Source organism: Lissotriton vulgaris, chromosome 12 (assembly GCF_964263255.1).
Source record: "Lissotriton vulgaris chromosome 12, aLisVul1.2, whole genome shotgun sequence".
Lineage (NCBI taxonomy): Eukaryota > Metazoa > Chordata > Amphibia > Caudata > Salamandridae > Lissotriton > Lissotriton vulgaris.
In genome coordinates this window covers 708,033,843-708,105,931 of record NC_141700.1, presented here as the reverse complement: position 1 = coordinate 708,105,931, position 72,089 = coordinate 708,033,843, and the positions used below count along the sequence as shown (strand labels likewise).

The 72,089-nt window shown below is 44.1% G+C and overlaps 1 protein-coding gene across 1 annotated transcript; it reads left to right on the top strand.

Annotated features, from left to right (window-relative positions):
- Window positions 1–28,140: 28,140 nt before the first annotated feature.
- LOC147678059 (extracellular calcium-sensing receptor-like) lies at window positions 28,141–55,854 on the top strand. Its single transcript, XM_086945611.1, has 3 exons — window positions 28,141–28,701; window positions 30,485–30,608; window positions 54,929–55,854. Exons 1-3 carry the CDS (start codon window positions 28,141–28,143, stop codon window positions 55,852–55,854), a joined length of 1,611 nt encoding a protein of 536 aa, XP_086801737.1.
- Window positions 55,855–72,089: the final 16,235 nt, after the last annotated feature.

Sequence of the window (72,089 nt, the reverse complement as noted above, 5' to 3'; positions counted from 1 at the left end):
CCAGAACCAACAGAAAGATCGACCTTGTGTCAGACCCCTGCAGATTCAAACTAGGCACACAGCCACGACCCTACGGCTACCCAGACGGCAAGGCAATTTAAAAAACAATAAACAATAGCAAACTTCCTGGCTGAAGGCAAATGTTCAATGTATCGAAATCACAATATGCAGTTGCCTGCTTTATTTGTCCATGTTACGTTTTCTCAAGTTATATTTCTGTTTTGCAGGTACTGTCTGATCGGAAAATAGTGTATCACTAGCAGCTGTTGCAGTGTTTAAGTTCGCAGATAGCAAAGTTTCTTCTGATGCTGGAGACAAATGTTCAGTGTTCAAAGGAGTCTTTTCAGGAGGAGAGTCAGGTTTTGAAGTGTCAGTAATCAATTCGGCATCGCTGAAAGAGATGAACTTCGGTGTGCTTTCAGATTCGGAGGCACCAATTCCTTTCTTTACCCAGTCGTCGTAAGGGAGCGGCAGGGGTACACGCTTTACATGTGACGCGTGTACCCAGTGTTTGCGGCCAGCTACACGAACTGCTGTCCTCGTTGCCAGTAAGATCTGGAAGGGCCCCACAAATCTCGGTTGAAGGTTCTTCGTCCTCGCGAAGTTCTTGATGACAACAAATTCTCCTGGTTTCAGCTGATGCCCTGGACTCTCCGGAGGTTTTGGCAAAGCATCGAAAACCTGTTGATGAATAAGACTCAATTTAGCAGTCAAGTCGTAAAGGTAGTCTATCAACATAGGATATTCCAGCTGTCTGAACTCTTTTGGCCTTGGCACCCCCCAAATATTGGCAGGACGACCAAATACAATCTCATAAGGGCTAAGCCCTACTCGAGAATGTACAGTCGCTCTTGTGGATAACAGAGCCAAAGGCAGTGCATCTGGCCAGGCTAAACCTGTGGATGCTTGTATTTTAGCTATCTTCAGTTTGAGGGTACCATTGTAACCCTCCACTAAACCAGCTGACTGGGGATGGTTCGCACTGTGGAATTTTTGTTTCAAACCTAGGCCTGCACATACACTCTGCATAACTTTCCCTATAAACTCACTTCCGTTATCTGACCATACAATCCGTGGCATTCCAAATCTAGGGAAATATTCTTTGAGAAGAATTTTGGCAGTTGATAAGGCAGTATTGTCCTTCAGTGGATATGCTTCTATCCACCTGGAAAAAGCACAAACCACCACTAGGACATATTTTAAATTATTACAGCGGTCCATGTGAATGAAGTCTAACTGTATCACTTCGAAAGGGCAGGAAGGAGGAGCGAAATGACCAGCAGGAGTTGGAGTTCCCTTGCCAGGATTATGCATCAGGCATACCATACAGTTTTTCACCACTCTTTCTGCACACTTACTGATTCCCTCATTTTTCCAGACTGGAGCCAACATCTTACAGATACCTTTAGAACTTATATGTGCTACTCCATGCGCCATTGTCACTACTGCAAGCACATACGCATCGGGCAACATCCAACGCTGCTGCTCTGTCAAATCAATCCAACATCCATTCGAGTCCAACTTGCCCGTACTCTCTCTCCATACACGTTTCTCTTCCTCAGTTGCTTCTTTCTGAATCTCTTTCACACTTTCCATTGTGTCCTCACACATTCCAGACTCAGCGATCCATCTTGCAGACGTTGCAACATACATTCTACTCATCATGTCTCTAGCTGTCTGTTTAGCAATTTCATCAGCAAAAGCATTCCCACGACCAACATCATCCGTGATTGCTTTATGAGCACTGCACTTTACAATTGCAACTTCAGTCGGCAAGGTTAGAGATTCCAACAAGTCGTTAACTAGTTGACCATGTTGAATCTTAGTCCCATGGGACGTAATGAAACCTCTTTCTCTCCACAAGCGGCCAAAACTATGGGCCACGCCAAATGCGTACTGACTATCTGTAAAGACATTCACTCTCTTTCCCTTAGCTAAAACACATGCTCTCGTTAGAGCTATTAATTCTGCAGCCTGGGCAGAATTCTGACTCACTCTTGCAGTCTCCACAATCGTCTTCAAAGTCGTTACTGCGTAAGCAGCAGTCAGATCACCATTCTCCAATTTAAAACATGACCCGTCCACATACAGCGTACCATCTGGATCTGATAATGGAGTATCCCTCAAATCAATGCGTCCTTTTGTCTCTTCCTCCGTTTTGAAACAGCAATCATGTGGCTCGGAATCACTCGACTCTTGATTAGCCGGCAACAGTGTCGCTGGATTCAATACATTACATCTTTTGATCTGAATATGACTCGCTAGTAATGTCAGCTCGTAACCAGATAATCTTGCACTAGTAAGGTGTTGGGTCTTAGTTCGGTTCATGAGTGTGTCCACTGCATGAGGAACCATGACCACTAGCATGTTGTTCATTACCAGACCAGCAGATTGTCGAATGGAAGCCGCAGCTGCCGCTGTAGCCCTCAAACAACTAGGTAACGCTCTAGCTACCGGATCTAATGTTGATGAGAAATACGCACAAGGGCGTTGTTTATCACCAAATTTCTGTGTCAGGACACTCAACGCGCAACCTTCTCTCTCGTGAACGTAGAGCGTGAATGGCTTACTGTAATCAGGTGTACCCAATACAGGAGCTGAACACAAGGCTTTTCGTAATTCAGTAAAACTCTCTTGACATTCATCAGACCATGGCACCGGACTCGGAACATTTTTCCCAGTCAAAGCTACCAATGGTTTCGCTAAAAGAGAAAAATTTGGGATCCACTGCCTACAGTAAGAGGTAATACCTAAAAAGGCACGGACTTCTCTCTGTGTGCGTGGAACACTCATTTGCGTAATTGCTTTTATTCTCTCTGGGGTCAACTTCCTTCCCTCCTTTGACAAGAGATGCCCTAGGTAGGTCACTTCTTGGCAGCAGTATTGCATCTTGGAAGGTGACACCTTGTGATTCAAATCAGACAAATGATGCAATAACGATACTGTAGCTGCTTTGCAAGTTTCCTTGTCATCGGCAGCCACTAAAAGATCGTCTACGTACTGTACTAGGGCAGAACTTGGAGGAAGGACAAAAGAATCTAACTGGCTTTTTAATGCTTGACTATAAATAGACGGACTTTCACAGTAGCCCTGTGGAGCGCGTTTAAATCTGAAACTTCGACCTCCTAGACAGAAGCCGAAAATATCTCTGCTTTCCTCGGCTATCGGAATGCTGAAAAAGGCATTCTTCAAGTCGATGACTGAGAACCAAGTGGCTGTAGCAGGAATCAATGTTAACAATGCAGTAATGTCTGGAACCACAGGAAATTGCGGAACCACAATCTTATTAACTTCTCTAAGGTCTATGACAAACCTGTACACTGGAGGTTTCGTAGGATCAGTTCGTTTCAGAATCGGCAATACAGGACTATTACAAACATTTCCTCGAGTTTCTTCAACCACACCTTTCTTAATCAAATCTTGCACAATCAATAAAAGTGCACGTTCTCCTTCACTAGATATTTTATATTGGGGAATTCTTGGAAATATTACATTTGCTTTCAAAGTTACTACATACGGTGGTATTTCTAAAAGGCCTACATCATTAGGACCAGTCGCCCAAAGAGAATCAGGGAGTGAGCGCAGCTCTGGCGGGAGTGCATCCATTGACAAGTACATCGGAGAAGTGATTCTTTTACCCAAAGTAAGCTGTACCCCTTCCGGAGAACAGTACAATGTCGCATATAGTCGTTTTAACAAATCTAAACCAAGCAGATTTTCATTACAACCTGTCGTCAAAATCAAGGGTGCTTTCAATTGACACGGTCCAACAGAAATAGACAAAGGACCAGATATCGGGTTGTAAACAGGGGCGCCTGAAAAACCTACAGAAACATTTGTTGAGCCAGACAAAGGTGCGCCAGGGAGTTTCGCATGAATGATAGAACTTTTTGCGGCACCAGTATCCAACAGAAACGGTTCGACTACACCTGATGTTGCTACTGCGACATAAGGCCCACTCTGATCCACTGGAACTGATACTACTCCCTCTCTCTGTCCATGGCTGTCCTAGTACCCATTTTGCTGAAATCCCTCATCCACTTCGCAATAATCTTCAACAAGATATTGCTGAGATCTATTTTGTTGAGCTGACTGTCCATTTCGTTGATCAAAGTGATTGGAGGGACGATCATTTGTTTGCGGAGGCATAGCACCTCGCCCTCGACCTCTAGAATTCTGCACAAAACCACCACGACCTCTCTGAGCTGCTGCAGCATTATTTTGCGCTAAGATCGGACATTCATTTTTGTAGTGACCCTCTTTCTTACAGTACGCACACTGGTTCCACTGATATTGAGGCCTCGTTGAACTATAATCTGTCCTCTGATACGAATTCTGTTGCATATTAGTCTGATTCGTGCGAGGCGGATACGCCTGCTGTAAAAGAACTTTAGTCTTTAAATCTTTCGTTTTCTTCTCTGATTTTTCCTTTTCCTCTTTATCCCTATTTTCGTAGTACTGTGCAGTTGCAAGTATTTGCGCAGTTGTAGAAACAGCCCACGCACTTTCTGAATCCTTTAATTTATTGCATAACTCAGGTAACAAATTATGCACAAATTTATCGACAAACAGTCTCTGTCCTCCTTCAGTGCTCATATCCTGACCACTATGATCTACAAAAGTCTCTTCGAACCTCGTGAAGAAGTCGGAGACACTTTCATCTTTCTTTTGCTTGCATGCGGATAATTTATCCCAATTAACACGCAACGCAGGCATCAGAGTCTTCATTAAGTCAATTATTCTACCTGGAAGATTAGCAATTAGGGGTTCGGGTTTTGCACCACCCGTTTGCTGACCATCCGCTGCAGTGATAGCTGCCCAATCACCACCTAAGACTGCTTGATGATCCTCCCTACGAATTTTAGCCCACACTGGTTGTGGAACTACATTTCCAAATAACATATCGATGTCCGCTAAGTTCATTATACAAGCCTCAACTGTCTGTGTTAATTCCTTGTAATATCCAGCAGGATTTTTACGCGGATCTGGCAAGGCCTGTTTCACCGCTAGCACTTCAGCTCGCTTCCATGGAATGTGTATCCACACTCGTTGGAACTGTGCCGGAGCAGCTGCAATACCCGCATTATCATCACGTTGTATTGCTTTGCGCCAGATTGGAGGAACCTCCCTCATAGGATATTGGCGACTTAGCTTCATTTTACCTTTCTCTAAATCTCTCGGCGAACGAAGAGATGGATCATTCCTAAAACTTAAAATAAGTTCCATCGCTTCTTTTATATTATCGCCCACTATCATTCCTGCAGCAAACTCTTTTTGAATTTTAATTAAATCTTCCAAGTCTGATTCAACATCATCTTCCTCTATATCCTCACGTAACAACGAGCACATCTCATCAAAGACGTACCGTTGCGTTGGTTCCTTCCACTGCATAAACGTGTCTAACACATCTCTCGTACTATATCTTCTACCTTTCGTAATCCATCTGAGAGCCGTGGAATCTAAAATTCCCCGTTCTTCAGTACTTGGTAGCTGACTACGTCTCTGAACTGAATCAGGAGTAGGAGTCTTAATTAAAGATTTATATAAAGGAGACAGTATATTAGCAACAGAATCAGTTATTTTTCGACGTACAGAAAGTGGAGTTAATACACTTGCAGACGTAGAGAACACAGTAGAGGTAGGAACAGATAGCGAGGCAGTAGGAGTATCGAGAAAAATAGTTTGTGAAGTAGTAGGTGTAAGCGAGACAGATACAGGTATAGAAGACGGCAACCCAGGAAGAGGAGGAGCCGTAGGAATATTCACATTAACCACAGGAGGTACAGGAATTTGATTCTGAGGAACAAGAACACCAGGTTGTCCAGCAACCGGCAATTGAACATTTGGCACAAATTGGGCCGTAGCACCTTGTGCATACGGTGGGGGTGACCGTAACAGATAAGACAACAGAGGATCGTTTTCGGGATCCTCCAGTATCTTAGCTGTTTTCGATGGCAAGGCAGGGTAGCACTTGTCAATCGCTAAATTATGCTCTCTAATTGCTACATCTATAGCCTTTTCGCACTCATTATCTTGCAACTGTTTAGTTGCTTGCTCTAGAGTTAGCTCTTCTTTCTCTTTCTGTTCTCTCTTCAACCTTTTTATTTCTCTCTGTTTGGACTCTTTTCGCCAATAACGGAAAGAATCAAACATTGCCGGCCGGGCTTTCTTACTAAACAATTTCGCTTCTAAATTATCAAGAATCTCGGGCTCAAAACTACCATGTAGTGGCCAACTAAGGACACCATCCTTCTTAGTATAGCGGACCCACACCTCATTATAGGATATAGGACCCACACCATGTTTACAATATAAGTCATAAAGGGGAGTCCCAATCGGAGGAACCAGACAGGAATCCTCCAATCGTGAGTCATGGTTGCAACCGAAACAAGACAACATTTTCCGACTTACCATTTTCAATCCGGAACACAAAACAAACAAAACACGGAACAAATATGTGCACTCGAACCAAGAACTTAGGCCTACCAAAACCAAACTAATGTATCGATACCCAAACTGAACCAAATAGATTATCGTAACCAGAACAACTAGTGATAATCTTACGAAACCAAACCAAACCAAGAACCGATCAAGGATTTTAACAATCCTCACAAAGTAACCAGCTAGCTATCACTAAATACTTAACTGAGGCACTGAAGACGTCACCAAGGAGAAACCCGTCACGTTTCGCTGTACTAAGGGCTGCACCTCGGGTCCAAGACAGGGCGACGGTCAAGGCAACGGCCCACTGCAGCCGTCCTGAACGGGAACCCTCGTGGAAGAGAACTTCGGGCCACTTTTGCGATATGCCGGGATCGATGAAGTGGGGCGCCTCCCTCGGAAATCTTCACACGAAGCTTCTCGAACTCTTCAGGCTTTTGGACCGGTACCGAACGACGTCGCCCCACGTTGGGCGCCAATTGGAGTTCTGGACTTTTTGGTTCCGTCCAGAGGTGTCAGGGAACAACACCCAAAGACCCCGGAGTTCCACCTGCCTTGGTGCGCAAATGAACAGAAACACGGGCTTCTCGGTGGTGGCGTCAAAGACCAAAGGTTTATTACTGCAGGGACACAGAAGTCACAGAAACTACGCATAGGCAGTAACCAGGAGCCTGTTCGATTTGTACATTGAGGGTTGCTCCTTATATACTAGAAATTGTGCTTCAGGCAAATATTTCACATGTCAGTACATTCCCAAACCTTTGTGTCTTAAACAATAAATATTTGGCGTTACACAGGAACTGTCGATAATATCTGATGCCAAACATCACGAAGAGGGGTTCCCACTAGTCCATCACAATCCCTTGTCAATATTGCATTCAAGAGCCGGACCGCCTCATCGTAAAGTTCGTTACCTCCCCCTAATAAAGGCCCAGAAGGAAAGGAGCAGAGCCAGGTGCAGAAGATAGGAAAGCGGGATAAGAGATGTTTGTGGGTTGTAAATGGGCAAGGCTACCGGCTTCGGCCGCCTAATCATGATCAGGACAATGGACATGAGAACCAGTTTAGGTGGGTTAGCCTCGGGCAGAGGAGGCAGCCTTTGTCAAGTCATGCAGCTACAGCGTGATCTGGTTTAAGGTACACGTGTCATGAAAGAGGTGAATCTCCGGCTAAGGCTACGTGTCCTTAATCGAAATGAAGTGATCAGAGGTTATTGCGTATGTGAGGGCAAGAAACACAAAATGGCGGACATGATCTAAGATGGATGCCGTGGGTAGATCAGAAATGTGTTCATAACAGGAGTGCTCTTGCTCGTATCGTAGCGAAAACACCAGGATATGCTAAATGGATCATTTGCGGTTCGCCGATACTAATATTATGTATTTCCGACAATATTGAAAACACGGGTTCAAATCGTCACGGAACCTCAACTCCTTGAACAGTGTTGAGGGCTGGTAGTAAAAGTATAGGTGCAGTACCATGCTTGTGTATGGAAACTTGTACTGACACAGCAACAATGGTGCAAGTCATTGTGGAGATGGTTTGAGAGAACTGTTTTGGAAATGTAGGGGGTTCTCAGGTCAGGTCTAAGGTATTTTGCAGAGCTAAGAGTGGGGCACCCATGTTGTAGGGAAGTCATTGTTGAGCTTCATTGGTGGTGATGTGCACAGGTCCTAGTATAAGAACATCGGGGGAGGGACATGTTGACAATAAAATGAGTGGGCAACACATTGTGGGTCCCGTGCTGCAATAGTAACATTATATTAGATCCGAAAGCTGGCGTGTCAACCCAGCTGTTTCTAATTCAAGGTGCTAAAGTAGCAGTGGGTGCTGCTGGCAGGATTGAGGTGCATTACAAGTCTTGCATAAGATCTTTGTATTCAGTTAGCAGGTGTGTTTCAGAGTCCACCTGAGGTGCATTGGTGGAGATCTGTGGCAGTTTCAGGGCTGGAAAAACAATGGCGTAGGGCACAACTAAGGTCTACTGGAAAAGCTGTACCAGGAGGCTACCACTCAAACTGCATGCAGAATGGCAAGGCAATGCTATGGCCCTTTAGAAAATCTGAGGATCAGTGGAAAATCACTTCACAGGAAGGAAAATAACCAACTTGTTGCGTGTCGCCATCCTTATTCAGAGATCAAATAAAAATCTAAATCCTAATTCTCTCTCAGATTCCGATTTCGAGCTTTCAGCTATTACCAGTCCATGATTTTCAGCATTGAAGAGGTGGACAGGAACCAGCACCTACTCCCGAACATCACCCTGGGGCTTCAAATGTATGATTCCTGCTCTGCCGAAGCCAGGGCACTTCAGGGCACCATGTGGATACTATCAGGGCAACGAGAGCCAGTGCCCAACTACCAGTGTCAATCGCGACTCCCAGTGCCTGTCATCATTGGCGATTCCCTGTCTTCGACATGCCTGCTTATGGCCAGGGTCTTGGGTCTCTACAGGTACCCCCAGGTAAGATCCCCTCATCATCACCCCACTGCCAGATGGTACTTCTTTGCTGTGTTTAATGTTCACTATAAATGCAATGCTGAGGCTAGGGCTCCCCTTCAAACACTCAGCCCTGGGGAAGTTGGATCCTGCTGAAACCTTCCACTTTCTGCATAAACATACAAACGTTTTAAGTTACCCAGATTTCCAATCACCTACAGAAAGTTATAGTGCTCCAGGTAGAGTGTTGGGGACTCTAGTGAGTTGAATTATATGTACAATTTTTAAGGCTAAAGCAATGTTTTTTATAATTCATATACAAACTAGCGCAATCCTATAGTGAGTCTCCCTAATGCTGTCTCGCGTTTGAAGAAAACCGTGTCAGATGTATCCTTGTGCTGTAGTGATACTAAACTTGAAGAGTTTAATTTGGGAAAAATAATTCAGTTCACAAGGGAGACATGCACTGTTAACCACTTTTCTAATTTGGGCTGCTGGATTGTCACCAACTAGTGACTAGAAAGGAAAAAAGAAATCACCTCAGTGATAAGGGAACTCAGTATAAAACCACCAAACATCTGAAAAATAGTTTGGAAATTAACTGAAATGTGTCAATATAATACCGGGATTCAATTCCAATTAACATATCAATAAAACATAAGAAAAAATAACATTCCAAATAAGTGAATTATGCCATGTTGTATTTGTACAGAAAGTATTTTCTGTTCAAAATTCATGCAAATATTTCACTAATACAGCAATTAAATAAGTAGAAATTCCTCACAAAATAATACGAATCTCTTGCGGGGCCAAGGTGATGTCCAGAGTATAACAGGTTTTTGAGTAGCCTTCCGAAAACTCTGGTATGGTGTCATGCTGTGGTCAGGTCTTGCACCAGCCAGGCCATCTTAAGCTAAAGATACCTAGAGGTTTTTTAGCTTCCCTGTGACGTATCTTCACCTCCCAGACTTTTTTTTAATTAATCCCTCTGTATTCGCAGCCAACTTTTTGCACACCCCTGGTGTAAACTCACACCGAGAATATCATTCTCTACTAATAAAAAGTTCTGTGTGTAGAATCCTTGGGCACAAGTAAAAACAAAAGACAATAGTGAATGTCACGTGACCTGATCTAGGCATGCTCGCACCAGTGCTGTGTTGCAATTTTGAAGGGCTCTAAGAAACAAAGGGGCATATTATCAAGCACGGCGATAAAATTATCAGCGCTTTAGCGGCAGAAAACTGCAGCTGAAGCAGCGATAATGGGCTTTACAAAACCTGCAATTACATTAACTGCTTACAGCCATTTTGCACCAGGTGGTCAGTGCAAACTTTATTTCAATACTGGTGCAAAATTGTCTGCACCCAGTGGTGTGTAGCCTGAGGTACAATTTCGTGATCTGGCTAAAAGGCAATGTCTGGCAAAAAATCCAAGCAAAAGAAAAGGTTTCTGCTTATTACTTTGCAGTACATCAGGAAAAGAGCCTCGTTACTTAAATCTTGGCAGTGTTAAAATGGTTTTTAACTAGAAAAAGACAGAGTTGGAGCAGCTTTACGCGGAAACTACTCTGCAAAGCAGGAGATAAAAACACAGGGCCCGATTCGCAAAAGCATTTTTGGCCGTAAACTGGCATTTATATATTATGTTGATTTGTATAGCGCACTAATCACCGGTGAGGGTATCCAGGCGCTTAGCTGGATGGTAGGCGGAGGCCTCCCTGGGGGTTATTTGAAAAGCCAAGTCTTCAGCTTGTTGCAGAATTCAAGAAGACATGAGGAGGCTCTGATGTGCTGTGGGAGGTCGTTCCACGCTCTGGGGGAGATGTAAGAAAAGGCGCAACCTACTGCTCTGCTACTGGGTATGCGGAGAAGGTGTGCAAGGGAGAGTCCGGCTGAGCCCAGGTGTCTGGACGGTTGGTGGAAATGTCTAGGGCAGCCCAAAACACTTTCTTTTGCGCCTGTCAGTAATCCACAAAACAATTCCTGGCAGGCATATATTGATTGACTGCTGCTGATTGGTCTGCCACAAGTTTGGAGATTTTTGCAGTCGTACATAACACGCACAGGGTGGGCAGTGGGTAATAAAAGGCAGAGCCTCTCTTGTAAATCTATTACTACCCGCAAACATGTGAGTTTATGGGCACTCACAAACTCCAGTCCAACTCTTCTCAATGCTGGAAATGGCTGGCAATTTGACCCAGCCAAGGGATGGAGAAAACTCCCCTTCCCGGCAGTGTTGAAGCAAGCTCAGGTGGTACCCAGTGCGGGAAATTTCTTGTCACTCCCCTGAATCGAGTTCAACTACATTTGTTGACTGAACTAAAAAGTTTCAATGCGTACATATTTTTGCCATTTTGTCACCCCCTTCAGTGATGACACCCTGGGTGGCCCGGACCCACCGCACCCCCCTTCCTACGCCGCTTCTTTCAGGATCATATTGGGAAAGAATCAAACCGAGAATTCACATAGATGTAGGGGAATAGGCTTCTACTCGTGAAAAAATGTTCATCCCGTGAACGAAAAAAAAAGTGCATGTGTACATTAAGCTGCATTTTCTGTATGATTAAATCTACAGTGCATAGATTTCTGCGCAGGTGAGTCTAGACTCCATCATCAGATGTCACATGACACTCAGTAGTACGCCTGGAAACGTGCAATTGTCCCAGCTTTCTTGACCGGAAAAGTTTGTCAATTAAAAAAAAAAAGTTAAAAGTTTGTTATGGCGGAGAAGTAAATCTCTGCTTGCAGTTTTTTTTTTTAAATTAGGGTCAAAGTTCCAAAATCTACATTCTCAAATATAATGAAATTGATCTATGTCTTAAAGATCGATAGTGCCGAATTTCCAACTTTAAAATATTGTAAAAAATCACAACGTAGTGCAGTTTTTTTCAGGGTTCACCTGGTAAAATCCAGAGTTTATGAATTTTATGTCAAATGTGTGAAAATTATTTTTGTCTCCGATGGCCCCTTTTTCAGTTACTGGAGTAATCTATTGCACTTCCTGCGACTACCTAGCTAGGATGAGCCTGTAGAGGCCAGCTGGTCTACCTCATTTTAAGCTACAACTTCCTGATACACTCTGTGCTCTCTGCTCCTAATGAGCTGGGTGGAGCCAATGGAGACTGCCTGGACCCTACTATTTTCAGCCAGTAGGCTGTGTGCCCTCTGTATTCCCCGTGCCTACTGAGCTGGGCAAAAGCCTGACTGGACTCTACTAATTCCAGCCAGCAGATTCCGCACCTCTATGCTCCTTGTGCCTCCTGAGCTGGGCGTGAGCCTGGCTGGACTCTACTATTTTAGGCTACTAGGCCCTTTGCCCTCTGTATTCCTTGTGCCTACTGAGCTAGACATGCTCCTGGCTGGACTCTAGTATTTTCAGCTAGTAGGCTTTGTGCACTCTGTATTCCCTGTCCCTATTCACATGGGCGAGAGCCTGACTGGACTCCACTATTTTCAGCCAGTAGGCTCTGTGCCTTCTCTATTCCCTGTGCCTACTGAGCTGGCTAAGAGACCGACTGGGCTCTACTATTTCCAGCCACTAGTTTCTGCGCCCTCTGTATTCCTCATGCCTACTGAGCTGGGAGTGAGCCTGGCTGGACTCTACTAATTTCAGTCCGGAGATCCTATTGCACTCTGTATTATCTGTGCTTACTGAGCTGGGTGAGAGACTGACTGGGCTCTACTATTTTTAGCCCGTATGCTCTGGGCCCTCTGTTCCTACTGAGCTGAGCAGGAGCCTGGTTGGACACTACTATTTTCAGCCAGTAGGCTTTGTGCTCTCTGTATGCCCTGTGCCTACTGAGCTGGGTGTGAGCCTGGCTGGACACTACTATTTTAGGCTAATAGGCTCTTTGCCCTCTATACTCCATGTGCCTACAAGCTGGGCAAGTGCCTGGCTGGCTCTACTGTTTCCACACAGTAGGCCCTGTGCTCTCTTTATTTCCTGTTTCCACTGAGCTGGGCGAGAGGCCGACTGGGCTCTACTATTTTAAGCCAGTAGGCTCTGTACCCTCTGCATTCCCTGTGTCTACTGGGCTGGGCGAGAGTCCGACTGGGCTCTACTATTTTAAGCCAGTAGAGGTTGTGCCCTCTGTATTCCTTGTGTCTACTGAGCTGGGCAAAAGCATGACTGAACGCTACTAATTCCAGCCAGTAGGTTCCATGCCCCCTGTATCCCCGTGCCTACTGAGCTGGGCGTGAGCCTGGCTTGGCTCTACTATTTTAGGCAAATGGGCTCTTTGCCCTCTACACTCCATGTACCTACTGAGCTGGGGGAGAGCCTGGCTGGCTCTACTGTTTCCACACAGTAGGCTCTGTGCCCTCTGTATTCCCTGTTTCCACTGAGCTGAGCAAGAGACCGACTGGGCTCTACTATTTTCAGCCAGTAAGCTTTGTGCCCTCTGCATTCCCTGTGTCTACTGGGCTGGGTGAGAGTCCAACTTGGCTCTACTATTTTCAGCAAGTAGGCTTTGTGCTCTCTGTATTCCCTGTTCCTTCTAAAAGGAGTGAGAGACTGATCTAGCTCTACTATTTTCAGCAAGTAGGCTTTGTGCCCTCTGTATTCCCTGTGCCTACTGAGCTGGGTGAGAGACTGGCTGAGCTCTACTGTTTCCACACAGTAGGCTCTCTGCCCTCTGTATTCCCTGTTTCCACTGAGCTGGGCGAGAGACCAACAGGGCTCTACTATTGTCGGCCAGTAGGCTCTGTGCCCTCTGCATTCCCTGTGTCTACTGGGCTGGGCAAGAGACTGACTGAGCTCTACTATTTTCAGCCAGTATGTGAGAGCCTTGCTGGGCTCTACTGTTTCCACACAGTAGGCTCTCTGCCCTATGTATTCCCTGTGCCTACTGAGCTGGGTGAAAGACTGACTGAGCTCTACTATTTTCAGACATTAGGCTCTGTGTCCTCCGCATTCCCTGTGTCTACTGAGCTGGGTGAGAGACTGGCTGAGCTCTAGTTTCAACGAGTAGTCTGTACGGCCCTCTGTGGTCCCTGCTCCTTTTGAGCTAGGTGGGATATTGTAGACCTCCTGGGCTAAATGTTCAACCAGTAGACCCTGATGCAGTCTATAGTTCCTGTGCCTACTGAGCTGGGTGGGAACCTGTAGAAGCCAGTAGTTATCCCTTTTTACAGAACTTATGCCTACTTCCTGAGACTATGGAGCTGGCTGGGAGTCTAGAGCAGCAAGCCGGGGTTTTATTTTTTTATCCAATAGAACTAGCTGCACTCTGTACTCCCTGCTCTTACTAAGTTGGGTGGAAGCCCATCAAGGCTAGCTTGGCTCTGTTTTCAAACCCTAACCCCTACTGCACTCCACAATTTCACAGCTCGTTGAACTGAGAGAGAGCCAGCAGAGGTTGCCTGAGCTCCCCTATTTTCAAACAGTAACTCTAGCTCCGGCTGAACTGTGTATTCTCCGTGCCTACTAAGATGGCAGTGCCCCCTTTTTTAGGTTTCAGCCTGCTTGTTAAATCTACTGTATTTAATATCAATCTTAAAAGGGGCTTACATATTGCCCCCTTGCTTTTTATTGGTTCCTGTGCTCGCCACTTACTTTTCCTCTACTTCTATTGGCTACAGCATACTGTTTCCTGTGTTCCTATGTTGTTCATCGTATCCTTCTCTTATCAGTTTCCCAGAACCAAAGTATTGTTTCCGTCCGCTTTTCTGGAACTATTTGTGTGTTTAAGGCTTTTAGCGGCACAATACTTGCGCTGTGTCTGTTATTACTTTTAAAGTGCTGGCATGTCTGTTCTGAGACAACTCGTTTTTCAAAATTTTTTGCCATCCGATGCAGTGTCTTTCATCTGGTTTCTGTTTCATTCGGGATGTAAATTACATTTTCTTACACAAGACTTGGAACACATCGTTCTCCAAGCCTTGCTTTGAACCTGAGCACCACCCTGGGTTTTGACATCGAGCCATTAATCAGTGTGGAAACAGATGCACCAGCCACAGATAGCCCTGAGTTCAGTTCTTTGTGTTTTTCGGAGGGTCTCAACCTGTCTTGGTAATTGAGGGTTACGCTATACTCTTTTTTTTTAAGTCTCTCATTGCGCTTTGTATAACATGCTGGCACGCTCACTTTAGCCATACTTCAATGTGTTCCCATTCCCTAAAAATGCCCTTTAAAATAGATTTTTGGATACAGCATGCTCTGGCTTTTACATCAAACATAACGGATTCCAGCCACGCGAAAACTCTTTTTTTGACAAATTTAGAACAGTGTTTCCATGACACACTCTCGTCATTGTCAGACTGTCACTGACTCTCAGGTATTTATCTCCCATATCATAATTTAGAGCAACAGGACACTACTGAGCTTGTTGCTACAGCTCCGTTTGTTCTCGTCTGTTTCTATGGTATGGGTGGCAGGTGATATGAAGCGCAAACGGCTGGTGATGGCACTGGTTACTGTTACGTTGCCAGGGATGCTGCACGTTCACCGGGCAGGATCGCCTCGATCAGCTGAGGGACCATCTCAGAGCCTCAGCAAGAGCCCAGGCATACTCGCCAAGGCGAGCAGAGGCAGTAGAGACTGCAGTGCACTACAGTCAGCAGCAGATGGTCTCCAGGAGTGCTGGCACGCTCGTAACCCACAACAATGCGACCTACATCCTGCCTGCGCTCATGCCCGGGCAAATCAAGTGGGCTGTGACCACAGCACCCCATTTACCTACAACCCAAATACAGGACAACATGCAGCATTTTGTTTAACCTCATTTACCTCACAAGTGACCTTTCCAAGGGAACTGAAGTTCACAAGGTGTAAAGCAATGCCACATGCTTGACATCACTCTAGAATAACTTCTGATTAGTTAATTTAGAAGAAATTTTTTTTAGTAAAAAAAACAGATTTCCAAACTGTTTAGCAGCGCCTTTATTCAGACCCCTAAATCACATCTCCAATGCAAGACTGCCGGAAAAGCAAATTCTTTCAGTCACAAAATCTTCACTGCCTCCTTAGGCTGCCTCTTGAGGATGCCTGGTGTATTTTAATATATTGCTTTTTATATTACGCTTTCCGTACCCCTTGCAAGGCCTAAAGCACCTCATTTCTTCGAGGGTGCAGCACGACCCCCAAAGGGACCCTTCCTTTAAAGTGTTGAAGGTGATTTAGCAGAATGGTTTCTGGTGAAGCGCTCTGTACACTGGGCTCTTGTTGGGCTTCAGAGTGAAGATGGCCGTCCACTCTCCTGTCCACTGGGTGAATCACTGATTCTGTTCTACTAAAGACCATGGTGGATTTTGAAGCGCCATGCAACTTCTTGCATTTAAGTGGTGCTCGCATTGTGCAATCCTGGTAGTTAAATGGTGAGCATCAGACATTGCTCTCTTGCTAATTAACATCACATAAACAGTTTCAACTAAACTAGTGAATCTGAAGAGAGTAAGTATGTAGGTGCAGAATTAGACTATTGTTGGAAAGTGAAGGAGTGGATGATTCACTCACTGACGGTGTAAAATCATTGCTCCCTATAACACCCTGTCCCAGCTTACAAACTACTACAACAGCGTCAGCATTTTCCCAGCAGAGTTGGTAAGAGAGTTTTGTGTTTGGAGAGGGATCACGTACTATATGGTACTGTTTAAGATGAAGAAAATGGATGGATTTCAAATCTAAGTTGCTATAAGGGGTTCCATAGCCAAACATGGTCTGACAAATGTACACTGTTCAATGATGTAAGGTGTCTGTAGATCTGCAAGCACTTGCAGTTGTCAGAACAAGTGTAAAATCGTGTAGGATGTGGGTAGAGTGTGAATACATATGGATACATAATTGCTTTAAAATAGGATAAGCTTACAAAGCAGCAGCAGAATAGTGCCTTTCCATTTCAGGTGCTTTGAAGCAGTTTCAAGATCTTTTTAGAGCATTTTCTCGCTCAAATGGAGGTAATTTCTAATAATTATCTATTTCCATGGTTGATTTTGCTCATGAAAAAGTGTCACTCATAGTCATTGGGCTTCACTCATAATTACAATGAAAAATGTCTCACACAGCCAATCTGAAACCTTGGAATCTATGGCCCTAGAGTTTTCATTGCTCTCAAGTGATGCTCTTTTTCTACCCATAGAAATTATTTTTACAAATGAGTTTCGATTGGCCCCACAGTGCTGTGGGGGGAGGGGGTCATCCTCCATCGATATGTTTAGCACACATCGAAAGATTCCTGTGCATATGCTTGGAAAATGCCGAGAGCAGATGGTCAGACCCAAGCTACCCGTCAAGTGACTCAATCTAATGCCTCAAGACTGATACATAGGCCTCTGCAAAATTACCCTGGTGTGTCATTCACGGTAAAATTATATAGCACAGAAACATGTATGGTTGCCACCTTTCCCAAATAAAAATACAGGCCATTTGGTCAGTTTCAACAAAGGCCCAGAATTGATATGTATTATAACTCTAAATCGTTTGTTTTTATTTTTAACATGTCCTTTTTGTTTTGGTATACTTTATTGATCCATCTGGATTCATCAAGGCAGCTCTAGAACACATTTTATTTAAATGTTTGAAAGCTTTATTGAAATAAAGAATTAGCAATACAATAAGGTGACAACAGCAGAATAAAATGAGAAAGGGCAATCATAGGAGAATAAAATTAAGTCAGCTGATGGCACAATGAAGAAACAAAGCATTTTAAGATTTTTAAGGGAGGGGAGGGAGGGGAGGGGAAGGGAAAATTAGAGTAATATAAAATACAGGTAAGGCTACAATATAAAAATAAAGAAGGTAAGTGATGGCAAATAGAACATTAAATGGAAGATTAACCAATAAATACACAAATTAAAAACATTATTAAAATATGAGTAAACAACAAGAAGAAAGAAAAACTTTCAATAGTGAAATCTGAAGTATGAACTTACAAGCAGAAGTACAAACGCTCAAGGGGGTTTAAAATTGTCAGAAGTCAGCGAAGTGTATTTCTTTTTGGTAGATTGATCTAAGTAAAGGGTGAGAGGTAACCAGTAGAGTTCAACATTTCGAGGGGGTTTGCAGGAGGATGCAAAGGCAACATCCAATCTGTGAGAGTGACATATTAAATTCCACCAGGAAGTTATGGAGAGTTTATTCAAAGATTTCCAATTGGAGGCTATATGTTGGAGTGCAAGGGCTAAAAAAAGGTCAAAAAGACCACATGAATGTGGGGGGAGGTCCAAAGACTCTGAAAGGCTACCCAAAAAAACCAAAGAGGTAGAAAAAGAAATAGAGAAATTAAAAATATGGGAGATGCGTTACCACACTTGTACCCAAAAGCGACGGACAGAAGGACAGAGAAAGAAAAGATGATAAAGATCAGCATTGGGAGCATCACAGGTCCAGCAGTTGGCAGTAGAAGAAGAGAGGAAACGAGAGAGAGAAAGAGGAGAGAGATAGAGTCTGTGATAGAAGAAGAATAAGGATTGAGTAAGAGATGCAGTGCGAGAGATTTTCAAGGATTTAGCCCAAAGTTTGGCCCAAAGGGAGGTCGGCCACGAACAGTTTAAGTCTTTTTCCCAAGAAAGTTCCAATTTTGATTTGGGACGAGCAGGGTCAGGAGCTGAGAAGTATCGATAAATAAGAGAAGCTTTAGGAATAGTAGAGAGAATGGTGAGCAAAGAGGAAAGTGAGGTGGGGAGGTCATCCGAGGGTAAAGAGTAGTATCGCTCAAGAACGGTGTCCATGAGAATGTAGTATTTATTTGCAAACGACGGAGGACAATGAAACTGGGATTGAAATTGGGGGAAGGAACGAGGAGATGAACCGTCAAAAAGATGATGAACCCATATGATATCTTTAGATCTCCACGAGGCCCAGGCAATAAGTCTATTCCATATTAGGATAGATGAATTATACCAAATGGGTGACAACAAAAAGGATTCACGAGAAACAGAGGCCTCGGAAACTAAAGGTCGCAAAAGAGAGGAGGTGTGTTTGAATAATGGAGGGTTGAGACAAGGAGCCTTGGCAGTAAAGCGTATCACATCTTGAAAGGAATAGGGTAGCAATAGCTCCCGTTCAACCGATAACCATAGAGGGGCAAAAGGGGCCAAATCTTGTGATAACCAACGGGAGGCCTGGCGAAGAGAGAAGGACTTGTGATAAAGACGGAAGTTTGGGAAATTAACTCCACCATTTGTCTTAGACTTACGAAGGGCTAAAAGAGATATACAAGCTTTCTTCTGCCTCCAAAGGAATTTGGACAAAATAGAGTCAATGCGACGGAAGTAGAGAGCTGGAATATGTACAGGGAGCATGGAGAGTAGGTAGATCAAAATCGGAGCAACCATCATTTTAATCGAATCAAGACGACCCCACCAGGAAAGGTATAGGGGATTCCATGAGGAAAGGAGAGAGTCAATTCTAGAAATGACTGCATTCATGTTAAATCTGATAGAAGATGAGATAGAATTAGAGAAGAGGACGCCAAGATATTTTATTTTCGTACTGCTCCAAGCGAAGCCGGTGGAAGTAAAGAAATGTGGAAGGCAGAGTTTAGTTATAGGAAGGATCTCCGTCTTATCCGAATTTATTTTGTACCCTGAGGCTTGGGACTAATTCTCAAATTCATTCAATAAGGCAGGGACAGAAGTACTTGGATCTGAAATGAATAAAAGTATGTCATCCGCATAAGCCGATAATTTAAGTTGATGCTCACCGTATGGGAAACCAGAAATGGATGAATTGTTGCAAATAGAAGAGATGAAGGGTTCAAGTGCTAAAATGAAAAGAAGAGGGGAAAGAGGACAGCCCTGACGTACACCTCGTTTAAGGGTAAAGGGGGAGGTAAGTTGACCATTAACAAGGACCGATGCTTTGGGCATAGAATATATCAGAGAAACGTAGGAAATAAATTTTGGATCAAAGCCATGCCATTTCAATGAAGCCATCAGAAAGGACCAATCAACTCGATCGAAGGCTTTTTCCGCATCAACCGAGATAGCCGCAAGGGGGATAGAAAGAGAGGAGGCCTTGTTGAGAACATTGAGGAGGAGTCTGGAATTGTCGGAGGTGAGGCGGCCCTTAACAAAACCACATTGTTCCTTCCCAATAAGGTGGGGCATGAATAGGTCAAGACGAAGGGCTAATAATTTTGCAAAGATTTTATAGTCCACATTGACTAGAGATATTGGTCGATAGTTCTTACAAAATTTTGGGTCACGTCCTTCCTTAGGTATGAGGCATATGGTAGCATCCTGAAATGAACCTTGAGCCAAACCGGCAGAGCAAAAAGATTGAAAAAGAAAAAGAAGTTTGGGTAAGAGAAGATCAGAGAAGTGTAGGTAAAATTCAACTGGAAAACCATCAGGCCCCGGGGTCTTTCCTTTGGTTAGAGAAGATAGTGCTGTGGAAATTTCAGAGAGGGTAAAATCCGTATCAATGTCTGAGAAATTAAGTTTAGAGGTGTCTGGTCTAATCAAGCCATCAAAATATGAATGCAGGAGATCTGGGGTAGGGGGATTCTCAGGAGAATATAAAGACTCATAGAAGGACTGAAACTGCTGTAAAATGTCTTTATCTGTGTGCAAAAGGACATTGGAAGGGGAATAGATAGAGTCTATGAGAGTCCTTTCTTTTCGTGACTTTAGGTAATTAGCAAGTAATTTGCCCGATTTGTTGCGTCCTCCGTAATACCGTGCGCTACCTCGAAGGAGGAAGGATGAGGCCGAATCTGTAGTAAGTTTGTTAAATGCAATTTTAGCTTGAAGAAGTTCAGAAGGCAAATGGGTTGGAGAGGAGGTATAAAATTGGTGTTCAAGTGATTTGATATGGGCAAGAGCAACCTTAGGCTTCTGAAGAAACTTTTTCTTTTTTTTGGAAACAAAATCAATAATAAATCCACGGGCCGTGGCCTTAAAGGAGTCCCAAATAACATGGGGAGAGATAGAAGGGTCAGAATTAAGCTGGAAGAATTCAGACGTGAAAGAGCAAAAAGAGGAAGAAAATAGAGGATCTGTAAGTAGAGAAGAGTTAAAACGCCAACGAGAAGATTTAGGGGTTGGAGGAGAAAGATCAAAATCAGTAACAATAGGGGACTGGTCAGAAATGACAATAGGTTCAATAGACGAGAATATAAGATTTTGAGATAAAGAAGGGGAAAGAAAAATATAATCTAAACGGGAAAAAGAGGCATGTGGTGGGGAGAAAAAAGAAAAATCTATAGTGTCTGGATGTAGGAGCCTCCATGAGTCCACAAGGTGAACCTGTGTGATAGTGTCGAGAAATTGTTTATGGGGTTTGTGGGGGTTGAAGCGTACAGAGGACTTGCGGTCCAAAAAGGGGTCAATGATTTGATTACAGTCCCCGCCCAAAAGGAAGGAATCATCTTTATGTTGGATACATTTTGCAGTAATTACGGGCCAAAAAGAGGAGTCAAAACCTGTAGGACCATAAACATTGAATAAAGTAAGTGGGATATTATTAATAAGCAATTTGACTAGAATCCAGCGACCCTCATCATCTTTGTCTTCAAAAATTACTTTACATTTGTGACGTTTGTGAATTAAAATAGCAACACCATTCTATTTATGTGAGGCCGGAGAAAACAAAACATTGCCAACCCACAATCTTTTTAGTTTTAAGGATTCAACATCTGAAAGATGGGTTTCTTGAATGAGAGCAATATCAGGATTATAAGAGGATAGGTGGGAGAGTACTTTCTGCCGTTTAATAGGATGATTAAATCCTTTCACATTCCATGAGATAACTTTGAAAATCACAACATATTAAACTGTTCAAAATTGAAAGGTGCAAGAACATATTGTACAAGTAATAAGTCAATCAGTAGCATAGTAAAAAATGAGATAACCATTAGAGTAATAGAAGAAAGAATAAGGAAAAGGAGAAAAAGGGAAGAAAGGAAAAGGGATAGGAAAAGAGGAAGGGTAAATAGTGGAGAAAAAGGAATAGGATCTGAGAAAGGCAGAGAGGAAAGAAGAGAAAGAATGTATAGAAGGCAGTACAAATCCATAAGGATGACTGTAGGAAACATACCTGAAGGAAGGGGTACACGAAGGGAGGTGGGGAAGTGGTGATGCGGAACAAGACGGGTAAACTAGGATCAGAAACACAGCCGCGCCGAAACCTCATAGGAGTACAAAGGATAGCACAGGGTGAAGGGGAAACTGAGACACATCTGTATGGGGAAGGAAAGAAAAAAAACAATTAGAACAGGTCAGGAACGCATTACAGATATTCTAACCAATATGAGATAAGACCTAAGTAATGCAGGGATCCAATATAAAGGAGGTCAAATTGAAAAACCGGTCAATGAAGTCAAAGAGCAAAACAACAGCAAATAACAGCAAAAACACAGAGAACATAATAGTATTTATCAGCCACTATTGGAAGGTGAGGATTCCATTCCATCGTTGTTGTGTAGAAGAAGGAAGTTACGGAGTTTGCCAGGTTCTTGAAAAGACCAAGATTTATTCTGATGGGTGACCCTGAAGGTACATGGATGGAACAAGCCATATCGGGCCCCCAGAGAACGCAGAGATGGACGCAGATGCGGTGGCAGTAGAAACATCTTGAGATATGAAGATACGTTGACCTTGCCAGGCTAACTGTCTTTTGGCTCTTGCAGCAGAGAGGATGGTTAGTAGATCTGTGAATTTCAAAAATAGGATAATCACACCACGAGGCTTAGTAGAGGTGGGCGAGCGTGCTCCAAGTCTATGGGCCCTTTGTATGCTGATGGATGTGGACGGTGGCATGTCCAATAACTTCGGAAGGAAGGAGGTAAAGAAGGTGACTGGATCATCCCCCTCAAGAGTTTCCGGCAAACCATAAAGGCGTAGGTTGTTCCTCCTATTACGATTTTCCAAATCCTCTGTGTGTCGCTGCAAAGAGAGGACAGTCTTCTCTAGAGACTCAATGCGTTGCGTGTTAGAATGGACCTCAGGAAGTTGTTGTTCTATGGAGGAGATACGAGAGTCCATTACTTCCCATTTGTCCTTCAAAAGTTGCATATCTCTGCTCGTGTCCTCGATGAATGGGCCCAATGCACGTATCTCTTCCAGAATTAAGTCCATGGAAGACGGAGGAGAAGAATCGGGTGTAGGAGAGTTCTGCTTCAACCGTTTGATAGACGATGCGGAGGGTGAAGACTTATTTGATGGAGGAATGCCTGAAGAAGAGCGCTGAGTGGAGGAATTCGACATCTTGAAAGATTGTGAGGAGGCACCCAAAGTGGAAGAATTCCCAGGAATCTTCTCAGAGGGATTAAACACAAACTTGGGTTTGCGCAACTGCACCATAGATAAGACTGAGTTAGGAGGAACACACCTGGCACAGGAATTTATATAGAGATTCCGTAAAAGTGAAGAATAAGAACTTCACACCACCTGAATTTCAATGACAAAGGTACTGGTACAATGTAAACATTGAAAGGCGAACTAGAAGGAGCCATACAGAGCCATAAATGGGTGAATATATAACCAGTCAAGTGGAGTTAATGCTTACTATAGCAGCATGAGAGACACGGGTACCCTCCATTTCGTGGGAATGACTGGTAACAAATGACAAGAAGCATAGGCTGATATACTGCAGAGAATCAGGCGGAATGTCTAGCAGCTGTATTTGTTGACAAACTAGGCCAAAGTGGAACCATAAAATCCAAGAAAATATCGAGCAAAAGGCATGAATCCCTCAGAGAAAAGATCGTGCAGATGCCACAGCAATAGATAACTTGAGGACAGTCATATAATAAGGAACCTCAGGACATGCCGAAGCTATGTAACTGTGTGAGGCAGAAGATCACAGTCACATTGGTAAAGGAGGCGAGTGGCAGGGTGGAGATAATTTGCCAAAAGGAGAAACCGCGACTTTCAAATCAGCCCCGGCAATCCTAAAATGGCGGCTGCAACACCTCAAGGCGAAAGACGCGCCTGAACAGGAACGGGGGCGGCGACAGCCATGAAATAACCCCCAACGCTCACCTCCAAGGTCCTTCGAAGCAATGCAGGCACCGAAGTGATGAAAGACCTCTCACAAAGTGGAAGGGCAGAAGATCGTCAGAGGAGCCGCTGACGCTGAAGCACTGCACAAAATGGCGGATCCCGGCATCGCGCTCCCGGTCTCCGACTCCAAAACCTCAGGGAAGGTCCGAAAATGGTACCAAGAGGCACAAACTGCTCACACCATGTTCCGGTTGAGCATTCCGGAGAGTTGCGATAGAAATAGCCCACTTCACCGCCGGGAAGCCAGAAGGAGGTGATACGGCACGGAGGAGCTCTTCACCTAGCCGTCCATCTTGCGCGGCACCCAAGCCACGCCCCTCTAGAACACATTTTAGCATGCTTTCTTCTTCTAATTACTGCTTATGTGGAGACCTGGATCCCTCACGTGTGACAGAGCACTATTGTGTATCGTGCACCTATGCAGTCCTTATTTGACAGGCACAGAGAGTACTTTCGGCCAAGATATTTTGTGGCCTACCTCCAGTGGTGTAGTAAGAGCACAGTTGGCCCTGTAGGGAGCAATTACATGTGGTCCACATTCCCTGGTTTTACAGTAAAAAAAAAAAACAGGCACTAGTTGAGGCACAGTGATCTCCTCACGTCCCTGTGCCCAAGTGTAACTGGATCTTCTGCACAATTGAGAACTTACTCCCCATGGTCGCCTATTACTGCATCGCGAGCCGGTGGTGAGGCCCATCCATAGTCACAGGCTTTCTTTTTACACAACATTGTAAAGGGAATAGTTCTGTAAAATGTATTCTCCTGATGCAAATTAAGACTACAACTCCCATAATGTGTCTACCCTTAGGTTGCCAGCCAGGTTCTCCCTGTTTGTTGTCATCAGTCTGTTTCATATATAAAATATCCTCAACATGCCAGGTTTATGAATGAGTTGATGCTGGCCAGACACATTATTACTACAATCACAGTGAAAGTTCCTCAGTTGGGTAATGGAGGACTATCAAAAGCATATTCAGAAGTGAAAAAAACACTAGAAAAACTGAAAATAGCAAAATAGATTACTTTACTTCTGCTGGATAATTGTACACTGTGCCGTGCATTTTTTTTTTGCATTGAGATTTTCATTGTCAACCACTTCAAAAATAAAATTTTCACCAACATCATTTTTTGGGTTTGCCATGATTGCACGGTAATGATGGGGTACATTTATAAAGATGCTTCACTCCGAACAGATATTTTTGCACTGCTTTCGTGCACTATAATTAGCAATAAAACACTGCAAATATTTTCTATCAAGTGTAAATGTTAAATATCTGCTGAAACCATATGCATTAATCATTACAATTGTTTTAAAAGTTAATTCCACTCATTTTGTCAAATCAATCTGGAGAACATTCTTTAGCATTTGCTGAAGCTTCAGACAATAGCTTGCATCCCTTATGCATCTGTTGTTTTATATACATTTAGTGTTGTGCTGGGGTTGATAAAATTGCTGTTCGATGATGCCTGATTTTGTTTTCAATATGTGTTCTCCTACGCGGTATACTAACAGCTATCATTAACATTTCAATGACAAACGCATTAATGTTTCTCTTTCTTAATTCTCATCTTTAATTCTTAGGTCTCCCATACAGACAGCTCCCTTTCTTTGTCATCCTTCCTCTGTCTTTCTGTATCCTTTCTCCATTCTTCTTTTCTTTCTCTCTTAATACTTTTATCTTTGTCCCCGTCTGTCTGCCTTTCTTTCTTTCTTTCTTTCTCCCTCCCTGTCTCTTTCTCTACTGGCTAAATTAGTAGAGTCCAGCCAGGCTCACGCCCTGCTCAGTAGGCATGAGGAATACAGAGGGCACAGAAACTACCGGTTGGAAATAGTAGAGCCCGATTGGTCTCTTAACCAGCTCAGTAGGCACAGGGAATAGAGAGGGCACAGAGCTTCCCAAAAGAATTAGTCCGCAACTTAGGGTTCCACATGGACAACAAGTTATCCATGAAGGACCAAGTAAATCAAACGGTGGGCACCTGCTTCGGAATCATGGGGAGTCTACGCAAGGTCTTTAAATGGATACCAACCGAAGCACTCAGAATTCTGGTTCAGGGCCTCGTCGTAAATAGGCTAGATTATGGCAATTCACTCCTCCTTGCCATAAACGAGTGCCATATCAGGAAACTGCAGGTTGTACAAAATACGGCTGCTCGTCTGATTCTAGGCCTACCCAGACGATCCCCCTCATTGCCATGCTTGAGAATCCTACATTGGCTCCCTGTAAAAAAAAGAACTATTTTCAAGACCCTGTGTCTGGTTCACAAACACATGTACGGTCGAGGACCAAAATACAGGACTCAGAAATTGACATGGTACCTGCCTGGTCGACAGCTGAGATCAAGCACTAAGTCGCAGCTCACACAGCTCAGAGTTCAAACTGCCAGAAATGGCGGTCGTGCCTTTTCTTTCATGGCACCATCCCTATGGAACGAACTTCCTCTAAGCCTACGTACAACCACTGAAGTTATGAGCTTCCGCAAAAAATTGAAAACCTGGCTTTTCTGCTAGTTCCATCTTCTGGCTCATTCTTCCACCTCAGGATTGTCTGCATGCGCCATGAGACTCCCTTGGGATGTGATATGTGTGCAATACAAGTATCCAGACTAGACTAGACTAGACTTATTGGCTGAAAATAGTAGAGTCCAGTCAGGTTCTCGCCCAGCTCAATAGAGGCAGGGAATACAGAGTGCACAAAGCCTACTGGCTGAAAATAGTAGAGTCCAGCCAGGCTCATGCCCTGCTCAGTAGACATGGGGACTATGGGGGGCACAGAAACTACTGGCTGGAAATAGTAGAGCCCAGTCGGTCTCTTAACCAGCTCAGTAGACACAGGAAATACAGAGGGCACTGAGCCTACTGTCTGGAAAGAGTAGAGCCCTGCCAGGCTCTCGCCAAGCTATGTAGGTACAGTGAATACAGAGGGCAAAGTTGAAAATAGTGGTGTCCAGCCAGGCTCATGTCCAGCTCAGTAGGCACAGGGAATACAAAGTGCACAGAGCCAACTGGCTGGAAATAGTAGAGTCCAGCCAGGCCCTCGTCCAGCTCAGTAAGCTCTATTTCCCTCCCTATTGTTTTCTTCCTCCCTTTTCTCTCTATTTTCTTTCTCCTTAACTTCCTTTCGATCCTCTGTTTATACTTCTCCTACCTACTTGACTTTTATTCTTTCTACTGCCCCTTATCTTCTGTCTAACTCCCATCATCCCTCACTTCCTCGATTCTTCCCACGCTCCTTCCCTTCTCTCTTCCACCATCTGGCCCTTTCCTTGACTTATTCCTTTTTTTGAGTGTTTAGCCTCTTAAAACAGTGCTCTATGGCTCCAGAGACATTTATTTTAGTAATGTATGAAGCCTTTGTTTAACTTACCAAATATATATTGGTAATGATTCTAGTTATGGGTGCAATGATGCTTGGCTTTTCATCCACTTTTTACCTATTCTCCCCATGGCTGCACCAATTTCAAGCCTACATATCAGGGACATGTATTTTTTCATAGTACTACCCCATTTACCTAATCTCCCCACTTTATATTAAAACCAGCAAGAACACAATATATTGCCTTTCTTTAAAAAAAACAAGTCATAACACTTCAACAGACTTTCAATAACTTACATTGCACTACTATTCACCAAGCTACAACTTGCAACAAAAAACAAATTATTATTAATCACATAGGTGAAAACAAATGCATTTACCTATGCCTGTTACATCCTGTATTCCCTGCTGCATTCTGTCACTGAATTGGAGAGGGGGGAGCCTGGAGCAACAATCTGGGCTCCCCTGCTCCACTCTGCATTTCTTGGTCCTAATGTGAGACACTGAAGAAGTCAGCTGGGCATCCCTGTTTTCCAGCAGCAGCCCTTGATGCACTCTCAGCTACCTGTGCCTGACTGAGCTGGGTGAGAACTATGGGGGAAATGAGATGAGTTTCATAATAGAGCAAGTTTCTCTAGGTCTAAACCTCAAAACAATATCTATTTACGAGCACTGGGTGCTAACATGTCACTATTGACCTCTTTTTCCACAGATCAGTTACTCTGCTGTGGTCCCCATTCTGAGTGATAAAGTCCAGTTTCCATCGTTCTTCAGGACCATCCCAAGTGGGAATGACGTGGCTTTCTGCATCACTCAACTGGTCCTTCACTTCGGATAAACGTGGGTTGGGATACTGGAAATAGAGAATGACTACGGTCAGCAGGGGAGCCAGATCATCAAGAGTGAGCTGGCCAGGCACGGAAGGTGTGTGGCATTCTCTGAGGTCCTGCCCCATGTCTACTCCCAAGAAAAGATCCAGCACATTGTCCAGGCCATCAGGATGTCCTCAGCTAAGGTCATTGTGGTCTTCTGCACAGAGTCCCTCCTCATCCAAGTGATGGAGGAAGTATCCCGACAAGGAATTACCGGAAGAGTCTGGGTAGCCAACCACAGCTGGTCCAGCTCCCCCTCCTTATCCAGGAGGGAGTTTGCCAGGACCTTGGGAGGCACCATTGGAGTGGCCGTCCGAAGAGGAGTAATGACCGAATTCAGAGATTATCTCTTCCATCTTCAGCCAGCTGAAAACCTGGATGACCCCATCACAATTGCCTTCTGGGAGCAGGCCTTCAGATGCAAGTGGTCAATGCATGTGTTGGGCAATGGGACAATGGCAACGGACAGCAAATCAGACAAGGCGTCACCTGTCTGCACCGGACATGAAAATCCAAGATCTCTAGATGAAACTATCCTTGATGTGGACAACTTTAGGTTCCCATACAATGTTTACAACTCTGTCTATGCCATCGCTCATGCCTTGCACAACCTCATCCACTGCAAGCCAGATGAGGGACCGTTCACACAGGGCGCCTGCTCCCGCCTTCAAGAACTGAAGCCCTGGCAGGTAAAGAGAAAATTAAGACTTTTATTTTTCCAAAAGCTGTTTAGTGATTCTCTCATAGACGTCCAAAGATGCTTTTAGAAAGGCAATACATGTGTTGTGTAGTCAAACCATGTAAACTGAAACATGCATGTTGCTTCTATTATAATTCGTTTTTGAAGAGATAAAAAATAAATGTCACCTGGTTCATATTTCTTTATGGCTAAGCCCATGTAGGTGAATGCTGCTCCATTTAAAAGTCTTATATTTTCAGGGTTGTTTGAAGCAATGTTTGTTCTCCAACAGCTTTTCCATTACCTGAAGGAAGGGGGCGCTTCCGAAACAAAGATGGGGAAGAAGTCTACTTTGACATGCATTGTGACCCACCCACTGTCTTCGACATCCTGAACTGGCAGCTGGACGCAGCTGGGTATGTCCACTACATAAAAGTGGGAAGCTTCGATCTTACCTCCCCCAAAGGGCAGGACTTTAAAATAAACGAGACAGCTATTGTGTGGCATGGAGGGCAGCAGCAGGTGAGATGGATTGAGCATTGCATGAGAGGGAAGGTACTCAAAAGATTGGGGCAATACAAACAGCTTGGGGCATAACTGCCCAACAGGAGTACAGTAAAACAATGAGGGGCACTTGTGTTTTTTACAGAGCCTCCTAATATTGGGACCTTCACATCTATGGAAAAAATTATATGATTTCTGACCCCTGTGGAAATCTGTTTAGTCATATGCACATCTGTATTTTATTCCATGACAGAATTTTGCACTTCGAATTTGCAAGCAGTTAATCACAAAAGTAATACCCAATATGAATGAAAATGTAATTCCAAATGTTTTTAATCTAAGCAATCCGCATCCCATATTTCTACCAAACTTCCCAATACCTTGTGTTGAAATAAGTGAACCCATTGAGAAATATCTCCATTTTACACCAAAATTGCTGCCTTCAATCATCTCCGTTCACAAGAAGCTTATCCTGGCAGTCATAGGGAGTTCTACTAAGAGATCACCAATTCCATGGGTGCTTCATCTTGGTTCCATGATGTGTCTCCATCTTTCTTCACCATACACGTCCAGCACTAAAATGCCTCTCTTGCAGTTTCGGTTTCAACCCTAATCTTTGTCACTGTTTTCCTATCTGACGCCTACTCCTACTTTCTTCCTTTTCCACCTTTCCTTCTCTTGTGCTAAGTCTACGTCAGTTATGAATAATATGTACTGGACTGTAGTGTCCCGGCTTCCAACTTACTTGGGTGGAACTTCATGGCAGAGGGAGGAACCACCCCTGTGCTCTGGAAGTGAGAAGAGGTTGGAGGAAGGAAAGATGAGCAGAAAGGAGCAGGAGCGAAGCAGACAGGAGGCAACAAGAGGTCCCTGATCTCAAAGATAAAGGGGTCCTGCCTTAATTAAACTTCTAAAATGATTGTTCTCTTGTCCGCTGCAAGTAACTCTAAATAAGGATACGATACTTCAAGTAATCCAAGCTGCCTGTGGTCCATAGAAAGCCCTGAGAATGAGTGCCAGTGACCCGCGACTTGAAGCCACTGGCAAACAAACATGGGATCTCCATACCACCCCAGTGTAAGAGGGATCTCTTTTTCATTCCATATGCTTGCAGATACCTCTTGACTGTAGGAATGTAATGTCTTTGTTTTCTATTCCTAACTGGTTCTTGTTAGGTGTCAGTGCTAGATATGACTCTAACCAAGGGATCACTCCTAAGGAGTTACTCTGCTTTACTGTTACCCACCGAGCTTCTCTTGATTACAGTTTTTCCTGTTTTCTCCTGAAAGGTTCCTCACTCAGCCTGCAGCAGCAGTTGTGTCCCCGGATTCCGGCAAGCTGTGCGTCCTGGGGCCCCGAGGTGCTGCTTTGATTGTGTCCCATGTTCGCCAGGAGAGATCACGAATCAAACAGGTGAGTGCCACTCCCAGCTCTGTGCACTAACTAACTGGATGTGGGCCAATGGCTCTAAAATGTCAGTCTATTCTCATCTCCAAAGAATCTGGAGTTGGATTTCCACGTAGGGAAGGGTTTTGCTGTATGATTTTCCTGTTTCTCCTGATGATTCTCAAACTGTGCCCAAGCAACCATACAGCCGATCGCTACGAAATACCTAGGCTTGGGATCACTCTTACAAAAAAATGATATCTCTATTTTGGTGAGTGTAGCCAATTGGGTTATTGATTGAGGGGGAGGAAGCCTCACTCAGGCAACAACTACATTCCTTGTAAGGGTGAACAACAAAAGTCAGTAAAATAACCTGTGCTTAACCCTTTGGTAGCTTGGCAGAAAAGCAGTCAGGCTGAACTTAGATGCAATGTGTCAAGTTATTTATGCATCACAAAGGCAGTAATAAAGTAAACACACAACACAATAAAAATCCCAAACAAATTTAGAAACATAGAGAACACTTTAAATAATAAAGTTATACCAGACAGGCAACATTTCAGTCACTAGAACTAGAGATATTCAACTTAAAAACGTTTGAAGTGAAAACAGCACCTAAAAGCACAAAGTATCACCAGTGGAAATCTGTTCACACTAAACTAGGGGAAATCATAAGTTCAGGCCAACCGCGATTGAGCACGGTCGAGATATAGGGACCTGGTTAGCCCTGCTGAAAAGTTACTTTCTAAGTCCGGCACAAAGAATTCTGTTGGCAGTGGAAGAGGCCGCAAGGTGCAGAGAAAGTGCTGTAGATGGTCGTCACTGTAGAACATAGTGCATTTTTAGCACTGTGGCTGGTCATCCCTGAAGTGCAAAGAGGTAATCCAGTGTCCAGGACGGTCACTGCTGGAGCTTCATGTTGACGGTCATCGCAAGCTGTTGTTGCTGTAGCATGTAGTGTAGCTCTCGCACTGCTGGTCATCGCTGGTGGTCACTGTCGGCGCAAAGAGAAGGTCTCACAGGATCTTCATGTTGGCAGTCATTGCAGATGGCAGAGTGTTCGTGCAAAAGGGCCAGTTTGCGGTTCTGAGGAGCCCAAACTTCTGGATTTTCACCTTTTCTTTAGAAGTACACTTTGATGCCAGCTAAGGTTCCAGGAACTGGCCCAAATTAGGTGTATGCCAATTTTACCATGCTTGAAGGAGAGATCTCAGCACCTTAGCAATTGTTTGCAGCCGTAAAGTGCACAGCGTCTTAAAAGCCCCCAAGAAATGAGTTCTGCAAAGGAAGGGAATGTTGGCAAAACGTTTGGGCTGACCCTGCAGATTGAGCCAGGTCCAGCAGCAAGCACCTTGTTTATACTCAGAAACATGTGTACTCTCATAGTTCTAGATGTAAGAAAGAGGGTGTCGGGCGCTCTTTCCATGGAAATGCTCAGGGTTGTGTTTCCAGGGTCAGTATTGATGCCACACAAGCAGGGATATTCTGTTCGTTTCTGCTCTGCACAACCGCTAGTTGAAGTGACCAGTATTCTTTCAAAATCAGAACTGTGACAATGCATCATAGATATCTTTAAAATCAACTCCGCATACAGACTTACCTAAAACATAAACAAATACCTAAGCACAGATGTAGAAAAAATAATCCAACCGGAATGAGGAGCCATTCTTGTTAGTTACATAAACAATTCTTTATTTATATTAGAGAGCGGAAAGGTATATTTTTAGCTAGAAGTGAGCCATGTTCACTACATATATACAATCATACAAATTGGCAAATCTCAGTTCCAACATAACTTTTTGGTTAATCTTGGCAAGCGTGTGTTTCCCCACACAGGATAATTACTGGTAAATAAATAGGGACCCTTATTCTTCACTTTCTCCTTCTGTACATACGGTGAGGCGTACATTTGAGGATATTGTAACACAATCTCCGATTTCTGCTATAGTTTTTAAGAACACATACAGTGCCGCCTTGGTAAAACTGTTTCTTTCCTAAACCAGGGTGGGCAAAGACCAGACAAGGCTGCTCCAAGGGATTCTAGACATGGCTATGTAACTTGGTCTATTTGAGCATCCCCAGGTATAAGCTGCTGGGGCTACATTCTGTGGAAAATCAAACCACCTGTAGATTGCTAATGCCCTTGCTTCAATTATGCAACCCTCCTTCTTCCATTCCTCCACTAGGTACTGTTAAAGATTGCATTGTTCTTAAAACCATGATCTTTTCCCTGTACCTATACTAATTAATTAACCAACTTTCAATAAGAAATGGCTTAGACCTCATCTTTTGAGATGTACCCATTGGTCAGTTTTAGCTGCCCTGTTGGCACGTCTTAGACTCAAGAAAGCACACATTAGCGCCCATTTTTAGGTCTTGCCTAGAGTTGCAGCGCATGCGCATCTCGTTTTGCGAGGCATGCAGTATACACTATAGCGTGGAAGCTCAGTGGAAGCTACTCCCACTCTCTGCCCATCTCTGTGATTGGCTTACATCCTAAATGCTGCCTTCTGATTGGTTTTAGCCTTGTTAGTCCCTCCTCCTGACGGCCATGTCATCATTTGTATACATCCATGGCTACTGGCCCCATTACTTTAAACACTATTTTGTTACCGTGGCTCCCCCCCTCCCCTCCCAAAGGCCGTGACTTCTCGGCCCGCCAACACCCCCCAGGCACTCCCGTTTGTGCCTTTTTGCCCGCCCGTACTCCAGTTTCAAATGCAATAGGACTCGCGTAAATGCGAGTTCTATTGCATTGCAAATGCTTGTTTTTAAAGTAGTGCGTAGTTATTTACATTTTACATGGGCGCAATGCCTTATATTGTACGCATGCGTGCCAAAAAGTCTAGCATGAGGAAAAACAGGAAGTGATGTGGATAGGAGGGAGTTTACAGTTAGCACTTAGTGATGGAGATTAAAGAAGTGCATGACAGATAGTTCCATTGAGATAGAGTTCAGCTTGACTGCTGTCTGCAGTAGATAGATCTGTTGTAGTGTGTTGAAGAGGAGGGCCCTGCAGTTGCCTCTCAGCACTCTTTTATTCCTACTTCAGGTACCTCAGCAGAGCTGTGAGCTCAGTGATGCAAGATATGGCGGATGTGCATCGCAGAGCCGGGAGCGGACAGCCTCGGGAGTGCAGCGCAACTGACCCAATAAGAGTGTTGACGTTACGGGTGTGATTTGGGTGCATTGCCAGAGTTATGTAGTGTCTTGTAGGTAATTCAGCTCAACTCTCTAATTGGACTGACTTCCCAGAACGCACTTTGTGTTGAGCTCGACACAAACTTCGCCTGTAGTGAAGTAAATGAACACCTTGCACCTGCAGCAGCGCGAGGAGCTTCCAAATACACCTGCTGTGTTGGGAGTAGTAAGCTGACCAAAGCTTCCGATTGGCTGATGGTTGGGCAGGTGCAGATCATCGGCTAATTGCGGGCTCGGATTTGTTGAGCGGGCTGGGAAGTGCAATCAACTGAGCTGTGAGCAGGTGAGCATGCGGAAGCCTTGTGCCCTGATGTAGAAGCATGAGGTGTGATGATGCGAAAGCGGCATTGGTGCAAAACCTGGGGGTAAATCATGTCTGCTTCTGCTTGTTGTCAAGTTTCGACATATGGTTGGAATCGTTGCTGTAGACAGTGGGTAAAAATCTTTGTTTCAATGTTTCACCAAAAGCGGGGCTGGAAGCTTTTCTGGGCCTCATTCCCGCTCAGTTTACTCACCCTCGCAAGGGTCCTAAGTAACTGGTCCGTTCTTACACTCCTCCTCCTTGAGCCGTGCTTGAAATGGAATATAGAAGTGCGGCAGGGTCCTCCTATTTTATTATACCAGTTTATTCCTGGGACGTGCCGGTACTCTCTCTTTCATATTAAAGATGTGCGGGAAATGAACACTGCACAACCCCTGTCTATTTAAAGCCCTACTCTTGAATAAACATCACTTCACCTGGTTCTTCAGGGGTCTTTGTCCAGTGTGATACTACGAATTGCAAAATAAATTAAAACTAGACTTTAACAGTACTTTGCAGGATGGTGTAGTTCAAGGAAAAGGGACCTACTAGCCGCCTTTTACCCAGAGCAGGGAGTAATGTACCTGCAGGGAGGCACAGTTTTGCTCGACAATCCGATTCCGGCCTAGAGGTCTCTTGTTAACGTAATTGTAGATATGCTAACTCAAAGTGCTGATTACCAAAAGTAAGGATATCATCTGTCGCACAGTGGCCATCTCGGACCCTGATTCCGGGAATAGCCCGTAGTTTCCATTGGTGCAGCCTGTGCAGTGACACCGGGGCCCACTGAGCCATGATTATTCTTGTATAGTACTACGAGAAATATGTCGTAAGATGGCTTCTTCTTTTCTTGCACCAGGGCACATGGCCCCCTTACTATGCCACTGGCTCTTTGAGTTTAAAATGCTTTATGGAGGTTATAAAACAATGTAAAACATCAGTGCAAAATAAAAGTAATAGTAGGAACAATTAACAACTTGGAATATAAAGCAAAAGCGAAATTACATAATGTCCTATAGAAGAAACTATAATTAGTGGAAAAGAAAAAGCATTTTGGTGAATTTTAACTAAGAAGAAGAAAAGAAAGAAAAGAAAAAGGAGAAAAGGAGAAAGAAGAAGAGAGCAAAGAACAAAGAAGAAAGAAAGTAGGAAAGGTGAAACATCTTAAAAACAAATGACTGTATAAAAAGTATAGCAATTAAGAAATAATAACTAAAAAAATCATGCTAACTTTCTAGACAAGAAGGTACTTAAAAGTAACCATAATAAATCTCTCTTAATTAACAAGGAGGTGGAGGTTTCATAAGCTCTGTCCATTCTGTGATGATGACATAATTAATTCCACCAGGCTTGGTAAGAGATTTTAGAAGTGTCCTTCCAGTTAACAGTAATGATCTGAAAGGAAATTGCTAAGAAAAGATTGATAAAAGGGCCTACATCCTTATGATTGGCAAAAGCTGGGGAGAGACTGCCCAAGAAAACATGGTTAATATGAAAAGGAACGTCTAGTTGAAGGATATCGTTAAGTTTATTCCAAATAGTGGTCCATAAGGTATTGGTCAGAGGACAATGGAAAAACATGTGTAGAAGGTCTGCTGTGACATGAGGACAAGACCAACATTTAGAGGAGTCTAGCAAATGAAAACGGTGAAGGTCACAAGGGGTCAAAAGGAGTCTATTGTAAAAATAATATAAAGTTTGCGTTGTACTAGCAGAGCGGGAAGTAGTGTGAATTCTGGACCAAAGCAATTCCCAAGTACGTATAGGAAGATCAAGACTTAGGTCTTTTTCCCATTGTAATTCCAAGGGGGATTTAACTCTGGTAGCATGGGAATGGGATATTAATTTATATATGGTAGCTGCCTTAAATTGAGATGAAAAATCTATAGAGTTAGTGGAAGGAGATAGTTGGTCTGAAGAGGTAGTGGGGTTGGAGTGCGCAGGGGCAAAATAGCGAGTAAGGATATCTATGAGTGTAATATATTGAGAGGCATGATGTAAGGAGATATGGTAGAGGGATTGGAGGGCAGAAAAGGAAATAAAGGTGCCATCTTTCATCAAGTGCTGGGGGGTAAAGATACCTTTATCAATCCACTCCTTCCAAAACAAAGCGTGATTATTAATCTTAAAGTCTTTGTTATACCAGAGAGGAATATTCTTAGAGCAAGAGTTGAAAGAGGGATGGGCACATAATGAGGAAAGAGCTAACGCCTTAGAATGAGCAAGAGTAGGGAAAGACATACGTTTTGGAGGCAAAGTAATCAACATGGCAGAAAGAAGAGAAAAGGGAGAATATTGGGTCTGTTCCAAAGAGCTCCATGCAGTACAGGAAGAAGAGGAAGAATCAGAAAGGAAAGTCCAAATTTGTTTCAAAGTAAAGGCTGAATGGTATCGTTTAAGATTCGGGAAGTTAACTCCCCCGGAATCTTTAGGAAGTTGGAGTCGAGCTAGTGACAATCTAGATTTGCGATTGTTCCACAAAAACTTGATAAGGATAGTATTATTGGTACGAAAGAAGGTGATAGGAAGAGAAATGGGAAGCATAGAGAGATAAAAATTAATGATAGGGAGAAGCATCATTTTAATTGTGGCCAATCTACCCCACCATGAAAGGAAAAGAGGAGACCAACTACCAATAAGGGTCTAAGTCTTTTTACAAATTTCATCAAGATTAAGTTTACCAAGGTCCTTAAGGTTATTACAGTAGAGAATACCGAGACATTTATTATGAGATGAGGACCACTCAAAGCCAGAATCGGTGAACATAGAGGGGAGGCAGAATTTTTTGAGGGGTAGAATTTCAGATTTATCAATATTCAACTTGTAGCCCGAGACAGTAGAATAACTATTCAATAGGGAGAAAAATTCTGGTAAGGAAACAGATGGGTTTGAAATAAAAAGAAGGATATCATCAGCGTAAGCAGTGAATCTAATATCGACATTTTGAAATTGAAAACATGTATAGCGTTTAGAACGTCTAATGGTTTCTAGGAAAGGCTCAAGGGTGGGAATGAAGAGAAGGGGAGAAAGAGGACAGCCCTGTCTAGTTCCTCGAAGAAGAGGGAAATAACTGGATTGGCAACCATTGACCCAAAAGAAGGTGGTCGGAGCAGAATATAATATCTTAATAAATGTAATGATAGTGGGGCTAAATGACATGACATCTCAAAGAGCCAGAAAATAAGTTCCAGTTTACACTATCGAAAGCTTTTTCAGCATCGAGGGTAACAGCTGCAAGAGGAGAGTCAGATTTTGAGGCAAGATGTATGATGCTAAGGAAAGTACGTGAATTGTCTGTGATAGAATGACCTTTCACAAAACCAGATTGATAAATGTTAATTAAATCAGGTATAACCTTATTAATGCGGAGGGCGAGGAGCTTAACGTAGATTTTGCAATCGGTATTAATGAGGGAAATTGGTCTATAATTCTTACACAGGGTGGGGTCTTTATCCTTTTTTGGATGAGGCAAAGCATTGCTTGTGTGAAGGAACCCTGAGATTCACCAGCAGACAAAAAGGAATCCACCAGTGACAATAAATGAGGGATCAGAAGAGTTTTAAAATGTATGAAAAAATTAATTGTGAAACCGTCCGGACCTGGTGTTTTGTCTTTAGGCAATAGGGATAACGCCTCAATACGTTCCGCAGCAGAAATGGGTACATCTAAGGAGGTAAGGTCAAAGGCATTGTCGGGGGATTTGGGGATGGTTTGAAAAAAGGAATCAAGATGGTCAGAAGATGGAGAAGTCTCCGGTGTGTAATATTTAGAAAAGCAATCGAGTATGGAGGAGTCGGAAAAGTGTAAAGTACCCGAGTCGTTAATGGCTGCAAGTTTAGACTTTTGTTTCTTAATCTTTAGATATTTTGCAAGAGATTTGTCGGCTTTGTTGCGACACCATACATCTTGGCGTTAAATTTAGGGAGAGTATTACTGGCTGAGTCCCAGGAAAGCTTATTATAATGCATCTTAGTTTGAATAAGAAGAGGTAAAATACCCGGGGAAGAATTAGTAAAGTACTTGTGCTCAAGAGCTTTAATTTGCTTAAGAAGCGATAAGGAGTGAGAAAGAGCTTTCTTTTTCTTTCGCGAAACATAATCGATAATAAAGCCTCTAGCAGCGGCTTTAAAAGCATCCCAGAGAACATGAAATTGGGAGACGGAGGAGAGATTAAGTCGAAAAAATTCTTGGGCGAATGCAAGGAAATGTTCGGAGAATTGAGTATCTAAAGAAGAGAATTATTGAAGTGCCATCTCTTGGAAGTAGAGGAGGGAGAAGGATAATCCATATCTAGAATAACAGGGGCATGATCAGATATGAGTATGGAGCCAATTTCAACCTTATTCACATATTGGAAGGTGGGCTGTGTGAGGAAAAAGTAATCAATCCTTGAGTGCGATTTGTGAACAAGGGAAAAAAAGGAAAATTCAAGAATATCAGGGTGAGAAGTGCGCCATGCATCTATAAGTCCCCTATTGGTAATAGTCTTGGAGAAACCTTTCTCCATTCTATTAGGGGCATATCTAGTCTGAGACTTACGATCAAGGAAAGGGTCCATTAATTGGTTACAGTCCCCACCCAGGATTAAGTGTTCGGCAGAGTGTAAGGAGAGGTGGGTGGAAAAATCATTCCAGAAGGATGTATCAACACCATTTGGAGCATAAACATTACACAGAGAGAAAGGGTGATTGTTAACTGTAACATCTAAGTATAGCCATCTACCATTGGTATCAACAGACTCGTTATGGAAAACAACATTTAAAGACGTATGAAATAAAGTAATAACACCGTTCTTATTATTAACTGCAGTTGAACAAAAGATCTCACCAACCCAGTACTTGCGTAACATAGATAAATCTTGGGTAGTGAGATGAGATTCTTGCAACATTGCAATTTGACAATTCAATCTAGCAAGGTGCGAAAGCACTCAATGTCTTTTAATAGGATTGCGCAATCCCTTAACGTTCCAAGTTATAATGCGTAGTCCTTTCATGAGAAAGGAGTAAAAAAAAATAGAGGGTTAAAAGAGGAAATATTTTGAAAAAGAAAAGAGGAAATAGATGAATACAAATAGATGAGAGAAAAATAAAAAGATGAAAATGAAAGAATAAGAAAGGATAAAGAAGCTGAAATGGAAGGAGAAGAGGAAATTGCATAAAGGACAAAAAGACGATAAGGATCAAAAAGGAACCAATTGTTATGAAATGAGCAAAATGTAAAGCGGCGGGAGTCCTCAAGTGACAGCCATCTTGCTTGGCTGCGCGCCGCAACCCATGCCACTGGCTCTTAACCTAGGAATCTCAGCTATCCGTTTAATCGTATTAGATGAAAAGAAGTACACTGTGACTACAACAACCAGAATGCATTACATTATCTCCTGAAAGGACAAGGCGGGAAACTGTGTCCATGGGAAGCAGTTAGCTAACCAAAACCTGAATTTCCCTTGTATCAATGTTATCTCTTCCTCCAGGTCCTCTCCCCCACCCACCCCAAAAATAAAAGGACGTGTTAGCCCATTTCCTTTGAAGGACTTTAGAACGGAAGAGACAATTGTAAGTTCCATGCCCCACACAGACAATACCCTGTGTGAACCCTATATATGTTAATGGAGCCTTAACTGGAGCGACCTCCTGTCGCCCTCGTAAATTGCATTCTCTGAACCTCATTTGGTCGCTAAAAAGCACAATAATGTTGGGAAGCGGTGGGGGAGTGGACACGGTGCACCCATATGTTGGGAGTTGCGCACCTCCTAAAAGAACTATCGTGGCCGCTGCAATGAAAGTGAGACCCTCGCCTGCGTTTTTAGTTCTCAGCTGTCTAAAGCAGCGCATGCGCTGCTCTCGGCATTCGAGAGCCTCTTGGAATTAATACAGATCCTGAAGCTCTGGGAGGCGGAGTTGAAGCCCCGCCCATCTTTGTAATTGGCCAGCTTCATCTTCAATGCAAAACGCTGGCTTCTGATTGTAAAGGAGGCTTCTTAGTCCCTCCTTGTTGCCGCCTTGTCTCCTTTTGGCCACGCCCACCGGGATTTGATCTTCTACCAGCGGCGTGACACTCTCTCCCTGATTAGGTGGTACGCGCTTTTTTATATCCTTCAGTTTGTGATTGTCTATTGTCGTAAGGGAATTTTTTTGTAGACGGTTCCTTGAAAGTTGAAGGCTCATAGCGGAAAAAGTACAAGCGTTTTTTTTTCCAAATCTGTCATACTCAAAATCATAGACAGTCACTGTCTTTTGCTCCCACGCGTGGTCCTCGTTTAAGACTGTCTTGGTACGGTGTGACAAGAGAAGGAATGCAGATGTAGGCACAGTTGTCTGAGGAGTGACGTCAAATGTGGGCATCAAGGCTGAGAGAGAAGGGGAACCAACACAGTTGAAAAGTAAACTAAGATCGGGAGGGGCCGTGGGAACAGATTATTTATTCCTGCCCATTTAAATAATTATGCTTTAGATGACAACTCAGCAAATATTGAAAAACAAAAGGCCTCAGGGAACATGCCCTAATGAAGGCACTAGTATGTGAGCATTGAAATGTAAAGTGTTCCACAACAGCAACGTTTACTCAAACTGCCAGCCAGTGCAACATTATAAGCCTTCTCCTCTCTCTGAACTGCCATGCCCATTCATTCCTTGGCCTCTCTGCTGAGAATGCCAAGAGGTCATAAATGTGCGGCAATAATGTCATGGCAGAGAGGCCTGTCATAGGGAATTAATTGACAACAGAGCACCTTGACACTGTTTAAAGAGATTTACAGAACCGTAAAGGGTGCCCCGGTATCGAAGGTGCTGCAAGCCATGTGAAATGCATCAGTGCGCTACACAGATCTTGGTTAACATAATACGTTTCAGTAAGTCTGTACAACTTTGCAGATTTGTTTTTCTCCACAAGTATCCTTTTTGCAGGGCTTCTCCCTACATATTAGGACTGCTGATAAGATAAACACTAACCTGTCTATGGGTAGCCGGCCCACCAGCAGAGCTGGGGCTACGGCCTTCCTTTACCGGGGTAGGACCGCCCACCGAACGTTGAGATCGGTGCAGGGCAGGCTTTGTTTGCAGTGCAGCCCTGGAAGGCACTGACCTCTGCCCTGCATGCGCCATTTTTGTTACACCTGTTCAAACTGGACAAAGTCGCTGAGTGGAAGTTCGTTATTAATAACCATTAATATTGCTGTTATTATGATACCGATAATAATGCTGCACAATCTTTTTATTATTATTGTTGCTATCATTATAATAACAACCAATAATAATGCTGCAAACAATAATAAAAATAATTATACCGACATTGTCCTGAATTATTACTTTCATTATTAACAATAATAACGATTAAACGTACTCTTATTAATACTAATTTTAATGGGGTGAATTATTATTTTTATCATCATCATGGACTTCTGATGTTTCATGCTCCGGACGTAGCCTACAGCCGGGCGCCAGAGCACCATTTTTGTAGTTCTGCGCAGCATTTTAACATACTAACTGATACTGACTGACTCTGAATTACTGACTGACACAGACTGACTGACACAGACTGACTGACACAGACTGACTGACACTGACTGACTGACACTGTCTGACTGACACTGACTGACAGACACTACTGACTGACACTGACTGTCAGACACTGACTAACACTGACTGACACTGACTGACTGTGATTGACAGACACCGATTGACACTGACTGACACTGACTGACTGACAATGACTGGCTACCGCACTATAACTACACACAGGTTTCGTAAGCAAGGTCATAAACTGTCAGTTGGATTGGCGTGGCCAACCAAGATTGCGCACACTGAGCCACCTCCGCAGCAGCCAGTGATTTAATCACTAAAAAATCCATCATCATCCATATAGTGCCAGTGGTAGGAAGATCAGCAACCATCACAAACATCCCGTGGGCCAAATTGGGGATGATCTCACTATTTGGAGATCCCCGTGTTGAGATGGGGGCTCTATCACAGATGCAACATGGGGAAAACGGCAATTACAGAAATGAAGCGGCGCCTGGGAGTGGTGAGCACATCGAAAGCAGCCTGCTCACAGTGCTGAACTGCCGGGAGTGGTTACAAGAGTGACAACAGTGAGAATGTGGCGAGTGGGAAGACGTTGCACCCACCTGGCAGGGAACGGTGAGCTAGATGAACATCGGACAACAGGGGACAGGAGAGGCCTTTAGCCGATGGCCTGAAGGACCTGATCGATTATGTGGCTTCGTCTAAGGTATTTCGGTGGGTTCTCTTTTGACTTGAGAGCCCCCTCCCCTGCGGCCCATCACAAGATCTTGGGCAGCTCCGCGACCACACTGGGTGCTTTCCCTTGATAGCTGCTCTGCAGGCCGTGGACCAAGGTGGGGAACCAGCAGGCTTGTGGCAATGGACATATTAATGGTGTTTGGGACTAGAGAAGAGCTCTGGCGAAGTGCTGGGAGGCGGATGCCCTTTCAAATCTGACAAGCGGACAGAGACATTAGTCCTGGTTACAGTGGTACTTTGGCAAGGGGGATAGTGGCAAACTATTTTGCATGTGTGAATCTGGGCATTGCTGAAGCCTCATGAGTAGCCATATGTCTACCTAGGAAAAAGGCCAACCTCCATTGTTAATCAATCGGCTTTCTTGTAAAAATGTGCCTACTCACCTGTTAGGGTCTGAAGGTGCTGAGTGGGGGGTGTATCTGCGGTTCAGTCAAAGATTCAGGTCTTGAGGTCCTTCCTGAATTGATGCAGCAACAGTGATTGCCTGAGATGAAGAGGCAGACAGTTCCAGGTCTTTGCAGCGAGGTTGGAGAAGGATCTTCCTCAAGCCGCGGTCTTGCGGTTCAGTGGGATGGTGGCCATGGGCAATTGGTCAGAGTGGAGATGTCTGTCGGAGTGGTGAAAAAGGGGCGGTGATTGGGGTATGCAGGTGCAGCATTGTGGAGGGTTTTTTAGGCATGAGTGAGGAGCTTGAAGGTAATTCTTTTGTTGATAGATAACCATTGAAGGTCTCAGGTGACTGGTGATGTAGCAAGGGAACCTCAGGATGAGTCTGGTGGAGGCGTTCTGGATGTATGTGGCTGCAAAACCAGAGCATGTATGGTAGAGCGAGGAGGCCCTGCTGTACTGCAGATCGAACCATCCAGCTGCGATCATAATATACTTCGGGGACCAAGTGGCTCAGAGGCCTGTGCCCTCAGAACTGAACTGTAAGTTCAAACTCTCTTCTGAAAGAATGGCAATTGGTGCAAGTCCCCAATATCAATGGTATCCCATTGGTTTTGAACCCTCAGTACCTGCCTGCATGCTAGCCTGTTGGGGCCTATGTAAGTGGGGGGGGTGCACACTGTAGGGCCCATACTTATTGCAAACTGGCTTTCGAGTGATTCAGCAGTAACTCCCATAATAGGATCAATGTAAGTGGGTAACCCTGGGAGTAGGGCAGACCCAGAGCGACCCACCAGGGTTCTAGTCTGTTAGGGCAATGGTCAGAAATTGTGGGTCAAACCTACACAGTCCAATAAGCTTGATAAGTATGCTATGATTATGGCAACTTCGGTAAGAACCTCCTAGAATGCAGACAACGGTGTGGGACAGGACCCTCAACCCAAGAAAGTAATTAACTTGCGAGTAATAATGGCAGCAATAAAGGACTTGAGAGGTACACTAAAGCCAAAATTAAATACATTCACAACAGATGTTAATCAGGTTTGGGTGCAGTTTGCAGAGTTTTGGTACGCAGAACTCCGCGAAGATACAATAAAACTCTGTGAAGTTCCGCAAGTGGTGAAGTGCACTGCGAACTGCAGTTTGTGCTGGTATTCCTGCCGCTTGGGTATTAATTCTTGCGCTCGCGAACTTACTGTTTGCGATCGCAAGCAGGGAAAATATTCCGCTGCACATCACGAATAGGAGTTTTCTGTACTCCGCGAGCTCCGAGGAGTGTGGAAAGCAGAAAACTCAGCAAACTCTGCGAACAGAGCAAAGTTCGCCGCCCAGGCCTAATGTTAATCTGCTACTGGCCGATGATGTAAGGAATATGGCAAATAAAGTTACGTTTGCAGAGTCTCAAATCAAGGGCCTCCAATCCATGACAAAACGATTGGAGGAAAAGGTCCACTCTCTAACCAGAAACAGAAAACTGGTAGTGCAGAGCACAATATTAAGCTAACTGGACTACTGTTATGGTTTTGTATTAGGAGCTCCAAATTAGCTCCCTAAAGGTTTTGCAGAGGATACAAGTGATGGCAGCAACATTGGTACTTCTTAAATCAAGACTGCCTCTGGAACCTTAAAAGAACTTCACTGGCCACCAATAAAAGAAAAAAGCATCTTTATAGCTATGTGTACAGTCCACAAACCCATAAATGACGTAGGTCCTGGTACCCTACAAAAGATGTTCAGTATCTACAAAACAGAAAGAACACTGAGATCTTCAACAGCAAACCTAGTCTGTATACATAGAAGCAAGAAAGCTAGGATAGAAGGGAGAGCCTTTAAATACAAGGCGGTGCTTCTCTGGAACAAGCTGCCCCCTCCTCTTAGAGCAATTGGAAGTCTTCTGAGTTTCAGGAAGAATGTAAAAATGTTGATCTTTCAGGAAATTAATACTGGTAGTATAGGAGTCAGACTAGTCAGTAAATGAATTGAGGCTATTGGAATAGAAAGTAGTTCTCTTCTCATCAACTGGTGATGTCTTACAGCGCCAAGATGCCTGCCTAATGTATGTTGTGCTTTACTAATGGATAATAATAACAAAGCAATCCTCACTGCCAAGATCGCTGAACAGGAACACAGATCCAGATGGAATATTATGAGGGTTGTAGGGGTCCCTGAAGGAACCGAGGGGCCAAGTGTAGACCCGTTCCTAGGAGATTTATTTCTTAATACACTTCACCTGAAAGACTATCTAAATGTTTCACCATTGAACGAGCGCATAAAGCATTGGGCCCTCGGCAGTAACCAGGTGCCCCCGCACAGGATAATTATCAGGATATTTATTTACAGAGATGGAAACACAATTCTTCTGGCTGCGCAGTACAAATTCTTTCCGGATTTTGCGTTACAGAGGCAGAGACAGAGCTTTGAGGCAGTAATGAGAGCCCTACGTGACAAAGACATTAAATATATGATGATTTATTCAGCCAAGCTTCGTGTTACTGGTGATGGTAACCATGGCAATTCACCACCCCAGAGGAAGCCTGGAACTGGGTTGAGGGTTGGCGCCATCGAAAGGGGACTAAGACTAGAAGGGACTGCACTGTTACAGCAGGACTCCCTTAAAGGTCGTCAATCTTTAGATCATTTGGTGGACAAGTGAGCAGATGAATTATGGTCCTGTATTGGCTAATTTATATACTGTGGTTTAAATTGTCTGAAGTTCAATTAGTGATTGCCCCACACCACGCTTCTTTGAGGTTTGTCGAAAGCATTATGATTTGCTCTTGCTAGATTAATTCATAATGAATGGTACTGCTGTCAGGTCTCTTAGAAGAGTCCTTTGAGTAGGGATTACTCAGTATTATCATTTGTTAGAAATGGGCATCTCTATTAGGCAGAGGTAGGTCCCTCTATCCAAGTAGGGACCCTTCTTCCTAGTCAGGATAAGGGAGTTGCGCTCCTAAAATAACTCCTTCTCACTCCCTTGGTAGCTTGGCACTAGCAGTAAGGCTTATCTCACAGGCAGTGTGTAAAGCATTAGCACATAACCAACAGTAATACAGTGAAAACACTACAAAAGTACACCACACCAGCTTAGGAAAACATCCAATACTTTATATATTTTAAAACATCCAATACTTTATATATTTTAAAACTATAAAAATCCAACATGCAGTCACTTAAAAAGATGCACATTGCAAGAATACTTTAAAAATAAAGTTCCTAAAAGTCAGTAGCTTCATCCGGTGCTACCACAATACTGAAAACAACAGAATGCAACAGTTCCATCTGACCAAGCTGGTCAGTGTGTCGGTAGATTCGTAAACAGCACCTTCTTGTTGCAGCTAACATGTTGGTGCAAGCCGGTCGTGGCAACCATAGCAGTGCAACGTGCGGTGTCCTCAAGGCGGTGTGCAGCCAGATGCTCGGGGGCGGTCATCCAGAGGCTTTGGTGAGACCAGGGCTGCAGTATGGAGTGGCGGCGGTGCTGACAGATCACGGTGCAGGCGTCAGGGCCAGTTGTGGGGAGCAGGCGTCAGTTGGTCCGGACTGCAGTGTGGTACGGGGCGATGCATCGTGAGACTTATGAGCGGTGCCCCCAAGCCATGATGCGATCACGTAAGTCACATGCAGCGATGGCGTTGGTTAGACCAGGGTAGCGAAGTGAAGCGAGGCGGTACAGAGTGCGGTGCCCACAGGTCAGAGTGCAAGCAGTGGCTTGGTGGCAGCAGCGTCGGTCATCGGCATTGGTGAGACCGGGGTTGTGGTGTAAAATGCGGACAATGCCACCTGCGGTGCCTTCAGGACACAGAGCAAGCGACAGAGTCAGTGACAGAGTTGGTTGCTTTCCCCTTCTGTGGCAACTGAAACCACGGTTCCAGAGTCTGTACCCAAAGTTCGGTGAAGTCTTTGCAGTCCCTGAGACTTCTGAACAGGAGGAAAGCTCTACTACAAGCCCTTTGAGATACTAAGCACAAGTAAAGAAATGTCAGTCTAGTCCTTTCACTGCCCAAGGCAGAACAGCAACTGCGGGCCAACCCAACAAAGCAACAAAACAGCAAAGGGGCAGCACTCTTCGCAGTTCTTACAGCTGTTCTTCTGGGCAGGTTCCTCGATTCCAGCGAGTTCTCTGAAGTCTTTTATCTCCCTGAGACATCCAATGGGAGGCAAGCTCTACTTCAAGCCCTTGGAGAAAACTCTAACAGCAGGATGATGAAGGTACAATCCAGTCCTTTTCCTGCCCAAGATAGAAGCAGCAAGCAGCAGGCCAACACAGCGGAGCACGCAGCCAGGTGGCAGTTCCTCATGACAGCTTTTCCAGGACTTCTTCCTGGCAGGTTCTTTAGCTCAGCACTAATCTAAAGTTCTGGGGTGCGGGCCCGAATAGTCATACTCTGTTTCTCTTGGCAGGGAGTGTCTGTGCTCAGCCCAAACCAGTTCTGTCCTCTGTGGTCCAGCTTCCTGGCAGGAGGTGGAAACAGCATTGTGCAAGGGAGTCAGGGCCTATTCAGTTGCAAGGAAAATCTTCTCCCACTACTCTGAATGCAGCCCATGTCTATTCAGCCCAGCACTGATTCCTTAAGGAACAGCAGGACACACATCACCACCCCCTCAGTGGCTGTCTGAGAGAATGTGCATCCCCAGCCCCTGCCACTCCAAAGCCAGACAGTCAATCCACAAACCAGCAGAGGCACACAGGATGGATAAGCAAGAAAATACCCACTTTCTAAAAGTGACATTTTAAACACAGAACATAAAAATCATCTTACTAAAAGATGCATTTTTACATTCTGAGTCCAGCCATGCTAAACCCCGGTTCTCTATCCTGCCCCAATGGAAAGATATGCTTATAAGATGTTATAAGTACACTCCCATTTTATCCTATGGGGCAGATAGTCTTTTAACAGTGGGAAACGAATTACACTGTAGTTCAGCATCAGGACATGTCACAAACACTAGGACTTGTCCTACCTTTCAATTACACTACACCCTGCCCTTAGAGGTACTTTGGCCCTACCTTAGGGCTGTCTTACATGTAAGAAAAGGAAAGGTTAGGGCCTAGGAAGTGGGTACACTTGCCAAGTCAACATGGCAGTCACAACTGCCCGCATTCACTGCAGTGACAGGTCTGAGTACCCTTTGAAAGGCTGCTTGTGTGGGTGGCACAATCAGCGCTGCAGGCCCACTAGCAGCATTTGATTTACAGGCCCTGGCACACACAGTGCATGTTACTAGGGACGTAGCAGTAAATTAAACATGCAAATAATGGAACCACCAATACATAACATAATTTAGCTGGAGAACAACTTTAGAACTGAATAGCAGTGATAAAGTGGCCAGAGTCCTAAAACCAACAAAAACAGGGCCAAAAACAGGAGGCCAAAAAGCAAAGAGTCTGTAAGTAAACCGCTGAAAACGCTGTCTTACACAGTCCATTCATTTCTGTTTTAAAGTGCCACTTTTAACTATGTTATATTACAGGAGACAGGCACTCTGCATGCAGGGGTGGCTCGTCAGCAATGGCGGAAGACCATTGTTTCACTGGCTCAGAGACAGCAAGTGAAAAATAAAACCATTACCTATAATTGTTTTATTTTTCATTTCCCAGCTTGTGCAGGGAGGGGCAAGGCTGGGGCATGGGAGGGGGGGGGAGGAGTGGTATGTGCACTTCTAAATGTGCAAGTGTGTTTGGCCGGCCGTCTCAGGTCAGCCAAACACACATGCGCACTTAGGTTTCTGCAGCCCAGCCGCATTGAACAGCAGGATGGAGAAACAGCAAAGACTCCCTGTTCTAAGCGAAGCGTCTTTTCAGTCCACTCAGGCCAATCCCTGCATTGCTCTCATGGCAAGAGAGCATCGTGGTGATAGCATATGGATTCTAATGCTGCACCTGTACCTGCTGGGACAAGGGCACGATGCAAGAGTTGCCGGCAGCTCCAGGCAAGTGTTTTTATTCATTTGTTTCATTATAGACAACCGGGGCGCTTCCCCTCCTGCACTCCGCGCCCTTCTTCCACCCCCACCAACTCTTCATTGTGTCGGCTACCACTGTCTGTATGTTGGGTGGTAGGCATGGTTTGGCTCACAAGGCAAGGTAGCAGAGAGGAGGGGTTATTTGGGTTATTAAGAAATGTTTTGTGCGTTTGGTTTTTGTTTGTTCTATGGATGCATGAGTAAAGCCAGCAACCTGCGGGAGGTACAGGGGTGTTAGAGATGGGACTCTTGGTCTCTAACTGTTTGGGCCTGCTCATGGGTCCTCCTATTGGGGCAGGATCTCATTTACACATTACAGATGTCACAATACGTGCAAAGTTATCTGAATATATGGGCATGGAATGTTAATGGTTTGGGACACAAGATTAAATGTACCCTTTGTGCTCCAATACCTAAGGCAGCAGGCTCCTGCTATGGGTTTACTCTAGGTAACACATCTTAAAGGTATACACTGTAAGGCCATTGACCGAATTGGTTACACATTAATAGCACACTCAGGGTACACCGCAGATTTACGAGGAGTGGGTATGTTGCACAGGAAGTCAGTTCTCCTTACCGTACATGGAATTCCCACAAGGTGGATATGTGGCAGTTACTGGTATGTGGGAAGGTGGGACGATTAATCTCTGCTCCCTCTATATCCCACTGCACCTTCACACTGGGATCCTGCCGGACAAAGACGCTCTTCTGCTGGCCCTACCTGTTGAAACTTTATTTCTGGGAGGAGATGTGAATGATGCTATGGAAACTGAGTTTGATAGGTTCAGTGGCGTGGTGCCAGGTGGAGGCAGAGGCCCGCTACTATCCTATGTAGAAGCAATGGGGCTAATAGACCTAGGGAAACAACATAACTGCAAGTTTTGTCTTTACACATACTTTTCCTCTGAGCTCACAAGCTTTTCCCGACTTGATTATTTTTTCACACATGCCCTGACACCTAGATTATTTCAAAACATGACAATTTATGCGAGAGGCATTTCAGACCACTGCCCTGTTGGGGTTCTACTGAAAGGTCCTTCTAAAACGTCCCAGCTGTTCCCTGAAATTGGTACTTGGTGCCTCCAAGACAGGGGAATGAAGGATAAAATTAGAAATAGGACCACTTTATACTTTCAAGAAAAACAGGGTTCCGTGGCCTCCACCTATGTCGTCTGGGAAGCATACAAAAACGTACTGCAGAAAAATTCATAGGGGGGGGAGAGAGATCAAAAGATTGAGTATGAAACCATTGAGAAGGAGGTTTTGGCACTTGAAGAAAGAGCGGTGGCAGATAGGACAGAGAGCTTGGGCCATCAGTTGAGGATCAAACAAGATGCCCTTCGTGCTCTTGCAGTGAATAGGGCAAGAACCTTTGTCTTGGCAATGCAACATCACCTGTAAGATGTATGTAATAAGGCTGACAAACTGTTGGCTTGGTTAACCAAAGGGATTGAGACAGATCATGGATACTTTAAGTACTCAATGGTGTGGGTGTGATGCAGAGCACCAATGATGCCATAGCGGAGACATTTGCTGCCGACTAAGAAGCTATATACCCCTCAGTGGTACCTGGGAGTGAAACAGCCTGTACCACCTTTCTGCAAAACATCGAGCTGTGGACACTTCTGCAGGAACCAAGAAACGTGTTGGACGCAGATCTGACAGAGGATGAGGTGGCAGCAGCCCTTCTGGACTTTCAATCTAGGAAGGTGGTGGGCCCCAATGACCTATGTCTGGAGCTGTATATGATCTGTGTGGCTGGGCTGGCTAAACCTTTGTAAGATATGTTTCTGAAGGTGTGAAAGGAGGACTGACTGCCTGCCAAGAGATCAACGTCTTAACACAACCATTGTTCTTCATAAGGCGGGCAAAGCGACAATGCACTGTAGCTCCTAAAGACCAATATCTCGCTTCAATGTGGAGGTGAAGGTGCTTGCAATGGCACTGGCTACTAGACTGCGAGGAGTAATCACCACAATGATACACCCTGATCAATTGGGCTTTATGCCCTATCGTATTACTCATCTTAACCTCAGGCACCGTTATGGTGTGTTGCACTTGACAGAGCCACCCTACTCATAGCGGGCCACTTCGTTGGCCCTGGACACTAAAGGGCTTTTTATAGCATACTTTGAAATTATATCTTTGCAGTGTTGACGAGGATGAGCATCAGTCCAAACTTTTGCAAGTGGGTCAGGCTTCTGCACCAGGCCCCCCAACTAGAGTCAGGGTCAATGGAGTGGAATCCCAGGAGTTTAAACTGCATAGGGGTATGCGAAAAGGTTGCCTCCTGTCACCAATGATTATTGTGTTGTCCCTTGAGCCATTGGCAGCGTGGGTATGCCAGGACCTACTGATTAAACAGTTGCGACGATTGGAGGGTGGAAAGAATGTATATCTCTTTATGCAGATGACATTCTCTTATATTTGACACAACCATAGCTATCTATAAGCAGATTACTATAATTATTTGATGAATTTGGTGGCCATTTGGGTTTCAGATAAATTGGTCCAAATCAGTGGTTTTCCCACTGGGTGGGGGTCACAACTTCCTTCAGACTGTGCAGTGCCAGAGGTACAGAATGGGATTTAGCTTTTAGGCATCAATGTTACCCGGGACTCACAGGAATTTCTCTGCCTCAAAGTGCTTCCCCAACTCGATAGGCTAAGAGGTGACGTGGCCCATTGGCGGAGCTTGCCTCTCTCATTGGTGGGAAGTGCTTCACTTTAAAATATGACGCCCCTCCCATTATCAATGTACAATTGGTCGACCACTCAATTCCATATTCCAATGGCCATGCATTGGAAAATAAATGAGGAAGTCTGTACACAACTCTGGAATGGCTCTATCCCCAGGATTGCGTTGCGTAACCTGCAGAGGGGAGAATATGAGGGAAGTTTGGGTGTCTCTGATATCCACTATATTATAGGGTGATGCAATTAATTATGATTAATGACTGGTTCTTCTCAGATCAGCAGAAACCCGCTTACCATGCAGATAGATATGTGATGGGCCAAGGGAAGTATGAAACTCTCCTTTACCAGTGAAGAAGAGAGCGGAGCCTGCCACCACATACACAGGCAGTTGTAAGGGTCTGGAGGGATGCAACACAATTTTTGGAGTGGTGCGGTAAACGTATGGACCAGATCCCAATGTGGCACAGAGACCTGCTGAAAAAGGCAGGTGGCTTTAAAGGCTTCTCAAGATGGGAACTAATTGGGATAGGACATCTAGGCAATGTTTGGAGGGGACAGGCTTTAATATCCTTTATGGACCTATGTTAGGAATAATACATGTCTGAAACTGAGCGTTACAGACACCTGCAATTGAGTAATGGTATGAGATGCCATTTAAGGAGAGGGATGGGTTAAGAGAATCTTCTCTTCTAGAAAACCGTCTCTTTGCAGATCCCATGCCAAGCATAGATATCTTGTTGGTCTATAGGAAACTACTTAATAACTCCCCGGACTTAATAATACATTTAAGAGCTAAATGGTAGGGTGACCTGGCAAGGAAGGGACTGTAGCAATACAAAACCCCAGAGAAATTGCTATCAGGGCCAAATTTCCTCTGGTCCAATTGCGGATCTTGCACAGATCCTATTATTCCAGGACGATCCTTTTTAAGCCCGGGGAGGCAGTGACCCCGCAATTTGTGAGAGGCTGTGGCCAGGAAGGTACATTTTTCCATATCTTATGGGGCTTTCGTCAGATCCAAGAATACTGGAAGTAGATAACGGAGGTGTTAACTTGAGTAACATCTTGAACAGTTTTGAAGAATGCAACAGAGTGACTGCTGAATATATCAGGAGAAAAACCTAGGGCAAAATATCAGAACATCTGGGTGACACTGGCAGCTGGAGTGGCCAATCAAAATATAGCCCAGCATGGAGAAAGATAGAACCCCTGACCATAGAAGATTGAATGTCTGATATGGACGGATGTCAGAGAGCAGAGCAGGTGGTGTACCAAGAGAGGGGATACCCAACAAACTGGGGAAACGTGTGGGGGGTTTGGAGGGATTTCCAGTGATTCTAAAGACCAGACAGCGAATGGGTAAAAGGGGATAAGCATTAAGCATGTGAGTTTTTGAGCTTAGGCCAATTGTGTGGGGGTGAATGAAGAGCCGTTCAAATACTTAGAAATGTTATACTTACTGATGCCTTCTAATTGTTGATCAGCTCTGTATTGAGTACAATATCTATCTATCACTCGTATATGCTGAATAATGCAAAAGTTAATACTAAGATTTATAAAAAAAGACTGTCAGTTGTCACCGCTCAATCGCCACGCATGAAGGAGTGTGGGCAGGTTCAGATATAAGAAGCCTGCCCTGTTGCTGCATCAGGAGATCTTCCTGAGGGGCAGCATGAGCGGAGGACCGAAAGTCATGCTCAGGAGTTCAGGACAACATACTCTCTGCACCCAATCCAGAGCCACAAGAATGACTTGTGTCTGGTTGTTTCTGATTTTCTTGAAAGCTCTGGGCAGAAGTGATATTGGCAGGAAGGTGTACAGAAGGTCTGAACTCTACTGGAGATAAAGTGCGGCTCCGAGCGAGAGCTGCCTTGGAAACCCAGTGCACAGAAATGCTGACACGGTTCTCCTCAGTTACTGAAGATACCTTGCATTACATCCAGATGGAGATGCTATTCTGGTCCATGAGCATTAGTGGCTGAGTTTGTCTACTCTGGCATTCAAAGTGCCAGACAGATGTTGGACGACCAGGAATAAGTTCTGCCATTCCAGCCATGAGCAGAGATGCAAGGCTTCTTGACACAAAGTCCATAACGCCACTGCACTCTGTTTGTTGCATTACCACAAGGTGAAGGTGAATACTCATGACCAGAGCCGCTCCATATATAGGAATTGATTCAAAGGGTCTGACTGGCATAGAGTGCGAACCCTCTAGTGGGAATACACTTGGGGACCAGCCCATATAAGAGGTGCATGGCTTCATAAAATTTGTTTAGCTGGGCAGGATCGCTCCGGTTCTGGGAAATTCTGGGAGGCATGGAGCAGACCTGAACTAAGGTTCTGCAGCTAATGTGTGGTAGGGGGCCTAGATCTGTGGCATCGGTCCAGTGCCTCATCTGAACATTTAGACCTGTGCAGTGAGTTTAAAGACTGCTTTGACTTCTTGGATTGATTGTGAGCCTTAACCGATGATCACTCGGAAGGCGAGCTTGAGGGCGCACACCCAGATGGCCTTGTGTTATTATAGCACGGCAATTGGGGCAGGCCTTGGATTTGTTACCTGGCTCAAGGCACCAGAGGCAAATCAGGTAGGAGTGTGTCAGACATCTACCTGTGAAAGGAACCACAGGGTTTCAACCCTACCGGTTTTTAGTGGACATCCCTACAGCACACAGGGGGCTACGCAAAAAAGAGTTTCGACAAAACATTGACAAATAGGCCAAAAATGGGCTGAGGTAGCTCTCTCTGGATCCGTGCTAATGATGCAGAAAGACAAAAACTTATGTCAGCGTGCTTGGGTGGTCCATATACAGGTACTGCACATGTCACTTCTGGCACAGATGTCGTCAACCCAGAGCCAATTACAGTCACAAACACGTAGCAGATCACTGCCACCTACAAGCATGCAGAGGTGCAGATCAAGATTTTCCAGATCCAGTCTGACACATGGTAAATATTCTAAGTTAAGGAATCTGCGTCTAGAAGTTTCTATCAGATAGGAGCCAATTTTGAATAGAGTGATTTGGTCACTCCTAACATGTTTGTACCTATCCTTTCACTGCTTTCTGGTATATACCATTGATCCAAGTCGGTTTACAGTTATACGGTTTCTCATAATGAATATTTCCTTGTAAGCTCCAAATCACCATGCTTGCATGGTAAAGAGGATTTAGATCTGGTCTCCCACTTTCAATCATGTAGAGGTTTACTCCTCAGTGCATTCATCTACATAGTCAAGATACTTATTACTAGAATCAATAAACATCTAGAAACTGTGGAACACACTAGCATTTTAGCTTTAAATACTGCAAAGAATATTTCTGAATAATACCATCATTTGTATGTAAAAGCCTTCAATAACCAGCTCTGGTGAGTGGGGTGGATTTTGTATGTTTTCTAGAACATTGAGATGAAGCTCTGTCCTTGTCCGTTAAAGTAACAGTCATGCTAATTGCAGTGCTTGTGGAATATTTTAAAGAACACATTTGTGAGCCTTGCATGGATTTTGATCTTACTTCTTGTTTATCTCATTTCAGACTCTCGGGAGTGCTTCAAGTGCCCTGACAGCCATTGGTCCAATGAGAGACAAAACCAGTGTGTCCGCAAAACTCTGGAGTTCCTTCATCTTGATGAAGCCTTGGGGATCACATTAAGCATCGTTGCTAGAATTGGTTTCTTGATCACCCTCTTCGTCCTCTCCATTTTCATCAGATACCGGAACACCCCTATTGTGAAGGCCAACAACCGATCCCTAAGTTACATCCTCCTCTTGGCCCTTATGCTCTCCTTCTTGTCCTCTGCTGGGTTCCTCGGCCAGCCCGACACCCTGACTTGTATGGTCCGTCAGGTCGCCTTCGGTACTGTTTTCACTGTCTGTGTCTCATGCATCCTAGCTAAGACACTCACTGTGGTCATTGTGTTCAACGCTGCAAAGCCAGGTAGTAAGATTAGAGTACTGGTGGGACCTAGGCTGCCAAACTCCATAGCGATAACATGCCCCTCAGTCCAACTCCTCCTGTGCAGCATTTGGTTGGGTAAATCTCCTCCATATCAACAGATCAACATGAAATTTAACAATGAGAAAATGTTGCTTGAATGCAACGAAGGTTCACCTACTGCATTTTGGCTCATGATGGGATATCTTGGGATCCTGGCTTGCGTCAGTTTTGTCATGGCCTTCCTGGCAAGGAAACTTCCAGATAGCTTCAATGAGACTAAGTATATCACCTTCAGTATGCTGCTCTTTGTGGCTGTTTGGCTGTCTTTTATCCCAGCATATTTAAGCACTCAAGGGAAGTACATGGTGACGGTGGAGGTCTTTGCCATCCTCACCTCCAGTCTAGGCTTGCTATCTTGCATATTCTTCCCGAAGTGCTTTGTGGTTTTGCTTCGGCCGCATATGAACTCCAAAGGATTCCTTATGGGGAGGAGGCCTGCAGCTGCTGCCGTGAACATAAACTAAGCTGGCTATGGAAAAACAAGATTATGACCCAGCTGAACAGACAATTATAGACAATATAAAACCATTTCTTGACTGGTAAAATTATCTAATAGACTTTCTAATTATAAACATGCTTACAGTTTTATTTGTAATTTGGGAAATGCCAAAATCTTTAGATAAATACAATGTGCAATTAGAAAAGAAAATATTATTTTCATTTGGAAGCATTATTATATGATAATGTGGATGACATAATCTAGGTCTGTAACTTGAAATGTTCTTACAACTGAAAGATTAACTATGTAGAGATAACTTGTAAAGCTTTTATAATTTTATACATATCCCTTATTATAAATAAGTATTTGCTCCCTATGATAGAACTTCATCAATGAAATATTGTCTTATGATCTTTACATTTCATGAACTGTGATTTTTATTAACTGATACTGTGGAGAAGTGTGGCTCACTGGTTAGAGCGGCAGACTCTGAATCAGAGATCCGGCCTGGGACCAGGGTTCAAGTCCCAATGCGGCAGGGTCTGGGGCTCAATGTCCGCAGACTCGATAATTCTCGCCTCGGTGCTTACTCTAATCATGGGTCCCACGCTGCAACTCTGGGCAATAGCTTGCTTAATCTCCACAATGGCCCCTACAACACTGGGATGCCTGGCTTCACCTTGGAGCTGCCCAGGAACAGTTGGGGCAGTGCGCTTTACAAAATACACTACAAATAGAATACTGTTGCTGTTTGAACATTGTGCTTTTATGGTGATTTTTTTAATGCACAGAATAAAGCGGATTTGAATTGAATTGAATTGAATGGAAAAATCAAACTGCTATGACTCATCACCATTCCTTGCTATGTGCCGGATGGCAAATGCAAATTTACAGTTTAGGCTGCTAAATACCCTCCTCCTCAATGGTAAATTACAGTTTAGCATCAAATCACAGGTCTTTATCTGGTTAATATCACCAGGCTACCCAGAACAATGACTAAAGGTCACCTCTAAGTGCTGTCTGGTCAAAGTTATCTTACGGAAAAAGTCATGAGAAGGATTGACAGCTTCCGCTTGCAAATCTGTGAACTCACGATCATATTTTCTATCAACTGTATGTAACCACATAACAATCAGCATCATCTTTCAACCTGGATGACCAATCGCCTCATTATCACCACCAATTGGTGGGACAAGTTATTTCAGATAACAATGGGAGAATTTACTCCACTGCACCAACACATTTTCATCTGTAGACATCACATTGTCGGAACAGTTAATGAAGACAAGAGTATGGGAACTAAAGTGTTAAATATTATGAGGGACAGTGATAGTGCTAGACACATATCTAATAAGCAATCAAATGAAATTTTATTCAAGGCACAAAGATCACAAAACTCCAAGTCAGCAAATTCCATATGGCTAGTGAAAAAAAGATCTACATGATCAAGTCACTCCATTTTATCTTGAAAACTAGTTTGGTAGGAGCAGGCTGAGTAATTAGTCAGCGACAGCTGTGACCACTAGCCATGGGCCAGTAGTTGTCCATACATACCTAAACCCGCACATACATAAACTATATCAATTTCCATTATGTCATCAAAGTAAGCAGATGGAGAGTTGTAATAGTAAATTTCAACTTCCCTATGTATGCCTACCTTGATGAAACAGCGCAAAATGATTATTCTGCCTGAAAAAAAGGCTTGAACCATTCTTAATAAATCATGGTATCAGAACCTTAAAGCATCCTTTGCATTTTTTGTAGAACCTCAGGTAAGGCAAAATACATTTTTTGCATCTCAAGTGGCCCATGGCAGATAAGAACCAGCCTACTAGGAACCTTCATGAGGGTAAAAAATATTGTTAGTTGCCCTTCAAGTTATTTTTTTCTTGAACTTGCCCTTCACAACCAGGACTTTAAATATGTTAGGCTCCAGTGGCATGTGGGTGTGCTTCAATGTGTAACATAAAACAAAGTGAAAAAGCTGAAATTAAAAGTGATTTATTTACATGCAAGCTGATGTATGGGAGAATGGCACAGAATAACAAGTTACTCACTTTCAATAATGCTCTTTGGTGGGGATACTCTAGCTAACCATAAATTTCTCACCTTGTGAATATACGCAGGCAGAAAAAAGGAGCCTGAGATTTTTTCTCAGCAATTCCATCGCGCAATGATAGGTTGCATTGTGCGACTCCGAGTCCGGTCCTTCCGGCCACGGATGTAACGTAGGGGCCACATATAACCACCACATATGGACGTCGATGTCAGTTTCTTTCTGATGTTTGTTTGTGCTGCCGGACACCATTCCTTTAGTAATTAGATTTTATAGTTTGCATATCACGAATTGGAACTTTTATAAGATGGAGGAAAAGAGCCTACTCCACAGAACAGGGTAGAGGAAGGGTTGATTAGGAATCCATCAGAAAGAGCAGAAGGTAAGTCAGTTATCCTTTTGATGGATTCTTCTAACCGCAGATTTATCACCTTCTGAATCAATACCATAGCAGTACCTCCATAGGTGGTGGGTCTATGGAATGGCTCAGAATAAGAAGTCCTGCTGGACCAAATGGGCAAAATGTCCCTTCAGTGGTCTCTGCTTCCCAAAGAGTAGTGCTTTGTAAACATGTTTGCAGACGCCAAGGCAGCAGCCTGGCAGACGTCCAAGACCAGGACTCTATGCACCATAGCGGTGGTAGCAGCCTTGGCCCTGGTGGAAGCAGCCTGCAGGCTTCTGGACATGGTTTCTTGGCTTATTCACAGCAGATCTTTATGTAAAACACGATGCATCTTTAAACGGCCTGTTTTGCACTGTCTTTCTCTTCTTTTGCTCGGAAAACCCCACAAATCATCGCTGATTGTCCACCCGGAGGCCCTTGATGTGAGAAGTAAAGAAGCTTAAATCTCTCTTTGAATGCAAGTGATGAATTCTTTCTCCCTCCTTGAATTGTTGATGTGGGGCAAAGAACAACAGCAGGGTGATAGATTGTTGGAAGTGAAAGGGCATCACAACTTTTAGTCCTTACCAATAATTTGTCTGAATAAAGGTGGTGTACGACTACCGGACAGAGAGTGTTTGCAGATCACTCATATGATGAGCCAATGTGATGATGAACAAGGTCCTCAGCTATGCATTGGCTCAAATGGGATTCTCATTATAAATGCAAGAACTACATTCAGATCCTACTGATGGATCACAAAAGATTTTGACGGAAACATGTGGGTCAGCCCTTTTAGAAAGATGATCGGGCAATCGTGAAAAGGCTGATAGGGCAGACAAATAACATTTAGCTGTAGCTAAGGAAGCTTGGTGGGCTAAGGAGAAAAGAAGAAAAACAGACAAATGGACATTTAGGTGTTGGATATGTTAAGAAGAACACCAAACAATGAACTTCTTCCAGCGTCCACAGAGATTATTTTGGTGCAAGGCCGCCTCCTAAAATTACATTCACTACCTCTGGAGGGAGTACGAAGGCCATTAACTGTCACTGCTGACTCTCCAAGCATGGCAGTGTACGTTGTGCAGGCTCTGATGAAAGATCTTGCCCGGCTGCTGCAACAGAAAGTCCTCCTAGAGTGGCAGCCGAAACGGACAACATATGCTCATGACCAGAAGTTTTAGATACCATACTCTCCTGGTTCCTGATCTTCTTCAGATGTTTGGGCGGGATAGGTAGAATTGGTGGGGTGTACAGGGCTCCCAAACTCCATTCTAGACAAAGTGCATATTTGAGCGAAAACTGCCTTAGGAACCTCTATATGCAAAATGCACGTTCTCAGGGTGGCGAAAAGACTGAGACAGAGTTCTGTCCATTACAGGAAGATATCCTGTAGCACAGCAAAGTATAGCTGCCAAGTGATTCAAAAGGCAGCGCTAGCTGAGTTTCTCGACTCAGGCATGTAAAGATCCTGCCAGGTGTTGCACGATCAAGGAAATGCCCTAATGACTCACCCAGCTCCAGAGGGATACAACCTTCTGGTACCGGACCCACAACCCTACTTTACCAAGCTTATTACAGTATCACTTGGCAGTGGTGTTCCCTGTAAGGACCTACATGCATTCCCGTTAGATGGTTGGGAGGAAGGCTTTTAATGCCAAACAAATCGTCTGCAACTCAAACAGAATGATGTGGAGATGAATTACTGCAGGAGTACACAGTCCTCTGATTTCCACCTCTCACAGATGACTTCCCCAACCCAGCAACAATGCATCCGTCATGAGCGTTAACTCAGGGTGGAGTAGGGAAAGGATTCTGTCTCTGATCGAATTAAAGCCCAGAAATCCCAATGCAGGTCTTTTGCAGTCTCCTCTTGACATCTGGATGGAATCTGACACGTTTCCGTGGTGGTACGTCCACTGAGACTTCAGATACCTCTGCAGAGCCCGCATGTGTCACCTAGTGTGGTCCACTAGCATGATATCAGGAGGCCAAGATGTCTCGCAGCCACTGTCAGTAAGACCGAGATCAAAGGTTGAAACATTGGGATCATAACCCGAATAGACTCTTTGAGGCAGAGGGAAGGCACAGTATCCAGGAGAGGTCCAATGAAGAGGCTCAGAATAATATTGAATCAAGTATGAGTCCAAGGAAGAGAATCCTCTGTGAAGGAATCAAGTGTGACTTCACCAGTATCCAGTCATTGCCCCAGAGAGCTCCCTTTAGTAAGCATGCTTAAAAGGCATACACTGATTGAGTTCTACAATGGCATAATACATTTGATTTCATGCAAAGATGTACCCAGACACCCACCATCCCTTCCTAGGTCCTAGTAATTGAATTATTTATCCAGATGGGAGGCAAACACAGGAGAAGCCTTGTATCTCTTCCCATCAGTAGAATTACTCCATTTTCGTAAATTCGCAACTCCTTGCAACTTTGGGCTTTCGCCATCTACTAATCTGACAACAACAGTCTTTCCCACATGCACGAGCAGCAGAACAGTTTAAGAGAGGGCCATGGCAGCCAAAAAGGAACGGTGCTTCTTTGTTGTAACTGAAGGCTTTCTATTATCAACATACTTACTCGAACTATCCGCTGTCACATTTGCCTTCAGAATATCCTGTAGAGTCCTGTAGATGGCAAGTGGAGGGGCTCAAGAAGAGGCTCCTCAAAGCATCCTCCCCCTCTCTCGCCACACACGTGCTGCCCAATTAAAAATAAAGGAGGCAAGACTTTTGACCACCAAAGGCCAGGACGGCTTACACTATAAAGGAGTCTTGATGCTAATGACTAGAGATAACTGCTTTTCCCTTCAGATATATTGGATGCTAAATCACTCCTCTATTAAACACTTTGGGATTGAGTGCTCCTAGACATGTATATTGTGACTACTGTAATAGAAGCCTATACAAGACCACAGAGGTAAAAGTATCACAGTGCCACAATGCAGGGTCCATTGGTAATAGTGACCAGCATGCATGCAGGATTCAAAGGATGAGCAGGTCATGGATTAACAGTGAGATTTACATTTGGAGGGTAATGGAAAATCCTCTGTTTTCTGAAGGAAAAGGTTGATCTGATGGCAATTCACTAGCTTCCCTTTTCCATCACTATGATGGGTGGAATTCAGTTAGTGGACCCTGCTCCAAGTTTAGCACTTTCATGGGAATTGAAGGATTTTCCATTATCAGCCAACTCTAAATCAGGCCTCAAAACTCCAAGACAGTAAAACACAGAACTGTAGAAGGAACTATAGTAGTGGGATCAGGATTGTGAGAAAATGCCACAACAGTGTCAAAAACAGAACAGGGACATAAATACGAGACATAGCAAATTAACTTAAGAGCTTCCAACACAACTCAAGATTGAAGATGTACACTGAATGACTCTAGTAACAAAGTTAGCAAACTAAGAACCTGGGAGAGTCTTTAAGTTTAGGTGGAAAATGTTGTAAAAAGTACCATATTTCCCACAGAGAAGAAAAGAGCAAGTTACTTACTTTCAGAAACACTCTTTCTGGTGGATAGGCTACTTTACACTGATATAAAACAATAAATGTTGCTTAGCGCAAATATAGGAGTATCACCTCAAGAAAAGGCAGACCTTAAGCAATTGTTTGCTGGAAAGCGAAAATGGAAATTCCACCAACTCAAACCCTAGATGCTATGGAAAAGCAAGGGCAGATAGGATACAGGTTTGGCAAAATACAGAACGTTTACAAGATTTTAATTTTAAATTTCACCCCAGTCTATTACGATATACAAACGAATTCAAATATTCACAATACAAAAGGAGACATGGAAAGGCAGACATCAAATTAGAGACGTAAGGGCCAGATGTACGACAATGACATTTTGCATCTCGCATTTTGCGCGTCGCAAAATGCCATGTACAACAGTGTCTGGGGCACTGTTTGTGATTCCCAATGGGGTCGCAATTGCATGCCTCAACACTATTAATGGGCTCAGCAGACCTCCACGTCTGGGACTGCTTTTAAATAAAGCAGTGTTTTTCTTTTTTAAATGCAGCCCGTTTTTCTTAAAGTAAAATGGGATGCATTTAAAAAAAGAAAAATTATACTTTTTTTTTTCATTTTTTAAGGGCAGGTAGTGGTCCCTTGGACCACTGCCTGCCCCTAAAATATATTTTCCTCTGCATTCACAAAGGGGAAGGGGTCCCTGGGAACGATTCCCTCTTGCAAGTGCTTTACCACCCTATTGAAGAGGGAGGTAAATTATAAGTGTTTAGCAACCACAATTGTGGTTGCAAAACATTCTTACATAGGATGGCGAGTCGCTATTAGGAATGGACTAGCTAAATAGGGTTTGTACATAACCCATGGGATTTTGCATGAGCAAATGGGTCGCAAACCGGTTTGCGCATGCAAAATAGGGTCGCACATTTGGCCCTCACTGAGATTGGGCAGAGAAAAAAGTTAATAACCGGCCTGACAGAAAACAAAACAGTAGTAATAGGCATTTTGCACAGACTTGCATGAAATAATGGTCACTGAATCCTGTTACCCACTGATTCACCAGCATTGGATAGTTCATATATCGACATGCTTGAATTATTCCCCATCGTCTGCCTAGGAATCCTCCATAGTTAAGTTTAACAAGCAGTGGCATAGCCAATAGTTCTCGCCTTTTGGACCTTATAAGTGTTTAGGTATCCAGCACAATATCCTTGGTGCAACAACATCAAGTGTTGCATGGCTAAACACTTATAAGGTCCCAAATGCGAAACCTATTGGCTATGCCAATGCTTGTTAACTTCTCCCCAGCCGATAAAGGTGCATTCAGGGACCTGAGTCCACATGAGTGGAGCAGCATTGATCAGAGTGGCACTGAGTGCAGCGGAGTGGCACTGAGTGCAGCGGCACAAAGGTTTGTGGAGTGGCATTGATTGGAGTGTTGTGGAGCTGAGTTGAGTGAAGTGGTGTTGAGTTAAGTATTGTGGAGTGGAGCTGAATTAAGTGAAGTGGTGTTGAGTGGAGTGTTGTGGAGTGGAGCTGAATTAAGTGAAGTGGTGTTGAGTGGAGTGTTGTGGAGTGGAGCTAAGTTAAGTGAAGTGGTGTTGAGTGGAGTGGAGCTGAGTTAAGTGAAGTGGTGTTGAGTGGAGTGGAGCTGAGTTAAGTGAAGTGGTGTTAAGTGGAGTGGAGCTGAGTTAAGTGAAGTGGTGTTGAGTGGAGTGGAGTGGAGTGGAGCTGAGTTAAGTGAAGTGGTGTTGAGTGGATTGGAGTGGAGTTGAGTTAAGTGAAGTGGTGTTGAGTGGAGTGGAGCTGAATTAGGTGTAGTGATGTTTAGTGGAGTGGAGCAGAGTTAAGTGAAGTGGAGTGGAGCGGAGCTAAGTTAAATGAAGTGCTGTTGAGTGGAGTGGAGCTGAGTTAAGTGAAGTGGTGTTGAGTGGAGTGGAGAGGAGCAGAGTTAACTGAAGTGGTGTTGAGTGGAGTGAAGCTGAGTTAAGTGAAGTGGTGTTGAGTGGAGTGCTGTGGAGTGGAGCTGAGTCAAGTGAAGTGGTGTTGAGTGAAGTGGAGTGGAGCTGAGTTAAGTGAAGTGGTGTGGGGGTGGATTGGAGTGGAGTCGAGTTAAATGAAGTGGTGTTGAGTGGAGTGGAGCTGAATTAGGTGTATTGATGTTTAGTGGAGTGGAGCGGAGTTAAGTTAAGTGAAGTGGTGTTGAGTGGAGTGGAGCTGAGTTAAGTGAAGTGGTGTTGAGTGGAGTGGCTAGGAGAGGAGCAGAGTTAACTGAAGTGGTGTTGAGTGGAGTGAAGCTGAGTTAAGTGAAGTTGTGTTGAGTGGAGTGCTGTGGAGTCGAGCTGAGTCAAGTGAAGTGGTGTTGAGTGGAGTGGAGCAGCATTGAGTAGAGTGGCACAGAGTAGAGTGGCATTGTGTGGTACGGAAATTCACCCAAGTTGCCACCGATTTGCTCTACAGCGCTTCAAATCCTTTTGCTATTTAAATTCAATAATAATACAATATGTTACCAATTATCTCGACCTACCTCTATGTAAACATCTGGTGCCTTTTATCCAATGCAAGAGCTTGTTTTTTTTTAAAGATGGAGCACTCCGTAATTCCAGAGTACTCACTTTTTCAGGTTTGCAAGCACTCCAATTTTTGGAACGTAGAGAACTCTTAATTTGCTTTGGATCTCAACATTTTGTTAAATAGTGAAGATGGTGGTAAAATGCAGGTATCTTGGTGTAGAGATTGCTGTTTACAAATAAATGTGTTTTAGAGCGGGAGGGGCTAGTGGGCAAGGGAGCAAAATATTGTATTGTAATATTTATATAGCGCTTGCTTTCCGTATGTGGGGTGCCGAAGCGCCTACCTACATGGATAGCACTCTACACTGTGCAGGGTGTGTGGTTGGAAAGAAGTTCCGTTTCTTTTGAACCTATGTGGGAAGTATTTCCATGCGGTGCAAGATAACCACCGAGGTGCGGTTATCGTGAAAATGGGATGCAGTGCTTAGCAGCGTGATGAATGAAGAAATGTGAGAAAGATGTGCACGCTTTATGGTTTTTAGTAAACTGACAATTTTTGTACCTCTGCAAGTCCATTTATGACATCTGTTATGTACATAGTTCACTTAACTAGTTACTACACTCACACCTCTGAATGCAATAGTTTTTAAATAAGGATTAGAGAGGCCTGGTGAGCAAAACAGTCACATAGGGGAGGGGGGGGGGGGGGTTGTGGGGAGTGTCATTTGTAAAGATCCAGAAATGTTTAGGCTAACAGCTTTCCACATAACTATTTGCTTGAATTGTGTCCAAACATTCGAAATTGGCCACCAATGCAAAAAAATGATGGCATACTTGTGAAATGCGTTCCCTTTCCCTCCACCAGTTTTGGAACGCTCAGAAGAGACAGGTTTCAGGAATGGATATATTTGGTTTGAGCCGTTTCCAGGAAAGAAAGCTACATATTTTTAATGACACTTTACGATGTGATCTGTTGCTTAGTCTGATTTGATGGGAACTGAGAATAATGCATCTGATGGTGTCATGAGATATAACCTTATGGCGAGCTATGGCAATACATTGTTTTCCGTGTGAATAGTAAACGTTGCACTAATTTGACTCCCTAAAGCAAAAACTAGTTGACTGGCTAATTGTAAATGGAACAATAGGAGAGTGGAGAAAGGGTAAAAAAATAAGAAAGGTGGGGAAAGGTACTTGATTGAGGGGAGTGAAACGACGGGAGAGAGTGGTGTAGGAGGAAACTAGGTGAAAGATTTAGTTGGGAGGGAGACTAAGAAAGACACTACAGATAATGAGTAGGTGGAGGAAGGTGGAAATAGAGAAGGGGAAAATTGGGGCGTCCTAAGACACGGTACATCTGGTGTCGTACATTTGTTTGAATGCAAAAAATATTGATTGAGATAAAAGTGATGCGCAAGGTAAGGCACTTGGGGGCGCTCCAGTCTCGTTAGTGTTTGGGTATCAGGGACGAAGAAGGTGTTGATGTAGAAGGTTATGTAGGGTGGATAAAGCATGTGCTGTGTTTCCTTAGGAAAAGGAGACGAAGAGGCGAATGGGTTCAGGAAAAGCTAAACAGAGGTATCACAGCAGTTGGGGATAAAGGAGATGGAGCCAAGTGGCGGCACTAATGAAGATACTGAACTCTTGGAAAGAAACCTGAAAATTAAATAGGTGAAACAAAGCAAAATGATTTTGCATACTTGTCTGCCTAAGTATGACACTGATTATTAAAAAGCATCTCATTGTTCCAGCAAAGTGATGTAAATCATTGGATATTAAAACACATAAGATGATGGACGGAATGTTGCACAATGGCAAAACATTCACCAACAGTCACAGATCTGGGTTTAATTTATCGTTATTTTGATCACCAAGCCACCCCAGTTCAGACATGGTCATATGCAAATCAGTCTTGACCCTGTGCCTCATTGGAACAGTCCAGCCCGAACTGCGAAACTATGTCTTCCCTGGCCCGGAATCAAGCATCCTAGGACCGCTTTCTGGCTATCAGCCGTCTTCAGCCAGGAAAGCTTGACTCCAGTGGCCTAGTGAGCACCGGACCCATGTCTGGGCATACCCTTCCCACATAGGGCGAACAGCAAATCACACAAGATGATGGACGGAATGTTGCACAATGGCAAAACATTCACCCCCAGTCACAGATCTGGGTTTAATCCATCGTTATTGTGCTCACCAAGCCACCCGAGTTCAGACATGGCCATATGCAAATCAGTCTTGACCCTGTTCCTCATGGGAACACTCCAGCCCGAACTGCCAAGCCATGTCTTCCCTGGACCGGAATCAAGCATCCTAGGAACGCTTTCTGGCTATCAGCCATCTTCAGCCAGGATAGCTTGACTCCAGTGGCTTAGTGAGCACGGGACCCACGTCTGGGCATACCCTTCCCACATAGGGTGAACAGCAAAACACACAGGATGATGGACAGAATGTTGCACAATGGCAAGACATTTACCCCCAGTCACAGATCTGGGTTTAATCATTGGATATTCTCAGACCCCACTTTTCTGAGTTCATTTACTCCAGTCCTAACATGCGTGAGAGGGAAACCAAAGGAGGATAAGGTGCACGGAATTTTCAAAGAGAATCCAAGAGAGAGGCACGCAAGGCTTAATGAGCCTTGACAGAAACCACATGGCGGCTGCACGCGTGAACGCAAGCTTCTGGCAAGCAAAAGCCTCTGGGAGCACTTTCAAAAAGCCACTCACTAAATTCCTCACAGAGCAACGCATGCGCTGGCTCAGCGAGACCTAAAAAGCAGTGACTATTAAAATCTGCTTTAACATGAACAAGATATAGTGCATAGAGTAGTCTATCCACCTCATTATATGGCCTGAACTTAAGCCAAAGAGGTGCAAAGGCTTTGAGCTTCACTGTCCCTAGACGCTTCCATAGCTTCTGATTTTCTACCTCACATCACTTGAAACACCTAAATCCTCAGGAGAGCTGGCCTGAACACATTTCCACAGAATTATATATATTTTTTGCTTCAACATTTGGTATCATCAGCCCTTCTAGCAGTGTTAGACACCCTTTTTATTTTTCCTCGTTTCATTTTTTTTTCTTAATCTATACTACTATTATAAAGAGAGAACTTGCACCTTTTGGCCAGGTAAACTCGGGAACCACAGCGCCAATCTACACACCCGATACATCTATGAAAATGTCAGGGTGTGTAGATGGACATAGGCTATATGAATAAAAATAAAAAAAGTAAATTAAAAAAATTAAGTTTGTAAACAAAGTAGTCCCCTGAAAGTAGCACCGGCTGGGAGCTAGCGCTGGCCGCGACGCGACGTGCGTGATGACCGCGACGCGACGTGCGTGATGACGACAAAGGAGGAGCGGCGGTGCAGTGACGAGCGGCTGTGCAGTGAGGAGCGGCGGCACAGGTAAGGAAAGGGAAAGTTCAGTGCGAGACTGTGGAGGAGGCAAGAAGGAGGCAGCAGTAAAGGAAAATGTTGGAGCGCGAGTGAGTCGGGCGGGAGGGGGGCGCGAGTGAGTCGGGGCAGGAGGGGGCGGGAGTGAGTCGGGGCGGGAGGGAGTCGGTGCGGGAGGGGGTCGGGGCAGGAGTGGGTGTACTGTCCCCCAGCCCCTTTCTGCCCCAGGCAACGCTGGGGCAGGCTGCTAGTACATATATAAACCAATATAATATCATAAGTAGAAGATTTAAGTAAAAAGATTATTTTACAACATTAATCATCAGCAGCACCACATTTATATAAAAACGTTCATACACTAATGATGGAGGAGCAGATCATACTATAGTAACACTAACATTTTATACCATGCTGATTCAACATCTATAGGCACCATGTACGATGCCTGACAGCTTCAGCAGCAATACATTAGCAAACAGTGCTACAACTTATGTAGCAACTTGTTGCCTGTTCTTTAGTCAGTGCTGAGATAGTCCCATTATTTCATGGCCTACCTTCTAGTTGTAGTAGAGCGCAGGTCTTTGCATTTCTGTATTAGTATCACACCAGGCTGCACAGGGCCAACTTTAGACCTGGTGGCACCTGGTGCAACAGTCTTTGTTGGCGTCCCCCCCAATGATCTCTTTCTCCATGGATTCCCTCACTCCCACCCTCCAATAGACCCACTCTTCTCTTCAAAGCTTCTTTCTAACATCCATTTAATTTGTTTTATAGCACTACTCGTACCCATTGTAGGGTGTCAGAGCCCTTTAAATCACACAAACATAATATAGAGACAATGAATCATAGCAAATGCTACATAAAACAATGAGGATTACGAGGTGTAGGAAACACGGTATCCACAGTAGTGGGCAGTATATTTTAAGAGTATTCTGGAGAAACAAAAATTTAGTAATTAAAATCTACCACAATAATTGGAGTTGGCTTTACTAATAAGAATATATTTCTATTGAAACAAACCCTTATTAGCAACAGTACATAATGAAAGCCTGGGGAAAAACATAACATTCTGATCTATACCATGCAGTTGTAGAAATATTGCTTGTTATCTGTTTGTCAGAAACAATTTAATCTAGGTCCAAAGTTTGCCGCCCCCAGCCTAATCTCTGTAAGTGACATGGGACACTGTATCGTTCCTATATCAAGGTAATTTCTAATTAACTGAGTGACCTCCAAAAGTGCTGACTCTGATAAATCCTGCATGAAAGCCTGATTGAGACAAATGAAGAATGTCATTCTTTTTAGTATTCCTAGAGATCTGAACATTGACCAGGGTTTCCAACATTTTACCGATGGTCAAGAGAAGAGAAATAAGTCTATAGTTGCTCAAGATTGATGCATCAGCATTCGTCTTTTTTTAGGAGCAATATATTTGGGAACAAAGAATGTTTTAATTCCAACGTATTTCAACAGTAAACTGTTACTTCATCTACTTTCAGACACTTAAGGAACACAGAGGAGGTTACTTCCTAAGCTCTTCCTCATTCCCTTTCCATATTATGAGCACGTCGTCTATGTAACGACGCCATAGCTCCACTCATCCGACGTACGGGTTGGAGTCGTTCAACATGTGTTCATGTTCGCACGTGTCCATGAAGATGATTGCTAGAATGGGGGCCCTGGAAGCAGAAATAGTTTTTTGTCATCGCAATCGTTAAGAGTTCAATGATGAACTTGGTTGGCACGGTATGCGGTGCTGGGCGTTGGTTCAAGGCGGTTTCCATGCAACTTAGAGCATCACCCTGGGGAATATTTGTATACAATGCGGTGATATCCATTGTAGCCAATAGGTGAGTGGCATGGTCATGGGAGCGCTGGTCCACCAACTGTATGGTTTGCATTGGGTCCCTAATGTATGTTGCAGTATTTTCGGCTAGGGGCCTGAGAAAAACATCAATGTACTTGCATAGTGGTTCCAATAAGGAGCCACAGCCAGAAATTATGGGCCTTCCTGGTGGATCCTGCATTCTCTTATGTACTTTGGGGAGGGAGTATATGGTTGGCATCCTGAGGTGTTTGTTGTTGAGGTAGTCAAATTCATTTTTGCTAAGGAAACCACTCTCCAGGCCATTGCGTGTCACAGTTTCAATCCTTTTGCTGAGTCCCTTAGTGGGGTCCACCCTAAGTTTTTCGTAGTTGCCTGCAACCCTTAGTTGAGATAAAATTTCCTTTTTGTAGTCGTCGTGGTTTTGGACAACGATAGCTCCCCCCTTGTCTGCAGGCTTTATCACTATGGAGGTATTGCTCTTAAGGGTTCCTAGGGTTCGGTGTCCGGCTTTGGAGATGTTATATTTAACATAGTGTCTTTCTGAGAGGGTTCTTTCCACATCACTCATAATCACTTGCTCATAGGCCAGGATTTTGGACGGCATGAGGTGCGCGGGGGGTTGAACTTGGAAGGTGGTCTCACACCACTCCCCGTGAACGTGGGGCGGTAAGGGTTTTTTTTAAAAAAAGCGTTTAAGTCTAACCTTGCGGAAAAAAATGTGAAGTTCTACCTTCAAATTGAAATTGTTTAGCATTGAGGTAGGGACGAATGAGAGGCCATTTTCTAGAATTCTTTGTTCATCTGGGGTCAGGAAGTAGTCAGATAGATTGATCAAAGGGTTCTCTGGTGTGTATACTACCATCCGTAGTGCTGCCGTATGGTCTGTATGTCCCTGTGTGCTTCCTGTTTGAACAGTGTTTGTGTCCTGGCTCTCCCTCTGCCCCTGTTCCATGACTGTGTTCTCGGACCCCTGGGTCTCCCCCAGGGGCGTCCCCTCCCTCTCTGATCCCACCATTGATCTTCCTCTGAAAAAGGTTGCTGGTCTGTGTAAGTGTACTCAGTGTTCGAGGTTCCAGCGCTTGTGCTCGGGCGATCTGCATCGCTCTCCGAGTTGCTCCCTAGTGAGGAACCTGAGAAAGTGGCGAATCGTCTATATCCACCTCTGCCCCTGCTGGAAAAAGTACCTTGTTGTTCCCTTAAGTAATAACCTTCTTGCAAGTAGGGGTAAGTTACCTTTTTATCATAGAGTTTTATGTCTTTTGCCACCTTGACGAGTTTGATTTTAAATGTCAAACTCGCGTATCGTTCTCTCAAGTCTCTCTCTTTTGCGTTGGTGCCAACCAAGTTCATCATTGAACTCTTAACGATTGCAATGACAAAAAACTATTTCTGCATCCAGGGTCAACATTATGTACAGACTAAAGGTGTAGCGATGAGGGCCAGCTTTGCCCCCAACCTAGCGATCATCTTCATGGACGCGTTCGAACGTGAACACGTGTTGAACGACTCCAACCTGTACGTCGGATGCGTGGAGCTATGGTGTCGTTCCATAGACGACGTGCTCATAATATGGAAAGGGAATGAGGAAGAGCTTAAAAACTTCCACATTTGGTTGAATGCATGTTCCACAGACATTCAGTTCACACTTGACTATCATAGATCAAGAATCCACCACTTGGACATAACCATAAATGCAGAATCAGAGACATTATACACCAGCCTCTACAGGAAGAGCAGCGAACGTAACACGCTACTACGCTACTCTAGTCACCACCCATGCAACCTTAGGGATAACCTCCCTTTCGGGCAATTCCTGAGGTTGCATAGGAACTGCTCCAGAAAGGAGGACTACTTTGATGAGTCAGCAGGCCTTCTGACACGCCTCACAGAAAGGGGTTAACCCACTATACTGCTCAAACAGGCTTGCAAGCGTGCATGGTATAATCACAGGGAACATCTCCTGGAATATAGATAGAGTCAAAAGGACAACGAGGACCGCCTAGTGTGTGTCACTACCTTTTCAAATAAAAGTAATGCTGTCAAGAAGATTATCAATGCGCACTGGCACTTAGTCTCAGACGAACTTGACAATGCACCTCCACCACTTCACACTTTAAAAAAAGCAAAAAACGTGAGAGATCATGTTGTCAAGTCTCTATTACCATCAGTAACCACTATCGGCCAAACTGCCCTTTGAGGCATCCCTCCAATCAAAGGCCACACAAAATGTGGGCAATGTAAAGCATGTCCGATGGTAAAGGACACCATACAATTCACACATAACAACCAGACACAAGAACTACAGGAGAACAGAACTGCAACACTTCGGGGGTCAAATATGCAATCATTTGTCCATGTAACTTCATGTACATAGGACAAACCATCCAGAAAATTAAGTGTTGCATCTTACAGCATTGTAGCCACATTAGATTTCAAACACCGGGGGCACCCTTGGTGGACCATTTTACCACCCTTGGACACAAACCAGACAGCCTTAGATGGTGCGTTATAGAAAAGGTGAAACCCACCCCCAGGGGCGGAGACTTCAACAACATTCTGAGCATCCGTGAGTGTCGGTTCATACATCTGTTTGATACCATCAAAC

What these genes read in the sequence shown, in the direction of transcription:
- LOC147678059 (XM_086945611.1), top strand. Translation starts at nt 28,141, where the DNA reads ATGTCCTCAGCTAAGGTCATTGTGGTCTTCTGCACAGAGTCCCTCCTC. An exon ending in AAGAACTGAAGCCCTGGCAG is followed by an intron (nt 28,702 to 30,484) that starts GTAAAGAGAAAA and finishes TTCTCCTGAAAG; the next exon opens with GTTCCTCACTCAGCCTGCAG. An exon ending in AGAGATCACGAATCAAACAG is followed by an intron (nt 30,609 to 54,928) that starts GTGAGTGCCACT and finishes ATCTCATTTCAG; the next exon opens with ACTCTCGGGAGTGCTTCAAG.